We start from the raw sequence: 72,089 nt of genomic DNA on the forward strand, positions 1-72,089 counted from the left end.
GGCCTGCCTCCCCCTGTGCAGGGCTTACCATAGGTCTGGTGCTGGTGAGGCTGGTGGCTTGGTACTGGACTTTCCATCCCAGGCAGTATCCAGCTCTGCCTGGTCTCCATGGTCTGTGGTGGGCTGCTGCTGGCCAGGAACCCCCCTGGGGAAGAGCTGGTGCTGCTGGTGGCCAGCAGTGGTGTGGCTGGCTGCCCCTTGTGGGTGGCTGTGGGGCTGGGCTGAGGCCGAGGCAGCAACTGGGCAGGGCTCCCTGGGCTGCCAGTGGGCATAGCAGCTAGGGAGGAGGGCAGGCAAAGAGCTGAAGGCCTGAGGTCCCTTCCCCCAGTGATGAGTTACTGAAGGTGGGGTGCATGTGTGGGCTCCAGGCCATCTTCACCCAGCACACCTTGCCTTCCTCGGTTATCCAGAGAGGTTGTGGAATCTCCATCCTTGGAAGTTTTTAAGACCTGGCTAGACAAAACCTTGGGTGGGACAAGATATTTGGGGATGGTCCTGCTTTGAGCAGGGCATTGGACTAGATGACCTCTTGAGGTCCCTTCCAACCCTCATTTTCTATGATTCTGTGAACTCATTGAAGTGCTAACTTGACCTGAGAGAAAGGAATCCTGTGACTAACTTGGCTAATCCCAGTTGTGTAACAGCTCAAATATGGTCAAATTCCCTTTTTGCAATGAGCTCCAATAATATATTCCCTGTAAGTGGTGCATTAGTCTTCCCAGTAGTAAATAGCACATGCTAGGAGAGAACAATTGCAGTCTAACGAAAGCCTTAAAAATATTCATGAAAAATGTTGTTAAAAATGAATGAATGCATACAAGGAAAGAGATATGCTTGTGCTCCTTGACCATATTCTTGTCCAACTTCCACAGAGAGAAAAGAAGCCTAAGCTCATCAGATAAACTGTTAATTGTAAATTGCTTGCTTAGGTCTAGTGGAATCCATTAAATATGCAAAAATATATTTGCGAGTGGAAAATCAGGAAAATTCTTTAAATGGGTGAATCTCCTCCTCTAAACTTCTAACAACTGTCCATCCAGTGAATAATTTTCTTTTACTCCTGTTGCTGTTTTTGTACTGTTTGCACTGTCATTTGCCAAATGTATTATGACATGCTATTTATTTCAATCTATAGCTTTGAGACCTTTGTGTGGGTTCTCCCTTAGGAATTTCACAAATAAATCACAGTAAAGATGAGATTACATCAAAAGACATGAAAGGACATTATCTACATTTTCTCTGTGTGGTTGTGGCTAGACTACAAGAAACTAACAAAAAAAGGTGGATGTTTTAAAATTAGATGCATATACAATGTGCTAGTCCCTATTGCTTATCCTAGGCTCAATATTTCAGAAACATGGGCTTTACATTACAGAATAGGCCTCATTTTTATAAGAAATATAATATGTTGTACAGTTCAAAAGTGATTACTTATTTTATCTGCCTTGTTTTCTGAGTATTCAACCTGACAGTCCTAAACAGGACATGATTTAGGGCAGTGGGGGTCAGCCTTTTTGGCATAAGTGTCACAGATTAGCCCCTCACCCACTCCAAGTGCTATTTCCATTGTTTTCCTGTCTGATCCGCTTCTATGCCTTTTGCTCCCTGTTCTGTGCTTCCTGCTTTTTTGCTGCTCCACTTTTCTGCTGTCCCTATTCCCTCCCCAAGCTGCTCTGTGCCAAACACAGAGGTTGTCCATGCCTCTTGTGGCTGTCATGCTGCAGGGTGGCCATCCCTGATTTAGGACATACAAAAATCACTAGGCAGTTTTGAAAAAAAAAAAAGTTGGAAATACAGTCTTAAAAAATGCAGGGTTAGAAAAGACCTCAAGGGGCCATCTAGTTCATGCCTGAACACTGAGGCCAACCCTCACTGATAGATGTTTGTCTAATCTGTTTAAAAAACCACAAGCCCTTAGAGTTCTATGGCCTTCCAGGCAGCCTGTTCCAGGGCTTCATTTGCTACGTTTCCGCAGTGTCCAACTTGTATCTTTCTTGCTGCAAATGAAGCTGATTTTTCCCCCTCCTTCTAGCCCCCTAAACATAAAGAGGACTGTGATCAATTGTTTTCTATCTCAGACCTATCTCATATTTGAAACTTCCTCTCTGCCTTCTCTTTCATAATCCAAGCAGGTCTATTTCTTTCAACATGTCCTCCCAGGATGTGTGTTTTATACCTCTTTTCATTGTTGTTGTTCTTCTTTGGACCCTCTAAAATTGGTCTTCATCCTTCACGAAGTGATGTGTCTCAAGTGGGTAGAGTTTTCCCTTTATGGCTCCACCATACCAAGCAGAATGGAGTAATTATCTCCCATGCCTTGTGTATGATTTTCATATTAATAAACCCTAGAATTAAATGTTCATTTTTTGACTTGTATTCAATTTGTGATCCTCTGAAACATCCAGATTCTTTTCTGGCAAAACCCTACCTAGCCACTTTTTCCCTGTTTTGTAATCTAGGCATTGGATTTGTTCTTCCTGGGAGGAGAAGTATGAAGTATGTACTTGTCTTTGTTGAATTTTATCTGAATTTCAGATCATTTCTTCAATTAACCATCATTATTTTGAAGTCTTATTTGTCTTCTAAAGGGCTTTTTAATCCTTTTCCAGTTTGATGTCATTTGCATATTTTATAAGTGTATTTTTTATTGTATTGTCCATGTCATTAATAAAGTTCTGACTAGACCATGCTCAGGAAAGACCTGTGCAAGACCCTACTTAAGATATTCTCCCAATATTTATGAATACTTCCTCTAAGTACCATTGGTATGTCAAGTGTATCTGACAAAAACATATAGGAGCTTGTTCTCAGCAGTTGCTCCTCAGTTCTGTAACTAACTCCCTTCCTCCTGAGGCCTGCCAGAGCCTGGGCCTTGACATGTTTCAGAAGTGGTGCAAGACCTTTCTATTTGGGCGGGTGTTTAGTAACTAAAGCTAGGCAGAGATTGTTTAGTGCGTCTTTGCTTTATTTTGGTATATTTTGCTATTTTATTTATGCTAGTTGCTTTTCTAAATTGTTCTGTTTCTCCTGCTCTTTTAAAGAGGTAAGCCTCCCTGAGCCTATGTTGGGAAGGATGGCATAAATCACATACATAAATAATGTTCAGACACTTCTGCGTATGCATGCACATATGTATGCACATTCTTAATTTAGCTCAGGGGTGGGCAAAATGTGGCCTGGTGGGCTGGAATCGGCCTGCTAGGCCATTCTGTCTGGCCTGTGAGGTCCCTAAAAATTTAGAAAATTAATATTTATCTGCCCCTGGCTGTCTATCATGCTGCCCTCAATGGCTTGCCAAAACTCAGTAAGTGGCCCTCTGCCCATAATTGCCCGCCTCGATCTAGCAGTTAGACACCACTTATACAGGGTATAGCATCAGTGGCATGAATGGTGTTTCAGATTCATGTAAGAAGACCGGGTGATCTACTCAGAGGATTTTACAGTCTAAAAGAGTATATTTGGGGTGCTACAACTGTGACTAAATTAGAAGCCACTGCTATTCCCCTTCCCCACATGTGGCTGGAATGGTATTTTTCTGGTGAAACCAGCAGTCATACTTACCTATCAGTGCTCTAAATTAGCACAACAGGTGCAAACTGAAGGTTTGAGCAACAAATTCAGACCAAGTTTAAACTGTATTTGAATGGTTGGTACAAAGTGTATCAAACTTGTGAGCAGAACGAAGCAATTTATAACATGTGCCCCTTTGTTATTTTTTTTCTTATATTAACACATCTTCCTTCACCTTACCCATCTAAACCAAACCAGGAACTGTTGTCCTTGACAGAATCAAGCAAAAATTCTTTCCTTCTAGCTTTTCTGTATAAAATCATTTATTTTTTTTATCACCACAAAAGAATAATAGAAAAGAAAGGAAAAGGGATAAAGCAAATGGTTCGACTTGTAAGAGAAAATATACAACAGAGAGTAGGGCTGAAATTCAATATTTCATATTTCCTCTTGTGGCAAGTACCTCTGAGATTTTAATTCAATAAACCTGCATTTTATAATAGGCATTGTTTGCCAGCTGATGCCACATGGATAGCTTAATTACTTTCTATTTTAAAGTATAAGGGAGAAACTGGTCTCAAAACACAACTTTGTGGTAACCATTATCAAACTATAGCGTGTTGATGGTGGCCAGTCTATAGATGATACAGTTCCAGTGTTTTCTCTGGAACGGTGCATAACCCAAAAAATGTATAAGGGACTCAATCATGAATTCCTTTTGTGGTTAGGTTAAAGCCAGCAGTCTGCAAAAACTTACGGACAGGCTTAACTTAAAGCATATGGTCCCCATTGAAGTTTGTTTCCTAGATAAATGCTTAGTATTTTTCTTGGAGAGTAATACGTTTCCTTTTAAAAGTTAATAATAATTTAGGACATTTTGGATGCATGATGCTAGTTCCATCACTAGTCTTTAGTAGATCATTCTTTGACTCATATGTTCCCCTAGTCTGTTTTTTTTGTGGTCGCAGATGGAAAGTGGATTAGGTAGTCCTTTTATACACATTACTAACCTTTTGTTGAAGTTATTGGAATTCGCTTACTAAAACCAGAACTGAATTTAGCTTGGAAGGTTTACTGTGTGAATGTATGGATTCAGATAGGTGCTCTCTTTGCCTTGAGATGAGTGAGTGAAGGTAGTAGTTTTGGAAGTACTAAATCATGGTGCAGTATGGGTGGCTACTGTGTGACGCGCTGCTATGGCACTGTAGTTGGCAATCACGTGTAGACACATGTGATCGCTATGTTGCCGTAGGACAACATGTAGACGCGCCCCATAAGTTGTAATCACCCCACTGAAGGCTGTGAAAGAGTGCTGAATAAATGCATTCTGTTTGCACTTTAAATGCAATATAATAGTGATTCAGTTTTTCCCAAGATCATTTTCATTTCACCCTTCAGCCTGTCAGCTACTGCACACTGCTACAGAGATACGGTACAGTCATGATATTTTTAAATGTGTGCTTTATTTTTTAAACCTGTATAAATAAATACAAAATGACAAAGAGGTTTATGTTTACTAAACATTGCATTTGATTGTATGACATTACACAGTGTGTGTCACAATAGTTCAACTTGTAATTGTGTCCTTTTAGCTGTTGGTGCATAATTCTATAACTTGTAGGATACAATTAGTCCTGAAGCTGCATCCAGCTACCCTTTTAGTGGAACCCCTGAGTGCTTACAATTGCAAAAGTGTGTTAGGGGAGCTATTGAGCCAGAATGGCTCAAGTCTGGGAATTTTCTAGGAGACGACTGACAGCAAAAAAAAAGGGGGCTGGAAGAACTTAACTGTAATGAAAAAACAGTAGAAAACTAAATGTTAGGCTTTGAAAACTTGTTATTTCTATGTGTTTTTTGTCCCCTCAGTATCAGTTTAAAAAAAAAATCTCTAAAGAAATTTAAAGTTAAGAGATATCATGATTTTTTTTTTCACTTCTCAGCTACCTGTTCTGTTTTTTCATGCTCACTGGAAGCATGTTAATGGGCAAGCCTTGTGTGGCTGATATCTACTTTTGGCACTCTTAAAGAGTTGGAGCACATTTTTGTGGGTATAAAAATATGATCAGCCATATACTGGTTCTCCAAAATGCTCATTATTCTCAGCCAGGAAGGTCAACTGCCAAGGCTCTACAGACACACTTCAGTCATATGTTGCTGCTGTGTTTTACTTAGAATTTGTATTCAATGCATCTGGGCATAATCCTTTTTAGGGGGACCTGAATAGAGATACTTTATCGTTACGATTAAAGCTTGTGAAACAATTTGTTTTGAAAAGTCTATTCATTGCATTTTGCCTGTTTTGTTAAAAAAAACTTCTGCACAAATAGATTCTAACTTTTACAGACCTGTTCATCCTTCTTCATTATTCACTTAAGTTATTTGTTGAACAAATGGGGAACCTATGGGATGTTTAATAACTGTTTCGAGCAGGTGCTTCTTCAGCAATCAGTTTTTGCCATTTGTGATTTGGCACCAGTGATTGGTCACCTAGGTATGGTTCATGTGTTTGATGATTTGTATGGTCTCATAAAAAGAAGTGGTATCTAAAGTAGACAAGTTTGAAAGCAAGCGTATAAGAGTTTGTGAGAGAGAATGTGCATATTTTGGGTCAGTTTAGTGAAAGAGATGTAGCAGGAAGTAAATAGCTATAAGAGCATTTAAAATTCTTAACATTTTTCCCTGTCCTTTTTTGCACAAGAAGAGTTTCATAACATATGGTACAGTCCAGATTTAAAATAGCTAGATTCCTTCCTTACGGAGGGATAGAGGAAGCTATAAACCAGATTTATTGGGTATTTAGGAGATTACTTTCAAGTCTCTTGCCACATTCACACCAAGTAATTGCTTTTGCTGTGGGCCATTTCTTTCCTGACAGGTACTGCTGTTTTCCTTTTGCCTCTGCCCATTACCCCCCTCATGATAGATTTGGGGTTGATGGCTTTGCTTCCTTTCAGCAGCATTTTGAAACCAGCCTGATATCTATCCTTCTTACCACAGTACTAGATTCCACTTTAGAGCTTGTTACTTAGGACAATTATCTCCAGACACTGATCCCCAGGTGCCTTGATCTCTGTGCACAACACAATCAACGTGCTCCATGGACAGGGCTGAAACACTGACACACCTTTTATGTTATGGACTCATCACTCCTGGGTGTTTATAAGATGTTTTGGCCAAAGCAATTTCCACTGCTTCTATGCGTTTCAAGTTTGTGGCACTCGGTAGTATTGGCCACTTTTTTCCCTTCGCAGTTTTTTTTTTTTAATAGAAAATTGGATTTCCAACAAAATGATTCACTATGTGCTTCTTTTTATAGGAAGTGTCAGACTCCTCAGATCTTATGTTATTTCTTCATCAGAAAAAATGAAGACCCCCCCATCTGTTTTAATTTCTTTTATGAAAAAAATCATTTTTTCTGCTGAAAATTTGAAAGAAAGCCATTTTCTTTTCATTTATTTTTTCTATTGGGTGGAAAATGTTTTCACAGAAGTAGTTGTACTCAACTTTGTCATGGCATGATGATTTTTTGGAAGACCTATAAGACTGTTGTTAGTAGCATGACTGAGGTGGGGAGGGGAGTGACTGGGGCAGCACTGTCTTTAGAGGAAAACAAGGGGTCACAAAAATAGCTGCCACTGTAGCAGCGGCTGGTCATGCCACTGCCATTGGCACTGCTGCAGCCAGCGCTGCCCAGGGCTTGGCCCTGCCCTGGTACACCTCTGCCTGCAGTACTTAGTGGCTATAAATGGAGTTGTGAATGTTTGGCATCTTTGAAAATGGGGCCATAGGTATGTGAAGGGAGACACTAGATACAAGCATCTAAAATGAGAAGTAATTTTTCAAATCTGGACTTGTTTTTAATATTTGCTTTTTGAGGCTCCTATTCTCTGCCTGCTGCTGCCAACTTATTTCCAGATGAATGAACAAGTCCAGTGTGTGTGTGTGTGTGTATGTGTGTGTAAAGCTGATGGATATGTGCTTGTGGCACAAATACTCTAACTACATGCAGAAAAAAAACCTTTCTTATTCATGAATACAACTTATTTCATCAAATACCTGGGGAAAAACCTCTTGCATGGAACTAGGGTGGGCTGTTAGGCAAGAAGCTAAAGGGTCATCGAATGCTAGAGAAGTGAAGGCATCCAGTACAGCTGCACTACTTGTGTTCGTGTTTTATATAAAAGATTGTAAAACTTAAGAAAATTGTCAGTCAGTTTTCATATATATATATATATATATACACACACACACACATATATATATATATAGTTTCGTAACAATATATATATTGTTAGGTATATATATAGATACCTATATATATCTATATCTATATCTATATCTATATCTATATCTATATATATATATATATTAAGAGCACTTTTAAAAATAGTTTCCTTTTCAATAAAAGATTAACTACAGACTTGTGGCTGTGAGGACCTGGATATAGGTGGTTTCTCCTTGAATCATCTAATGGCATCAGCCAAGTCCTTGAAAGGACTGTTGTCTGGCCCAAACAGTCTGTTCTACCTCTTGCAGGGCAGGGGAATTAATACCCCTTAATTTGACCCTTGACAAAGAAATAGAGGAGGAAATGAGTTTTAGAATGTTATGGGCCAAATTTTCACCATGTGTAAATATTCCGAACTATGGTAATAGTGGAGATGCACTGAGTTAGATGTAGGACTTGCTTTTTTATTTTAAATATATTTACTTGTACATTTTCCCACTTTAGCTTTATTTGTTACAGACGAAGGACCAATTCTCTTCCATCAGTAGGTGCATAAGTGAGCTTCAGGCCTAACTCCAATTCTATTCCACCCTAACTCCAATTCTATTCCACCCTGTTCACATTCTGGAAAAACAGACGATGCAGAAGGTGGTTGGTCCTCCTCCTTCTCCTTGCTGCTTTTTTTGGGATTAACTCTTAAAGGGCAAATCATGATGTGTTCACAAAGAAGATGCCTTAATGGACTCTCAGGGACTTGAACAGGATAAAATAGGATCCATTTAGGTATCTGCGCCCACTTAGATACACAACCGAGGGAACAGATCTTGTCCAGAGTTATATATTTCAGTATTGTCCTGGTTATTTTTCACATTTCTCTGTCTCCTTGGCACAGGCTGCACAAATCAATAAAATATAAAATTCTTATCCTGTATTCAGCAAGCTAATGGAACAGACCACTTGAAGATTTCTTCAGGGGCTGTGAGTATATGCTCCTGTTTGTCTATACATGATTTTTAAATCAAACTCTTTTACAGTCTTTAAAATGAATCTAGGTATTTCTTTCCCAATTTCCCTTTTCATGTTTACTTCACTTTCCTTTCCTGCTAGATACCTATTTCAAATGTGAGTTTATTACATCTTTCCATGCAACACTTCTCCCTAATTTTCTTATTTCATCCATTGTGCTAAATTGAGCATCTTAGCTTGTGAGAGATTCACCAGGAAGACAGATATATTCTAGCAGCTTAACTAGTCCTTTTTGCAATTCTGAAATCTCTTACAAAAGCAATAATATCAATAGCACCATACTTTCTTTGTCCATTTTCCTGCATGAAGAAAAATAAACAGAAATTCTTAAGTATGTAGGATCAAAAGAAGTATCTCACAATTGCCTTTCTTGTTTATATAGGACTCAATGGCTCTTCATCCATAAGAGTGTGTCTCTCTTCCCAATCACCTCTGTTTATCCAACAGTGAAATCCTCCATACACTTGTGATATAAAAACAGTATCCCTTTTTCATCTGATTTTAAAAAGAACTTTAGATGGTTTTGCGCTAGGACAAAATTTCAAAACCAGCTATCAGTTCTATAATCCAAAGCGTCACCAGAGGTGTTGAAGTAGCAGTGACTTTGATTTTTCTGTGATAGCTGCAGTAAGTACTTTCCTAATAAGACCATGTTAAACTATCAGAAGATATAGTGCTGAGCAACGGGGTTAATAAACAGAAACCGTATTGAGATTAGGAGGCAGCCAGAGTGAAAAATTCAGCAGCGCCCTACCTCTCAAAGCTAAAGGTATGATATGTTGAATTATGTAGCCCTGCAACTAGGCTATGCTGGGGCGATTTACAGCCTGATCAAATAAATAACACATTGAGAGAAGAAAAAGAGATATTCAATTGCAGATGATCTTGACTTATGAGTCATATTAAGACAACTGGAATGAGTTTTCACTTCCTGAAATGGGTAATGTATCTAAGGGGCTCACTTTGGTCAGGAAAAATGATTTATCATATCTTTAAAAAACAGAGAAACCACCCTCATCCAAGCACACAAGCATTTGACAGGAAAGATGTAGCTTTTTTCAAAAAAGAAAAAGGATCTGTTGTTCAAATGTATGAATCCCAGCAAGCGGGGACTTTTAAAAGACAGGTAATAATTTTTTTTTACTAGATCAGTTTGCTGATATTTTGAAGGGGAATATTTGGTCAGTGATTAATGATCAAAATGATGCTTTAAGTACTAACAAAGGTGTTTTGCATTGTGTTCTCCAGAATTAATACTTGATCTAGGTTTAGATCCTGAATGATGGTTCCCTTTTGTTGTAATACTAAGAGATGGAATTATAACCCATCTATCAAAATCTGGGTACTTTTTATTTGACCTTGCATAAGTTTTGCTAGGTATTCTTAACAGATGTTCAGCTGCAAATCTTACACATACACATACATATACACATGCACATGTGTGCGCACACACACATACACACACTTGAGTTCTCTTCCCTATATTCACCAAGGCCTCCGTTCTCTTTCCTACTCAACAAATTTTACACTGTTTTTGTCTCATTCCTATGACACAGTAACCACTACATATTTTTTCTTCCTTAACAATTCTGGATGTGCAGCCAGGTTCTCTTTCCCTAAATGCCTTAATAGCTTCCCTGTTGCTTCCCCTTTGCAAATTCATCACTATTTTTAATGCCACAAAAGCAGATTTCCCTACTAACACTCAGTGCTGTGTTGTCAGACTGGCTTTTTTTTGCCTCTTATTATTATGGGTATGAATTAAGTTGGGAATATGGGATGAAATATATTTAACATTTAATACTGTACTCTGTGTGCAGATGCACATGGATATGTGCATACTAAGTGTTTGTGTTTATTAGTTAATTGGTTATATATTTATCAATACATAATTTATCCAGCGATATAAACTCTTTTTATTGTAATAACAAATTGCTTTCATATAGTAACTATATTTGAGGATACTGCATTTGGTCTGTAGATTGGTTTTTCACCAGTTCTCTGTAAATATGTGATATTTGCCATTTAAGTTATATTGTTCTTTTGTGATAGGCCAGATAAATCATCATAGCACATTGTTTCTGTTGACTGGCTGGGCAGTAGTCAAATGCTTCTGGCACAGAGGTGGTGTGTGTGTGTGTGTGTGTGTGTGTGTGTGTGTGTGCGTGTGTGTGTGCGCGCGCAAATTTAAAATTTTGTCTTATGAAAACTCACTCAAACTTTCTGGAAGCATTTGTGGCTGTTTGGCTTAAATACATGAAAGTTCACAAAAAGTGAAACCGTAAAAGGGAATGAACATAGCCAAAGACAGTACTGATGGAATGTTTTTGCATTTAATTTATAGTAGTGGGCACTGACCTTTTTGGCATGTGTGCTATAAATTAAGCCCTGTACCCTCCCAGAGTGCCTCTCTGCTCCTCTTTCCCTGACTGATCTGCCTTTCTGCTTGCTGCTCTGTTCTGTGCTCCCTTTTGATCTGCTGCTTTCCTTTCGTCCCCTTGCCCTATCTGCCACTGTGTTGCCTGCCCCGTCCCCAATCTGCCATGTGCCACATGCAGAGGCTGGCCATATGACTTGTGGCATATGTGTTGCAGGTTGGCCACCCCTAACTTACAGTATGGTATGTTGTATATACATGGGGTATGACCAGTGTCAAGCTCTTAGCTATGTAACTGTTAATGTTCTTTTAACCTATACCTTGGCACAACTTCTACCTTTCTGCGTGCAGTATCTTATCTCCCAGATTTTCTACAAACAGACATTTGTGGTTCTCTAACATCAGCAAATTTTAATATTTGTATGACCAGCCCCCCATGTCTTTGCAGTCAGTACTGTGCAAAAAAAATTCTTAAGTAGTAAGTGCAAGTGTTAGCACGTGCACATGTTTGCACTTGCATAAGCTGTTGATGCTGAATTTATGAGTGCAAATCAGGTAAATATACTAGCAACCAACTGTGGAAATTTGTAGCCAAAAGGATTTCATTTGCATACCCTAGCACAAGAATTGCATATGGAATGCCAGAATGCCATTTCTGTGTACCTTTGTGGTGTACAACTCTATGCTCCACTAATTAACAAATCACATCCTATCTGCCTGTGCCATAAGGTATGCCTGTGGGCAGGGATTTCTTTTTTTCAGAAGCAAAGGCATAAAGGAGATATTTTAAGTTGCTTACATGTATGGAGAATTAGTCTCACAAGCTTGGTCAAGTTGGCTGGGAGTGCACCTTAGTACTGTACAGACATTTTGTTCCTTGGATTCTTGAAAGACATTTAGACATGCCATCACTTGCAATAATTTAGTTATCAGAAAATCAATATTTTTGATTTCTGTTTCTGCTATTGATGCATGAAAATCTTGGTCTTTGGACAATTTGATAAAGAATGACTGAAAGGGACTGGAGTAGAAACAATAAGTGCAATTGATCAATCTACCTTAGTCATTTGACTTCCAGACTCACAAACACCATTAAATTAAGGTGACTGAGAGCTTCAGAGAGTAACACTTGGGCAAAAGCAATACTTTGCAGCTCCCAGGCTTGCTACAGCTCATAGTGACTTGGGCTTGTGTCTGGCTCACTTGCTCTTTTGAGCAGACTGATTTTTATCTGATTGCTGCAGCCAGGTGTGACAGAGCAACTGCTGCTAGCACACTTATCACTCAGTGTAATGGTTTACTTCTGCACTGAAGCAGACAGCCCAAATGGGCCTGAAGAAGTGTCAGTCAGCACAGCAAAAGCACTGAGAAAGGTTGACTTCTGGCTTAAAAATAATGAATGGGTGGAACTCAACAAATAGAAAAGGAGGACGGTGACTAGGGCCATTTTGGACAGAATTTAAAAAGAGCTTGACAAGCAGCAGCTCCAATAACACCTTCATTTAGGTGCCTAAAAAGGAACTGACCTTCCTTAAATTCTGGCCAGAAGTATATTTAAAATGACACTGTTAATCAGTGCCCAGCCTATGGAGGCTGAGCGGGTGGGATGGAACACTTCTGCTGGAAGAAAGTTAGGCACAGAAAGGCTGCAGATATGCCTGGACAGGGACCTGCCCCAATGTCCTTAGTTTTGCCCAGTAGCAAGAAGGATACATCTTTTGGGGCTGCAGAGAATGCCATCATGTTGATGGATACTAAGCTGTTGTTAAAGAAGGTTTTAGGAGCCATAGTTCCAACAATAATGGTGGTCCCATTGCTTGGGTAGCTAAAACAACCCTGGATTTTGAGCCACTAAGCCTCTCAAACCAGTTGCAACTATCTACGGATTTTTATTTTTAAATAACTGGTTAAGCGCTGCTGAAATGCTGTTGCTGGAAATAGCTAGGGAGCAGGAATAACATGCTTGTTTACATTCAGAGGGCAAATTATATGAAGATGGAGGGACTGGCTTGCTGCAGAATGAGTTTGTTCTATTGTCCAGGTATGCATGAGATCATTTATGAGGAGAAAATCTGTTCCCAATGCTATTGCTGAGCTATGTGCTTGGAGGGCTCATTATGAGGCACATTAAACCAGTCGTGATGCAGTTTGTATGCATTGCCCATTTGTTAAGGCCACCATAGCCTTGAAGTTGGGGCAGTAGCCCCTCCATATGTCCCTCTCTTCAGCCTGATGTGGGGACTCGTCACAGAATACCCTCCTGCATTCTTGTTATTCATATTGCATGCTGACATTAAGGTTTTGCCAAAGCAACTGGTTTCTTAACTACAGTATGAAATGGGATTCTGTTGCAGCCTGGGAGCAGAGAAAGAAGACAGAGAGAGAGAGAGCGAGAGAGAGCGAGAGAGAGAGAGAGGTGTTTTATTTTAGACATCCCCTACACATTGAGATTTGTAAAATAATATGTCATTTTTCCTAAATTAGTGCAAAAATGTATTTAAAAATCATCTGAAATCTTGCAAGCCATTTAATTTGCACTTGGTTTAGGGCCTTTGAATATCTTGGAACAGGAAAATTCAAAACAGGGTCTAGAATCATGATCGATTTTCCCCCCTCCCCAAACAAAGAGGTGAGCATTTTAGCATGCAAATGATAAGAAACTAACTCTAGTCTAAGAAGTGCATTTGTTGAAATGGCCACATATGATGCCTGTGAAGCAATGTTATTGCGCTCTTATTTTCTGGGTAGCTGCTGTACAGGGGCCACTGCTGAATAAGGGGTATACCCATAAAAATACATATGTGGGCCAAAACTTTCACCTAAGTTCTTGCAAATTGGTAGAACTTCTCTGCATCCCCTGTTAGGCCGGTCTTTTCAGAGCAGCCAGGGCAGGACAGGAGTTTATCCTTGCACTTCTGCTGTCATAATTTGAACTGAAGGCTCATATCTAAGAATCTATAAATGCAACCCCCATTCCAGTCAAAGTCTCAGGGAGAAAAGGGTTCATCTGTGTGAGTGGTGTGACTTTGGGCCCATATGTAATCTATGGCAGATGGATTAGCTGTTAATTTCCAGTTGATGCCGTTAGTCAAACATTCATCAAAGACCTACTGGGTAGACAGTCTGCAGAACTGGAACTGCAATGAATAGGTGCTGTTTCTAATTTACAAATACAGTGACTGATAAGTTTAGAAGCATACCCAATTTAAGTACAGTATTTATAAAAACAAAAGGGAAAAAAACCACACAGGAGCAGTGCCATTTGATACTGACTGAGTAAAGTATTGAATTAGTTTATAGAAATTATTTGAATAGGAAAGCACTCTCTATTTAAAGATTTAAAAAAAATAAATGGGAGAGTTTGTCTATGGGGGCTGTTGGTACTGGTGGGCTCTGACTCAGCAAAAAGCATATAGGCATTTGTGTAACTTAAATGTACAAATAGTTTTAAGTGAATGGGATTACTAATGTGTTTAAAGTGATGTGCAACCAAGTGCTCTGTTGGGCTGGGGCTGAGCTGGACCTGTTTCAGTATGCTATAGCAATATGCTCTGTGATAAAGTGGATTCCCAAAGTCACTAATCCATTGAACACATTCCACACTTTCCCTGGAGTTGTCCAGCACTACCTCCAAACTGTTGTCCACATTAAAATGGCTTCCATGGGGCATAGGAAGCCTGAACTCTTGATATGTACCCTCCTCTACCGGTTCCCAGTTCCCCGTGAAGTAGAATCAGTTTACAAGAATTTTTCTATCAGGCAATTTGGCCCACAAGTATTAGGATAAATAATAAAGTGTGTGTATTTATATGTTAGTTTGGTATACAGTTATCCAAAAAACAATTTATTTAGCAGTCAGGAAAACTGGTGATTTGGTAATATTAGGAAACTAGGAAAACCTACAATTTTTCCTCTGAAGGAGTTTGCCATTGTTGCACTATCCTGCTTAGTACTCTGGACTTTGACAAGCTGTAACATCCCTTTTTTATCTGTTTTTCTTCTCTTCTTTTTTAATGAAAGAAACCAAAATGGTTGTGGGGGGAGGAGGGATTTTGCAGCTGCCCAATCCGGAGTAAGTCCAGAAGCTTGCTTGAAAATACTCTCTGCTGTTTGCAACTTGCCACTGCTACATCGATTTTGAATTCAGCTCTGGCTTAGGAAGGGTGAAGTGAATTCTGGGACATTTCGAAATAACACCGCACCATGTTAGTGCTGCTTTCCTTTTAGGCTTGAAAAGCTTGACCATGCTGAGCTTGTTTGCATTTGGAAATGGAGCCCCTTCTCCTTGCCAGACAGGTTTTCACAGCTCTAATTTTAATCTAACTAGAACATTCTCAGTTAAAGTTTTGGACAGAAAATTCTGGCGTGGCTAGCCTATGCTTACTGTGAAATTATTCTAGATATTCCAGTTTTCTCCCTTTTATTTTTTCCCCCAGAATGGAATACTTGCAAAGTGAAACAGTACTCTACCTATGGGAATGATGTTGAAAAATAAAAGACTCAGATGAACTTGATGGTTGTATACATTTAGGGTCTTTCTTTTATTTTATATGCTTATCCATTAGTAAAAAATGCTCTGAACAATATTGTATGAAAATATTATTGTTTGTAAGTGATTTATGGTTTAATGCAGTGGCTCCCAACCTTTTTTTGCTGCGACCCTAAATCTGGGTCACGACCCCTGCCCCTGCTGCCAAGTCACTTATGCCTGGCGGTGTCAGCAGACCCTGGGCCAGGCTGGGATCAGGGGAGGCAGTGGCAGTGAAAGCCGCATGGACCGTGCGCTGGGAGAGTCCTGCAGGTGGGAGGGGTGGAGCAAGGGGAGGACCGCACTGTGACCCTGATTTGGGTCACGACCCGAAGTTGGGAGCCACTGGTCTAATGGAACAGTAATCATATTTGGCCTTGTTTAAAATAAAAAGCCTGTGTAATATATTCTTATCCTCAGATAAAATTCTCTCAGTTAACTTTTAGTCAGTTCCTGACAGTGTCTAATCCTGTGTTACTGACTGAACTTATACATACAAATAAAGCAATCTTCTGTATTGCAGAAGAAACCACAGTGTGGTAAGTGCTCATTGTGTGATTTTTCCCTAAAGTAGGCTGTTAATAGGGATAATATCTTGTGTATGGTTAACTTTGGCCCATGGGCAACAGGTGCTGCTTTAGTTAGGGGGGGCATATACCCCACCACCCCCTGGGACCAGTCAGTGGCTGAGGAGGGTCCCCTCTCAGCTGATCTTACTGACCGGGGTGGGGGGGGTCCCTCCACAGCCAGTCATGTGATAGCCAATCACTGTGGCCGATCGCTGCGGCCACTTCCAGAAGTGGCTGTGGCCGGTTCTGGGAGTGCCATGGCGCTCTACTCTCTTGCCAGCGCTTGCAGGGGCAGGACACTTGTGCTCCCGCCTGCCCCCCGCCTGTTGCGTAAGCTGCAAACACGGCCAGTCAGGGAGTGCCCCAGTGCTCTCACCCCCGTGCACCCCCTACACATTGCCACTGCTTTGGCCTAACAGAAGAACCTGTATTATTTGCACATTTTAATTGGTATTTGTTGTGGATATGCCTAACTTTGGCCTACTGCATGCAGAAGGAAGATTCTACAGAGGGAAGATCCAAGAGAAAGGGAGGCTGAAGTTATGCATAATAATCTAAGACCTTGAGGCTGTGCACCTCATGTTGGGGGAAGGTGGTCTAGGGTAGGAGAAGGTGTTCTAGGGTAGGTATGGCCCTCCTAACTAAAACGCAATATGGGGACCTGGTGGATCTTGAAACATGCTTGGAAGCCCAAGGTGTTCCTTAGGCATTTTGAAGGCAATATATCTAGCTAAGTAATCATGTTACTTCCCTGAATGTACATAATAAAAACCTATTCCTGAAGATTGAGAATGGGAGGTTGAGGATTATGGTGTGTGGGAAAATTCTTGTGTATTTTTCTGAGGGAAGAATGCTGCAGAAAGTAGCCCTGCCCTACTGCTTCCAGTCTTTGCCACACCATGGCTAAGCCAACAACCTGCATACTCCCAAAACCCAGTTACACAGACCTTGTATAGAAAGAAAGGCTTCCATGGGATTGAGGGAAAGATACCACTTTGCCTCAAGACTTTCTCTCCAACAAATATTAAGACAATAGGGGAGGTTTCCTTTCATTTTGCCTTCTATATTGGAGATTGTTAGAAGGCCTCACTCTGTTTTGATTTAATAAGAGATTTATAAAGTTACAAGCTTTGATACCCATCTTGTCCCTGGCCAGTACTTAGAGACACTCTGAGCTGTGTATTTAAATTAAATGTAAAGAGGTTTATAATGTAGTGTTCAACTATCAATTGATTTATTAACTATGGAATTTGATGAAGTTTAGGAGCTATTCTGTTTGCCTGTTGAAAAGGTAGAACATTGGTTTTTTGGACTACATAATGGCTGCCACATAAAATCTAATATAAAGAGGTATTTGGGAACTAATTAAAGGAGTTACCTGAGTCCAGCTCAAAACTAGATATGAAACAACAGACCTTTCAAATGCCTCCCTAAGTTCAGCTTGCAAAAAACAACATTGTGGCTGTGTCTACATGAGATGCTTACTGCACAGTAGCTTGTGCATGCTACTGCACAGTCAGCGTTACCAGGAAGCCATGTGGAGACATTACTGTGCAGTTACTGTGCAATCATTTAGTACTTGGGTATGCAAGTACAAAATGACTGTTCAGTAACAACTCATGGAGGTGCGGCCTGTGTTTAACATTCTTGAGAAAAAGTGGAACTTGGAGGGATATAATTGCATGGAAAGTCTAGACATTTCACCAAAACAAAGCTGTTTGCCTATGTCAGTGGTTCTCAACCTCATTGGACTGGAGGTACCCCTCAGTGGACTTGAAGCATCCCTCCATATCTTTTGTGAATTGAGGCACACAATTTTAAAAACTAATTTATAGATTACAGTGCTTGAGTCCTTGCAGAGGGGTCTGGCAATGGGGATGGGTGATTGCCCAGGCAGGTACAACACTTATCTGCTTAGTTTATCTGCCTGTCACCTCACTTATCTCCTCACGCATCACAGCACCCTTCAAAAGATCTGGCAGCACCCCAGGGTGCCCTGGCAGCCTGGCTGAGAATCACTGGTGTATGTTCATGAAAGTCCCTTGTGCCCAATATGGGTAGAAAATATAGCCCAAAATCTGAGCCCAAAGAAAATCAACAGAAAGGCAAATAAAATCTATGTCCTTGAAGAGGATATTCTCCAAAGTACCTTTTCATTCATCCTTAGATTCATTTGTCTTGAAGCCTGAGGCTGTCCCTGAGACTGCCTGTCTATCTGGCAAGAATGATAATGCCATATTTTAGTTGCTACTATATACAAATCCACTTTGCTCAAGCAAATGGCCTATTAGAAATGGACTTCATTTGGCTTCTGAGTACAAAAAAGGGTGCTCAAGGGTATAAAATGTTGTCAGCTGTGCTCCAAACATCTGTTTTGCTAGTATGAAGGGGAAAATGGGGAAAAATGTATGATATATGGAAAAGGGAAAATGTATGATACATGGTGCTAAGGAAAAATACCTTTTGTTTGAAAATTAAAATCCACAAAGTAGAATTTGAGGATTTCACATAGTTCTTGCAGGCATCACTCTGAATGAGTGCTAAAGATCAGCAAGCAAACCACTGATTTGTTACAACACCAACAGTCATCATAGAGCAACACATGCAGTCTCCTGATGCTAAAAGACTCAAAACAATCCAAGCTACATGGCACCTATAACATCAATTAGAATTCCACAGACCACAATTTAGATGACTATTGTGCCAGGTAAAAAAGCTCTGTAATAGTTTATCCCTTGGGGTAAATTTTAAAGGGCATCAAGATGCAATCTCTGTATTTTCACTAGAACACCTGACACAGAATTTACCTCCATGTAACTGATTTTTCATTTACCAGTTTTAGTTCGAATGCTTTCAGTAAAACCTACTCAATTGGTTAATGTTCCCAGTAGGGGTTCTCATTTGATATAATACCTCCCACTGTGCCCTGTGTTTCTTAAGGGCCCAGAGGAGAGCTACTTCTTTATCTGCATTACTCCACATCACATATGCTAACTTGATTTAGAACATAATACTCCAAAAAGATTCAAAGTATGTGTGTGCGTGCATGCATATGTGTGCATACATATTTTAAATGTGATGTTTTCAATAGTCCCCTTTTGATACAGGCTGTTTTAGAAGATAGAGAAACCTGAAGCTTCTCATATGGACATACTCTAAGGTCTCTTGCAAGAGCCCATAAAAGCAAGGTGTATTGCTTTACAGGTATTCTACACATCTTGAGGGATTAAATCATGGATTACATAAAACTATTACTTAATTTCTAGTGAATGGCCTGAAATAGGTTCTTACTAAAGAAGCCCTAACATTCACTTTTCCATGATGACATCAGGTAATTGAGGTTTGTTTAATGGATTTTGGTGCTGAAATATTCAGTTACACCATCTTTTATCTGCTATTTGATCTACTGGCATATATTAGTTCAATGCTAACAAAAACTACAATTGGTAAAGCAGATTCCTTGTTAAATTAGTAGCAAGACATTAATAAAATAGAATTTTGAATTTTTTAGAGTATTGGAGTCACTGAGTTTTTTTATTATTTTGTTTTTTCTAGAAAAAGGAATAGCTACAAAACCATGAATTGGTTTAAAATTGTTCTAGGAAATTAATTACTTTTTAAAATAAATATTTTTAGAGGAAAAAGTGATTTGTAATGCAAATTTGTTTTTGAAAGTATTTGGTTATGTACAGTCTTCTTTCCTTGTCCCCTTTGCTATGTGTAATGCAAACCTGCATAAATGTATACGGCGGGGGGAGGGAGGTGGGGGGAGGAATAAAAGAACAGAAATGTGATGGTTAAGACCTACAGGAGCTGACTCACTAACTTGAGTTATTGCTGTGCAGAAAGTTTATAAAGCCTTTACATCTGGATGAACACTTAACGCTACTTCAGCCTTGACAGTTGACCTTTCAATTTGATTGAACTCAGCAACAATAATAGCAGTATCTCCAGTATAGACAAGGCAACATACTGTGTTTAGCAACCTATCTTCCTTATTGAATCTTATCTCAAGTGACTAAAATTCACACTCTTTGCATGGTTTGCAAAGAAATTTTCTCGTTTACAATGCTGCTGTTGCAGAGACCAATCCAGGGACAATTTCCTTTTTTTTCTTTCTCCCACCATTTTGGATATTCTTGGTTTCAGTTTAGGGGCAATAAAAACTAATAAAAACCTAATATTTAATCAATATGAATTATTTTTCTGACAATAAGACCTAGTGTGAAAAAGCAATAAACAAGTTAGACTGTTGTAATTTGGTCAACCACTCGGGTACTATCCATATCCACCATTTCAACACACTCTATTTCCTCACGATTTTCAGGATTCTTCTTCTCTTTCCTTTTTTTCTTGGATGGTGGCACAAAAGTCAGTATCACAGGTAAAATGGCAAAGCAGTGAAAGAAGGTAACTAATGCTATTAAAAACAAGCACCTGAACAGTGTACGGGTCAGATTTGAAGGCACAGCTGCAAGAGGAATCAGACCAACAATATAACAGAGGTAGCTCTGTAAAATAGCTACCCCGTGAACTTCAAGGGCATTTTTTACCCATTTAGTTCTTGTGAAATCTTTGCCCAGGACAAAAGTTGATAACAGTGGAGCACAGTTGTCAATTGTATAATTAATTCCATAAATTAAGCACAACACAGAAATACAATCCAGTTCCACTTTCCACAAGGTCATAAAACCTATAACTCCAAATTCGACTGAGGCAACAGCTAGAGTGAGCCAGACATTGATCAGAGAGTCTGCCACCAGGAATGCGGAGAAGAAGAGCAGAAATAAAGCACTGATGCAGGAGTTTTGTAAGGGGGCTCCCACTGAGGAGGCATAACGATCCATGTACACAAATGATGGATTGAAAACGATGAATTTCACCTTGGAGGTGAGAGAGAGCTTCCTCAAGGTTTCCAGGAGATCATAAAGTTCTTCTCTCTTGGTTTCCATCGTCTTGGCCACCAAGAACATTCTGGAAGCCACTACATCCACTTCATTATTATATTTCTTGGAAAAGATGATATCCTCTGAAAAATGGGCAAACTGGGGGGCTTTCAGGAAAGAGTTCCTCAACATATCAGTAAAATTCTTTTTGGGCAATCCAGTAGATATGTTGAGTTTCCTAAGATAATTTAAGTAGCTCTCAAACCAGGATATTCTCACAAACCCCTTGGTATACTCCAGCACGTCCTCTTGAACACTTGTGTTCCAGTATTCTATTGACTCATAGATATAAAACCCAATGACTGGGCTGTAGTTACTGAAATACTTTTGCTGGGCAGTAGTATACTCAATGGTTCGAGTTGCAGTTGCTACAATGTTACTAAGGTCTGACCCTTCATTGACCTGCAGGTAGCCCATTAAGGCAAAGGAAATATAAACAAGGTAAAAGAGAACTACAAAAGGCTTGACATAAGTGTTTGTTATCCAGTCACAGTAATAGCGTTTTAGGAAACATACCAATAGATGACTTTCGTAAGTGTTTGTTTCCTCTGAATCTGTTGTGTCCTCACTGAATTTGGCAGTCAGAAGAAACCTATACCACGCAGGCTTCTCTTGCAATACCTCTGGCTTTGGTACCTTTCTGCAGAAGATACTATGCTGGTAGTTGTTTTCTATGTAGCCAGTAAACACCAGGCTGGAACCATAAAAGGAGAGTACATAGAGGTAGTTGAAGAAAATTGCAATACAGGAATTGCAGCAGAAAATCCTGGCTGCTTCAATGTTAGTGAAGGGACTGGCACCTATTCCAAAAGTGACCAGGTACATGGCAGTGGTGAGAGAAAAGGAGAGCATGGAGTCTGCAAACACAGCTGCAGTTCTCTCTTTAACATGTTGGTCTTCTCTGGTTTTCCTCCAGGAGGATAACATTTCAAAAGTCCCATATAACCCATGACCTAGAATAGAGAACAAAGCAAGTGTTTAAGGTATTTATCTCTCAGTCAAGGAGGACAAGCCAACATGGAATAAAATTTCAACATGGACATGCTAACAGGCTCACAGGAAATAAAAGTAGATTCATTAATGTGGCAAAGGTCCTGAAAAAAAGAATGATATTAAGGTTTTGTAAGTAACAGAACTATATTCATTATGAAAAAGATAGTTTGGAAATCTAAGTGTCTTTATCAGCAGCCCTGGTTTGCTGGTAAATAAATAGAATATTTGTGGGTTTTTTTAAACCACTGATTTCAGTATCCCAGAGTGCATATGCTGGAAGACACGCCAAATGTTTTTTATTGTTGTTAAAGATGCTGGGATCTGTCTAGTGATCAGGAGCTAGAAGAGCCTGTGCTGGCAACTGATGGCCTCCCTTGCATTATTTTTCTGTATGCAAAGTATCTATTCTTGCTGCAGTTTGTAAAAGTAAATGCAGCTCCATTTAACTTAGCAACACCTAAAATACTGTATTCTATTTATTCATCTCTTAAAACAGATGCAGTGCTCATGAAAGATGCTGAACTGAAAGACCTGGAAACTGAAATTCTCTGTTCAGTCACAGAACAAATAGAGGCCTGGGCAAACTGCATGGGTTTTCCTGTGTCTCTGAGTAGTTTATATTACATGGCCGTTTAACTCTTTGTCTCATTTCTGTGACTTATGGTTATACAATTGTGGTGATGACTGAAGTAATGTGGACCATATACAATAGAACTAAACAGAATACACACTCGCTCACCGATTAGCCATCAGATTGCAATGAATGAACCACAACCAGCTGAGGTTTCCACAGAGAGCAAGAGAAAAACACATCTTTATGAAGTAACTAACAGTTGAATTATTTTTACAGTTACTGTCACAATCATCATTCACTGATTTTCTCCTTTTAGGTCTGCTCTTCATTTCTCTTCTTTTTAAATCTTTGTTTCTATTTCTCTCCCACTGCTCTACCTCTGTCAACCTACTCTGCATTTCATTCTCTTCAGAAACTCCCAAATCCCAGTCTAGTGTACTTTATTCTGACCATGCCATCCTCCCAGCCACGAACATTTTAGATCACTGATGAAGTAGCAAATGATGATGATTAAGCATAATCATTGGATTATCAACTCCAAATTCTAATCAACCAAGGTCCGGGAACTCAAGGCAGTCGGTACTTCCGAGTTATTGTATTAGGCTGTGTGCAAACTCAAGCAGACATTACTGCATTTGCTTTACTGTGTTCTGATTTAGCAGGCTCTCTGCTGCCAGAACGGCTAGAAACCTTATGTTTTAAAACAAGAGAGTTTGAAAAGAAGCATTTAGATTACGAAAATCAGAACATATTATGAAGGTTCCATAATAGATCATGTGGGCTTTACATTTGTCGTCCTCACTCCTTATAGTCAGTGTCTTTACAGAGTTAGAGTAGTCACAGCTGATTTGCTTCAGTCTATCATAAAATATCTAAGTGTTGAGCAGATGAGATGGCTCTTCACCCTAGTAAGAATGGAAAACCATGAGCATCCTCAAACAAGAGACACTTATAATATGGAACTAAAATGAGGTGATGTAACAAGTACTACCGTATCTCTTCATCATCATCCTGTATTTCATTACCATGCCCCAGTGCATAAACAATATAATATTTCCATCATTATTGAAGACATGAGATAAAATGTGAATATCTATTTCCCTGTAATGTTACAATTTGGTTTCCAATGGGAAAGTTAGCATTTATTATAATTTTTCCAAACATTGTTTTACAGCTGTTTCTAGAGGGCAGGTTAAAATTGTCAGTTTGATAACTAGTATAGTGCCTCTTCTTAAAACTACTTGGGGGTGCTGAAACTCCCCAGACATAAAATAAGCAAAAAGCACAATGAGTGACTGACATTGTTAACTATGTTTTAAATAGTCATGTTCTGGGCTCAGTAGGGAAAGCTATTAAACTTGCTTTCAGTGTGTTCTTTGTAAAGACAGATTGACCTTTATTTTTAAAAGTAACTGATCACTTGCTGAAGCAGGGAGTGAGAGGTTTAATCCCTTTATGGTTCCCGTAAGTCCTACAGACAGGCTTGTCTGAGAATTTCACACAGCATCATGCACATTAGCTTCTACTGAGAAAAATGCTATAAAATGAGGTCACTGAATGTTACAAATTACTTTCATCTGGACCTTTAGTTATACCAGGTTTTAAAAAAGTGTTTTGGCAATAATAGGGTCTTACATTAAAAAAAAAAATCAAATAGCTGCATTAATTTGGCAGTCCTTAGCCATTTCAGCAAAACAAAATTTAGATCTAGTTAAAACCAATATAAAGTTTGTTTTCTTTTATTAGTTTACTATTTTGGATAAAAGCAGTGTTTGATGACATTGACTTCTGATTGCCACTAACTGCAAAGAGAAAAAAAAATAGAAAGCTTGGGGAGAAGTTTTCTTACTTTGTTTTTACATAAGCTAACCTAACCTAAAAAGCGAAGTGATTAAGAGAGCTATCTATTAAGTGAGGTTGAAATGGACATAACCAAGGAAGTTAACTGAAAGAGCAGTAGCCCTGTGTGTAATCCCATTTTATGTCTCTCTTCCATTGTTAGTTACACAATCCGTGCATTATTGTTTTTTTCTTTTTCAATTTTGTCTGTTTTTTATTTGTTCTGTATATTATGTATTGCAGTTGTGAAGGGTATTAGGTGCCTGAGTGCCTATTTTTAGAAATATTTCAGAGGTATAAGGGAGAATAGAGAATTAGTGCTTGAAGTTCTACTGATGACTCACTGACACCCAAAGAAAGGCAGATCATTTGATTTTTGTTGCTTCGTATATAAAGGTATTTGTTTTTTTCCTACTCATTGTTTCAGGTTTTCAGTTTTCAGGGCCATCTGCCTTCCACATTTGATCCTTTTTTCCCTCTTTCCCAGTGCTATGTCTGGCTTATGAACTACCAAGGAGAGGCCAAGTTATTCCTCACAAATAAATAATACCATTATTTTAATCTTTTTTTCCCTATTACTGAGTTATACACAACTGTGTAATGACTTTATATAGATTTGTTTATTATTTGCAGATACTCAGTAAATAACGTGTCATAACATGTAGCCAATGGGTTACTGGCAAACTGCTTGCTATCAACATTTGCTATTATGATTTGCTATTCAGGACCTGTGATTGGTTGTCTAAGTTTCTGATGATCCCTTGTTGAGGGACCCAAAGTTTATACTAGGAGGAGCTCCTTTCTCCATTTGTATCAGTTTGTTCATTATTCACAGCTCTTCAACAAATCTTTCACATAAGTAATTTATAAAACAGTGCATACTCTTGCAAATTGTATATAACTTGGATAAGGAGAGGAAATGAGACATGGTGGCACTGGTTATGGTGCGCTGGCTGAGCAAGGCAATCAGAAAACATAAGGAGAAATAAAACCTAAAGGGTACTGTGGGGACTGGGGAAATGTATGCTAAAAGGGTAAACACAGTTCTTGAGGGAATGGGAAAGAGGTAATTGTGAAAGCCTGGGAAAATACCCCTGTCATCCCTCAGAACAAGTCCTTTGTGAGACAGATAGCTTGCTCTCATTATATTTCTTGTGGCTTTAGAGCAATTCTGACTAACACAGAGAAATCAAAACTAAATGGGGGATGGAAATTTGAGAGGGTGGTCATGGTCTACACTTTCTGCAGCACCCTAGCCTTTGTAATGATGAAGAGTGATCCCTTCTAAAATAAAAAAATAAGTCTACTTCATATGTAGTTTGTCATTAGTAGTCTAAAAACGCTTTACAAAGGGTATCACTATTCTTATTTCATATATGGGGAAACTGAGACACCAAGAAGTGTAATGCCTGAAATCACTCAGAAGTAGGCTGACCATATGGACCATATTGCCCTCTGTTTTACCTTTGTTTTCCTAAGCACGTTTCATAGTTGGTCGGGTCAGAAGGGACCTGAGCAGATCGTTGAGTCCGACCCCCTGCCATGGCAGGAAAGAGTACTGGGGTCAAACGACCCCAGCAAGGTGTTCATCCAGCCTCTTTTTAAAGACCCCCAGGGTAGAAGCCAGCACCACTTCACTTGGAAGTTGGTTCCAGGTCCTAGCCGCCCTGACCGTGAAGTAGCGCCTCCTGATATCTAGCCTAAATCTACCCTCTGTGACCGTTATTTCTAGTCACTCCTGGCAGTGCTCGGGGGAACAGGGACTCCCCCAATGCCTGCTGGTCCCCCCTGACTAGTTTGTAACAGGCCACTAGATCCCCCCTCAGTCTTCTCTTGTGGAGGCTGAACAGGTTCACGTCCTGTAGCCTCTCTTCATAGGGCCTGACCTGCTGTCCCTTGATCATGCGAGTGGCCCTCCTCTGGACCCTCTCCATGTTGTCCACGTCCCTCTTGAAGTGCAGCACCCAGAACTGTTTATCTTCTTGTAAAGCAGAACATCCCTAAAAATGCAAAAGGAAGGTTGGCTCTTTCATAGCTTCCTTTTTTGAAAGGTAGCATTTTATGGTTAATTAGTTTTACTTGCCCCATCTTCTAGCAGTTGTACACAAAGTACTAATAATGATTGACCTCAACATTAATGAGGCTAAATGCTGTAACAGTACACATGATTTCCACTAACTGATGGAATTAAGAACAATAATGTACTAATGTAGGCAACTATCTTCCTGAGAGAGTCACAGGGGTCTGGATTCTGATGCACAGTTTTTGCATATATGGGAAATCACTGTACCAAAGCTATGTGATAAATTCATTTGGCGTAATTCTGATCTCACAAGCACTGGTGTTAGCACAGCCATAAATTTACAGGAGGCTAGCTACTACGCACTAATTCCCTCCATGAACATAAGTATGAGATTTGCTGAGAAAGGGACCCTTATGTGGGGTTAATGTGGAGTAGCTAGGGCACTGTATAGTCCCTCCGCAACTTGCTACATACTGGGTGTGTCTACACATTCATTAATTCACCTGTGCTACTGCACGTTAAGTTTAGTACCTCTAATATGAGATACTAGATAAAGGTGCAGTAGCAGCACTAATGTGCAGTAGCAAAGGCAAATTTTTTTTGTGATGCTTAATGCACAGTAGAATAATTCTAGCGCATTAGCTTGGTTTTTGTTGTCCACTGAACATTAAGGTGTCTTGTGTAGATGTGCCCACTAATCATCTTGTCTTGACAGATCTTAAATAACTACCCTTGTGTACAACCAGAATGGGGATGAGAACCAGTTCAGGGTATTTTCCTTTACAACTCATGTCTGTAATAATACATGACTTAATCAAGATTCCACTTGCTGATGTAATTGAAAATCAAAATGCACATTTCTCACCTATGTACTCGCCTTTCAGAGTGAGATAAACCAATATGCTTCAATTTCACCTTCTTTGATTGTTCCAGCTGAATTAAAGAACTAAATCCCATCTCCACCCCCTGTGAAGTTAAGTGAAATTGCTTTTGCTGACCTTCTTCATCGCATGAGTTAGAATTGGCCAATCAATGGCAAAATAAAAATATTGTGGGACTCGCCCCATATGTCCTTTCTTATTGCACACACTCTGAACTTGAAATGCACAGAAGTTTTGAAGTGTTAATGAATGTGCACATAGAAGAAAGACGTTTGCATCCTGTTTAGACAAAAATAAGTCCCCCAATAAACTAAAAAAAATCCAAGCAAGAAAACCGCAGTTCATTAAGCTGCATTACAGACAAACCCAACATACACTATTGACCTTTATCAAGCTTGTAATTTTCCAAAAGGTTAGTAAACATAGCAACAAAACAAGGACTACTCTAGTCTCTGTCTGAGTCTTTATTTTCTGGGAATGAGCTTGTAGCCTTAAAATTTTGCTGTATGCCTCCCCACTTGCAACCTGACCCTGTATAAGCAGCTTGTCTGTTTTAGTTCACATTTCTTCTACTGTTTGTGCTGTATGACATCCTGGTGCATGGTACTTCACATGCTATCCTGTGTGCATGCCTTCCTTTTTCTGTGCACTCTATCCCCTGGTGAGGCAGTACATGCATATTTATATTACATGATTAGCATCCAGGTAGTCAGCTTGACTTGCAGGTTAGCTTCAGGTTGGCTGAAGTATGAACAATTCTATTGCAAAACTTTTGTGTTATTTTTCCCTTGCTGCTTTGTCTTTGCTGTGTGTGTCTGGGGATATATTTCCCAGGTTCTCTGCGGTGAGTTGCTCTAGATTTTTCCCAGTCAAATGCCTCTCTCTCAGGAACACTGTAGGAAGGGCATGGGATAATTATCAGTGCCTGAGTAATTTATATCCCCTTACCATAGAGTGGGTGAGGTTCTTGCTCATATTAAACAACACATGCAGCTGTGCAGGCAAGCACAGGTTCATAGTGCAAATAAGTATTTGTCTGAAGGACTTTTGTGTGTATGATAGTGGGGGTAGAGGAAAACTGTATGGAGGAATACAGGTTAACACTACAGTGTAGCCATACCTTTGAGACAGCTGTTTGGATTTTCCCCAAATGCACTGATATAAACACAGATGATTGTACAATATGGTTGGCATGCAGCTTTGTGTTGAAAAACTACTTCTGTGTGGACTCACCCTAAGTGTGTTTATTGTAACTGGCCAGATGACTGATGTAGCATTGCCAGGTTGGAGTATACTGTCAACCATACTGGACCATCATCAGTGTTTATGTCAGTACATTTAGGGAAAATCCAGACAGCTGTTTCAAAGGTACAGCTGCACTGTTGTGTTAACCCATATTCCTACACATGATTTTCCTCAACCCCATCTACCACGCACACAGACGTTCCTCAAATAAGTGCTTATTTGCACTTTGCACCAGTGCTGACAGAATGCTGACTCTTAAAAGTATGCCAACAAGACGTGCTATACTGAAGCGTTCCATTTGTGATTGCCCTAAATCAGTGGCTGGCATACTACAAATTAGCCCTGCACCCTCTTGAGGTGTCACTCCAGTTCCCTTCCCTTCCCTCATCTGCTGCTCTGTTTAATGGTCCTTGCTCTGTGCTCCCTGAATGATCTGCTGCTCTGCTCCCTGCTTTTTGCCCTGTGCTTCCTGCCTGAACTGCTGCTTGGCTTTCTGTCCCCTGCCTTATCTGCTGCTGTGCTGCCTGTCCCTGCTGTGATGCCACATGCCACACACACAGGCTGCCTGCCTATACCACTTGTGGCACCCAAGCCACAGGTTGGCTACTCCCACCCTTAACGATTGATTTTTAAACCTGAAACATTCTCACTGAAATTAGACATTTCAGTGTGTTGTGCATTAAACAGGGTAGCTACAGATGGGTCAGAAGGATTTTAACTTTTAGTTCAAACTATCTCTCAAGTAACATTTATATTCCATCCTTTGTAGTCAGGGCTGATTTTTTAGTGCATGTTTTACATGGGAAGATTTTCTGAATCTGTGTAAAATGCCCATTACTATAGTCCCAAAGCCAAGCATAACCACCTAAAGGCTAGCTTGATGACTCATTCTGTGGGTCAAATATCTGGTACCGGGGCAGGTCCAGGATTGCCCAAAGTGGGGTGTGGAAACAACCCCAGTGCAAGACTGACTGCACCCCCTGCTCCCAGCCTTCTCCATCCCTACTAGTAGGGGCAGACTGCACCGTGGAAGCTTCTGGGAACTTTTTAAAGTTCCTAAAGCAGTTGAAAATCCTCCCTCCCTTCCCCTTCCTGTTCAGAGCCATGTTCCTTCCTCTTCCCCCTAGCCTCTAATTCCCTTGCCTCCTGCTGCTGCTTTCTCCGTTTTTTGGGAGTGAAGAAGTTCCAGAGCCAGCTGGCAAGCTCAGCTAGGGAGGGGACAGCAGCAACAATGTGGCAGGAGAGTAGTTCCCTCCACCCTGCTCTGTTCTGGAGTAGGTGTGGGGAAGGGGAACCCTCTGTCCACCTCTGTTGCCATCGTCCATGTCCCCCAGCCAAGCCCAGTCCCAGTGCAGTGGGCAGAAACAGCTCTAGTGCTTTCTTGTCTCTGGGAGACAGCAAGAGAAGGCAAGCAGGCAGTGGGAGAGGAGGTGTGCCTTTGAGCAGAAAAGGGAAGGGAGAGATTCTCACTTATTTTAGGGATTTTAAAAGGTCCCCAGAGGCTCCTGTGGTGTGCTCCAATCCAAAAGGGGGATGAAGCCATGCCACTGCGCCCTCTCTGGATCCGCCCTTGTCTGGTACTACCCAGATCCCTCCTTAAATTTGTTAAGTGTCTGTTTCCAGGGAGGTTTCTTTATCTGTTGATTTCTCTACTTTATGTATTTGGAAGAAAAAAATAGATGCTGAAATGCTTAAAATTATTTAGTGGTTGCTATATTTGACCATGGCAAATAGACTATGGCTGATTACTTACTGGGGCAGAAGAACACTCATGTGAAAGAAAAGTTATAACCAAACGTGCATTCTGACACACATGATTATGTAGGAAGGGGCCGGCATGCTAATACAAATACTGCTCAGCAGGGGACAACATTCTTTTTGGCTGGTAGATCCTCTAGACTACCTAGATCTTTAGAAAGGAGCCGGGTGTGCATTTATTTAACGCTGATTGAGACATTGCTTTTATGTGTACATTCATGGTGAAATTGAACATTGCGGAAAGGATCAGGTCCTCCAAACACAGCTTAATGGGGTATTAGTCACGTAGAAAAGGAGTCAAACATGGCTTGTAGCCTGGATCTGGCCTGCTGAGCCTTTTCATCTGACTCCTGTAGGGGTCAGGAATTTGGGGTCAGGGTGAGCCGGGGCAGGGTCCATTGCTGAATTCCCTGGTATGGAACCCCCTTGGGGAAGCATCTTGGCAGCAGGGGAGAAAGCCAGTGATGGCTGGGTTAACCCCTGTGCCACCACGTGCCTCACCACTGCCACCACTTGCCCCACTGCTGAATCTGGACTCAGCTTACATGGGGGAGTCCCATGTTCCACATCCAGCCCAGAGGCCATGTCGAGTTTGACAGCCCCGATGCAGAAGACTTGTGCAGGCCCCTACATAGGGGTGAATTTCATCCTGAGTTATATGGCTGTTCTACATTAGACACAATTTTTCATATTTTATTTTATTTTTAAAGTCTGCAACTTTTGTGAAAGCAGCGTAGGATCAACTCTCCATTCTGGGGTGAATGCTTGGGTTTGCTCAGTCTTTGTCCTTTCAGAATGATGCTTTCTTACCCTTGGCAAAGAATGCACTGGTAACTGCAAATCTTCCCCACTTTCCCTAATTTCTGAATTAATAACCAGAGCAGATATTGTTGGGAACAAAAACATTCTTTAAAAAAAGCTAAACATCAAGTTATTAATTTTTTATCATGACAAACCAATGGACACAAAATTTAAATGTGCTATAGAAAGAACAAGCTAGTTTTAAAAATTTTATCATTCAAACCAAAATTATTCTAGACCTCAGCCCTTAGCATGTACAAAAAGAGACAGGCTATACATACATCTTTGCCATCACCTCTTTCTCTAGCTATATAAAATACAGAGAAATAAAGAAAAGGAGAATGCAAAGTACTGGAACTATGTAATCAGTGATCTATTCATAATCTTAGCCTTATCATGATCATTTTCAGTAACAGCAGAAACATATTAGCTAACATTTTATTTTCCATATTATTAATAAAAATTGATTATGGAATGCATATTTTATAACACCTAGCATTACTTATCAGAATACTAGATAATATAAAAATTGCACACCAGATTATACCATATACAGACACTGTTATACCTAAACTGTAATATAGATAGTATACTATTATTTTATAATATCTAATATAATATTCTATATTAGATATAAACTTATACATACCACCTTAATTCATGCCATACATTTTATACTATATATTTCATAATATGTATCCTGTATTATATAGTTATATAACATATTTAGTATTATATAAAGAACTTCTATGATATATATAGTATTAGATATTATAAAAGCCTCTCATATAATAGAAATATAAAAACCTCTAATATAATACTACATTTTCAAATGAATGCATGGTTACAATCAATACCAATTGTCAAAAGCTCTAAATATAGTGATTACAATGGAACTATAATCCGCATTCAGCAAACATATGGTTAACCTGAATTAATTTTATTATCTTCAGTGGGGTGAAGAGAATTGATATGGGCCACTGGGAAACTAAGTGCTCACGTATGTTATGATGGAGCACTTCCTTGCGGAGTTCTCTCTTTCAGATGTAAACGTTTGGGTTTATGTTGTTATAATGAGAAGCGTATCTGATCAGCACATTATAAATGTATCAAATATATTTCTAATTTGAGTGACTTCCTTTTTTATTTTTAGAAGTGGAGATAAGCAAGGCAAGATATGGTTAAAAAATCTATTTTTATTTATAATGCTTGTGTAATGTGGTAAAAAAAATAACCTACTCAGAATGATTTATTTCCATAGCACAGACACGTGTCTTTGGAAAATGAGATGTAGTTAGCCATGTTAGTCTGAAGCATGGTAGATTTGCACCATTATAGATAAGGACCTACCTAAATCACAATTTTGTGGAAACCAGAAAAAACACCATTGTCTGTGACTGCCATGATCACCAGGAAATCTGGCATTGGCTGCAATTTCCTGCATTTCAACCAAAAGAAAAAAGGTGGTAGTGATGTAGACTGAGTGAAGTCACCCTCTGCCAATTAGCAGCAATGAGCAGGACTGCCAGGATCCCTCCGCCAGTCATTGGTGGTGGGTCTGCTGTGAAATGCCAGTGAAATTGACTCTGCACACCATGAGCAAGCCAAGAAAAACCCTTTGTCTTGCCATGACTTAGGTTCCTACTTATAGACTAATCTAAGTACATACATAGATATTTAGCACAAGCTGAAGTGAGCTACAAATTACAAAAGCTTATGCTATATATATATCTACTTTAGAAAATAATCCATACCCTGTCATGCCAAAGGTTTGTTTTGGTGCTTAAATGTCAGGAAGTCAATTCCATTTAAATGTGCAACTTACCTCACTCAGTCTTTGTGAGGGAGCTAGCTGAAGCTGAAATGTCAGATCATGTGTTTCTGCAGCACACGAAAAAGATCTGAATATGTGGCCTGTGCTGGTCTTCAGCTCTGTGATTTTAGGTGGCTGATTATTTATTTATGTATGATGCTTTTGTTTGCTGACTATCTCAACTTTTTATATATTTATCTGAACTGAAACTCTGCTTCATGTTTCCAGGATTCTTTGATCAGTAATACATTCAGTCTGAATTTCAAAACAAGCCATTGGATATTCAAAACCAGGGATCTTTAGGAGCAACTAGGTGTCTAACTTTCATTGCTTCTCCATGCAAGACAACTGTATAGTTGCTATTTATGCCTATGAAAATCTTCCCCTTGGTTGTCATTCACAGTCAAATGTGTGAAACCCTCCTCCAAAATACAGCTCTGCTCACTGGAACACCCACGGTTCCACACAACTTGATGTCATCTGCAAACGTGCTGAGTGTGCACTCTATCCCATCTTCTAAATCATTAATGAAGATGTTGAACAATACCAGACCCAGAAGAGACCCCTGAGGAACCTAACTTGATACCTCCTCCCAACTAGACATGGAGTCATCAACAACTTCTTGCTGCGTATGCTGATGATTCAACCAGTTACCTATCCAACTTACATGTAACAGAACACTTAAATACCATCATAAGTACACAGAAAGAGCAAAGGATGGATTGAGGCAAGGTAAATTTAGTTTGGGCAGAATCTTAGCTATCATGTTTTGCATCTAAACTCACAAAGCTAAATATCACTTGCTTCTGGGTTGCTTTGTGGGTGTATAGCTTTGCCTGCACAAAAGGAACCAAACTAATTCAATAATACTGTACTTTCCTTTTTATATAATCCTGGGCCCATTTCTGAATGAATGAATGAAGTACATAAAGTTAACATATGAAAGCTCACAGTAAACTTCCCTTAATATTGCAAAACTTTGTAATAAAGCATAATACAGGACCACCCAGTCAATAAAAATGAAAAAATGTCACGTGATTCCCCCAACTAATTTCTGGGGGAAGTTCCCAGTGACCAACCAAATTTGGAATTTAAAATTCACCACAAACTTGTCTTAAAATATTCACAGATGTTGAAAAATTAAAAACAAAACAACCACTATCAGCACCCCTGTGCCTTTTGGCTTTGCTGAAATGTTTTGTTTTGCTGGGAACAGGGAATGAGTCAAAAACTGGTCAATTGTGAGTGTTTTTAATTTTATCTGAGAGATTGTTGGTATTACACACTATATATTTCTATTGGGTTTATCTCACAGATTGTTGTGTTAAACAGGAATAAGAACTAATACTATACAGGAGTAAGTCTGGATATGTTATGAGTAATATAAATATTGTTTCTACTATTCTGCATGTACCAATGCTGATTAAACTTGCTGAGTCACCAATATTATATTTCACTTGGGATGGGGATATGTACCCAATACACAATATATACTTTCATCCTGACCTTTTGAAGGGTAAAGCCCAGGGCTTATTACATGGCTGTATTATATTTGTTTCCATGTTAAAATATTATCTGACCTGACCCCCTACAGCCATGGATTTGCTGCTTCAAGAAGCACTGTATTTGCTGAGTCAGTAATACCCTCCATGACTTATGCAGCACTTGTGCAGCCAAATGAGTGATATGAAGGCCCATTCTATTTGGGCAGGCCTATGTATTCCTATTTGTTGTGAATCTTACCTCTGCTTGTCAGCTCTCCATTTTCTTTGCATTTCTACCACCATGTTGAAGAGAGCTGGGAAAACAAGATCTAAAATAGCCAGAAGTTATTTGGATTTTAAACAGATTGTCTTCAAATGTGTAATTTCCTCTTTTATGTTTGTTTTCTTCAGTGGACTGTGAGCAAAGGCTCAGTTTGTAGGAGGATAGCATGGAGATTGAGCAGTAGCTGTTTTGGAAAGTGGACGATGAACTGTTTTAGAGGGAAGGGGGAGGAATTTAGCCAGAGTACTACTTGAGGATGAAGCACTGACTGAATAGGGGTGACTGTAGGCAAAGTCAAAGAGTGGAAATTTTGCATGGCAACAACTGATACAGGAAGCATGGATTGCAGAAGATGCTGGATGTAAAAGTTTACTGCAAAGTCCTGTGGGAAGGATGAATTAGGGAAAAATGTGATTGGAAATCTGGCTAGGGAAGATGAAGTAAGCAGAAAATCAGTTAGTTAGGGACAGACTGATCAGATTGCTTGACAGGAGGGATTCAGGGAGTGGACTGATGATGAACAGGATGGACTTCTGGGGCAGAAGATGGATTGGACCACAGTAACAAAACGTATGAGGAGGATGGCTTGGTTGCTGATAAGCAAGTCTGATGAAGTAGAGATTTTATTCAGTGATGTGGCATGTCTGAAGATGCATGGGAGGGGGAGGAGAGCAGTTTATGGATTATGGAGATGCTGACAACTGGAGAAGTTTTGGGGGCAGAGGATAGATTGTATAGCTTTGTTGCTAAACTGGGGACAAAGGATTGGGCTGATGGAGAACATCAATGAAGAAAGACAAAGGAGCCCTTGCATGGGTAAAATGACAAAAAGAAAAAAAATAATTGAAAAAATGATGAGGGGAGCTTAGGGAAGGAAAAGAGTTACAGTGCTTTTGTAGGTGAGAACAGGGGAGAGCAAAGACAGAATGGAAGGGAAGCTATGAAAACCATACCAATGAACTAATGAGATCTGGGAGTGAAGAGAGTATGGGAAAGTAGGGGAAAGATGAACAAGATGGTAACAGAAAAGGCAGAGGGACAGAATGGAGGTAAAAAGACGGTTAGAGAAGGAATGGGGGATGGGATAGGATTTTCCTTAAAAGGAAAAGATGTGGAAGAGACAAGCTGACAGAGGAGAGAAAGCTCAGTAAAAAGAATAAAAACAAGGGAGACGTTGTAAGCTTCAAATGTTTATTCAATGATAAAAGGAAGACTAGCGACCAAATACTATGTAACGCCCAACATTTGTTTATACCTACTTTTATGTATGGAATGAAGGGGATTTGGGAGACAGCTGTTCAGGACTCAGGGTGTGGTAGATTAATATTTCTATATATTTATATTAAATATATATGAACTATTGTTTACCCTGCTTTTTTAAAGAACACACTCATGTTTTGATGTCTGATAGGGAATATGATGAATATTGTTCAGGCTTAGACTTTCTCGTGTATGTTTGTTGGTGTTTTTAATAGAATGCTATTCCCCCCTAGCAAGCTTCTTTAGAATGCCAAAGAAAGAGCAGATAGACTTTCTGTTTATTTTAAATCTTCGTCTAAAATCTTCTAAAATGCAGGAAATTTCACTGGCTATTCAAATGGTGCGAGGAAAGAATTCCTGCACACCCATGTCCTTTCACATTTTTTCTTTTTACCATTCTGTAAATCCCCTGTGAATTTCTGTCTAGCTACATACAGGCTTGAGCATTCCTAAACCCTTTGAGGTCTTTTTGCTTCCATTTTTCTCCCTTTCACATGCTGTCCATCTCACTTTGTATCACAACAAAGTCCTTGCCACACTTTTAACCCTGCCTTTCCATTCTGATGGCAATGCCTGAGTCTCTCTGACTACTGCCCTCATCAAAGTTTTCCTTTTGGTTTCAGGAAGGACGCTCTTTCATCTCTAAATGCTTCTACCAGAGGCCAGCAAGCTCCAAGACTAGATTATTTTGTCTTAGGGATTTTGTCTGACCTCTCTACTTAAACTATACACATTCTAGGCCAGTGGCTCTCAACTGTTTTCGACTTGATGCACCCCTGGAAAGACTTGAGGCACCACTTGGAACATGCCAGCCTTTAGCTTCCACTTTTTTTGTCAGCAGAAAAATAACAGAGCAGTTTTTCTGTTGAAAAGAACTCAGAAAGATTTTCTTTTTGAAATCTCTGGATTTATCTTGTGAATCATGTTTGTAAACCTAACAGTGCTAATACTGTGTGGTACCTAGCGGCATTGTCGAAAGGATCTTCAAGCACCCCAGGGTGTTGTGGTACCCTGGTTGAAACTCACTGTTCCCTGATCAGATCTGTCCCATGATCTCTCCTCTCCTTTCCTCTCCACTCCTCTCCTCTCTTTTCCTGTTACACACTCTGAAGACAGCTGTTAGCCTGCTGAGACTGCCAAATATGTTTTGACAAAAAAAATCCTTGTTGAAGGATGGGGAGGGTTGTTACTACACTTATTTGTACTTTATCAAACTTAGCAAAAATGTTTCACTTGGTTTCAGTTTATGGATGGATGGAAGTTCAGGGCACTCTTATTTCTGATTAACTGGTTTTTCCATGCCTAGTTTAATGTGCAGTGCACTTTTAGATCAGAAGCTAAATATAAGCCTGTGGAGCACTTACTGCATCTTTCCCCATATTTGGCAATGTCTGACATCCCACAATTATTTTACATGGATGCTTCTTCCAACGGACTTGGCAGTTTAAAAGTGCTGAATCTTTTTGAACAAACTGTAGGTTTTTCTAAAGGATTAACAGATGCTCACACTTATCTTTTTTAATAGAAAGACCAATAGACATTTTCTTTAAAGTAACTCAGATCAATGTTGCAGTATGGCTATATGATATAATAAAGGGGACATGCTGAATGTTTGTCCTATGCTTGTTTTAAATGGTTGTTTGTCATGCACAATGCTTCTAAGGGAACAGGTATTTTTAAGGATCAAAATTTAACAACACTCAGTAGGTGAGATGATTTTATGCCAAGCAGTTGTTACCTTGGCCCAGACTAAATATGATCTATAGTGAGGCAGGCTACAGGGGAAAGTCCATGTTAAGCTCAAAGAAAAATAGCCCCTCTCCAAAGTCTGTCACATTTCCCCTTTTTCTCTCCTTCTCCTCAAATCTTCTTCTATTTTGTGGTGTGGAGACCCTTGCCTTTTGGGATCAGGTGAAGAGATTCTTGTGGTATTTCTCACTAGAACTGGAGCTTACTCAATGGCATATCTCTGCAGTCTTTTTTCCCTTTACTGGATTTTTATTTTGCAGTACCTGATTGATAAATTCTAGAAGTTGGAGGGGCTGGGAGAGGGAGGGGAAGGGGGCAAAATGCTGCCTGCACCATAAAAACCAATGACAGCAAGGCCAAGGATTCATTAGACACAGAAACTGTGGTACCTTTTCTGCACTAGAGGTCATTCATCTTTGGAGACAGCTGTGGCTGAAGCTACATGAATAATTAAAAAAGGGATTCATCAAATCGTAAAAAATAGCCTGCCATTAATTTTTGCAAATGTCTTACCCAAATTATCAATCTGGCTCCAGAACTGGGAAAGTCACTAAAAATATTCAGTGACATATCTGACAAGTATTAAGACATTTGACCAAAAAATTTTTTGAGAAATATTCCTGATGCATTGTAGGCTGTGTGTGCTGGTTGGGCAGCAATGGGATGGAGATGATGAAAGGCCAGCCCTTTAACTACTATAAACTGATGTAGCTCTGTTCCTGATTGATATAGGCTGAAGATTTGGTGCAAAAAAGGTCCATTTTAAGTGGTTTTTATGTCAATTGTTTGCATTGAGCTAGGAGATTATGAGCAAGTAATAGCTGTAGTGCTATACCATTAGCTAGGAAATCCATCAGCCCTCTCAAGGTTGGTTAATCTAGGGTCTGACCCAGAACTCACTGGATTTAAAAGAGAACATCTCCATTTTTTCCAAATGACATTGGCTTGTACATCCATGCCCTCAATTACCATAAAGATGAACTTAAAAAACCCCCCAGCAATGGATATATGTGAAGTATCTTTTGATAATATGTGCAAAATCTTTCAGTCCTGCTTTATTTTGATATTGGAAGAAAAAGGAATACTTTCTAACTCTCCACCAAATCAAACCAGTTCTCCTTAAGCAGACCTTCTATATTTTTTTTTGCATGGGACGAGTGTATTTTCTCACTCTTCTTCTCTCATTCAAAAATAACAGAACCATCTTTGCTCAGAGGAACAGCCTAAACAGTAAGCTTCAGAAGGCTACAAAGCAACTGAGAAAAGAATTGTGATAGAAACTGTTACACAACTGTAACCACAGCAGCCCACAACCTGCAATGCCCTAATTAAATCCGTTCTCATGGATGAACTTCAAGTGCCAGTCTCCTCTACTACTACTTTTCTTTGACAGAACTGTGGGTGGACTAAACTCACTCTAAAAACTAACATATTTTAGTCCCCTACAAAAGAGCTGGCCTATGCTATTTTGCAGTAAGATCTATAACAGAACCCTGATATTTATCTTAGTTAACTTTAACCCTGGAAGAACTGCAGATCCCAGCATGTTCATTGCCAATGAATTAAAGATGTGAAAGGTTGTCCTCAGGCAGTGGGTGTCCTGATCCACTAATCCAGTTAACATTTCAGATTTCAAAGTGACCCTGTACAAGATAGGTTCATTTCTATGCATGAACTTCTATGTTTACTTTCTGCTGAGAATAGTCTCTTTATAAGCCACATGGGGAAAAAAAAGCAAGTGTTTTGCATAATCTGCTTAGTTAAATGGAGACTTTGTACATTACATGCAGGAAAATCTAACAAAAAATGGAGATAAGTGGCCTCCTTGTGATACAAAATTCTTGAAATGTGCTCTATTTTACTTGTTATTTTTAATTTTTTTAGATACCATCTGAAAACAGGAATTACACACTGTTTCTGATAGAACATTAAAGGCTTGATTTCTGCTTACTTGTCACTAAGTACATACTGTACATTAATTGGTACAGTGAAATATTAAAAGGTGCCCTTTGAATTAAAAATGTCAGGGGTTACAAGTATATTATGTGCATACCACTGTGGGCCTACTATTCAGCATAAAACAACCTTACTGAAATGTGGAACATTACTATATGATATGACTAAGTAACTGGAGTTCCACTTACGCTGAAAATTTGAAGTAGTACTGCACACTGATTTTTAGCTGGGAAAGCTTTTATCAAATCAGTGCATGTAGTATTCTTCACAAATGAATAATGTTGCAAACAAGGACATATCAGATGTCTGCAGTGGACAAAGCTTTTACTACTGTTCATGACTGGAAGGTAAATGAAAAGAATGTACTTTCCAGAGATCATTTTTTGTGTCTTCGTGAAGCCCTCTGCCTGTTTTGATGCAATGCTGCATTTTCCCACAAATGGCCTGATCCAATGACCACTGAAGTTGGTCTGAAATTAGCAGAAAGATTTTCTTAACAGGGACAAACTGACCCCCACCGGGATTTCCCCCTTCTCATAAAATCCTGGTGGAGAGACAGACAGAAATTTCTGTGTGAATACCACTGGCTGCCAGGCTAGGAAGACAAAATAGGACTGTCTTGGTAGTGTACCTGTGCTTTAGTCCAGTGATTCTGAATCTTTTTAGACTCAAGGCACCTTTTGTTAGACTTAAGGCACCCCTCGGAAAATCCCAGCTCTTGGCTTTCACTAATTTCTTGACTGTGGAAAACAATAGAGCAATTCTGTTGCAAAGAACTTAGAAAGACCACAACAGAGCAGAAAAATTTTGGATTCCTGTTTGAAATTTCTGGGTTTATCTTGTGAGTCGTGTAGGTGTTTGCACCTAACACTGTTAGTATTACATAACACCCTTAAAAGGATCTTGCAGTACCCCAGGTTGCTTGGTCACTGGTTGAGAATCACTGCTTTAGTCATTCGTGGGGCTTGATGTGCACTGGTGCTGTACTCTGACCTGGAGAATGTGAGGCATGGCTCTTCATCTTAGCACTACATAACATACTTACACTGACTCAGCAAACTCTGACTTTTCTAGTGAAATATAAAAAAGAACTGTCTACTACTGCACTTATTCCCTACACAGACTCTTATGAAAGATAATGGTAAAACACCCTGTACTCAAAAAGAGTATAGTGATTGCTCTGTAAATGAAAAATGCACATACCCGCCTTTTTGCCAAGGCAGCCACTACTTTCATTTCAGCTGTGCATAGATTGTCTTATTAAACTGGGTATCAAAAATCTAAACAAATTTCCACAGAAAAACTGCAGTTGGTTTCCTCTCTTGTATAACATACTGCACTAGCATATTTTTGTCCCTAGCTATGAGCCAAGAAAAAAATCATACAAAAATGTGCTATGAAACAAGAGAGCCCCTCCAGAAATAGTTTTAATGTCCAAGTACAGTGTGAAAGATTTATAAACATTATAAATACTATGTGAATTCATGAGGTGGATGGTAGACTGCAGTGTTACCAAGGCTACATGCACTGATTCTTGGCTGCTTTTTTGCTTGCTGGGAAACATGTCAATAAAAAATCATAAGCACACAAAAATATCAAAATAGGAGATAGTTACCTAACATGATGAAGGGAATTCCCAGGAACGTGGAATTGTATTTCCCACCAGTTAGATTAATGATTCCAGCTGCAGTCAGAGTGGCTAGGCTTATTGTTAACAAGCCTAGGAGACCAAGCCAAGGTTTGCTACGGACACAATCCTGCATGGAGCAGCAGAGTATAGCCAAGCTGACCACAAGTACTAGACTTGTGATCAGGTAACGTTCTGACACCCTGCTAGTCTTCTGGAAATCCTCTTTCAGTGAAGAAGAAGTGAAGGGATACATTTTGACTTTCCTGTTAGATTTCTGGAAAAGTTCAACAGTGTCGCAAAAAATGGTTTCCCACTTTTCCGCTACCATGTCATTCAGGGAGTTGATTGCCTGCAAGTAGTAGGTGAGCTGAATGGCTTCTGCAGACTTCACCCGATCTTTGCTGTGCACAGTAACTCCACCAAGCTGGTGCCCATTATACACTTCCCTGCCATCCTTTAAGTGAGTGATTGGATATGTGATAGCAAAATTTGTTCGATTAGAAGAACGAGCGGTCTTCAATTCCTCCAATACATGCACTATGTCATCCACTATGCAAGTCTTGTCGTTATTCAGGATACATATATGGGCAAATGTGTAATTGAAACCAGGTCTTTGTACTTGGATCCTGGTCACAGCAGAGTGCAACTGTAAGGGAAGGAAAAATCGTACACATTATTCATCAGGTAATCATTCTAGCAGGCAAAAAACAGCAGTAGTTTTGTCAACTTGGGTCATGGACAGAGGAACATATATTGCTGTGTAATGTACACTGGTTTTGTATACTGATGTAAATTATACTGGGACCAGAAATAGATGTGCAGCTCTCCGGAGCTTAGCTCATGCAGTGGGCTGTACCTTGCCACCAAGGGGAAATAACCATAGGGTTATAACCTGTTTGCTACCAGAAATGAATGGATAAATGACAAAACTTAAACTGGTAACTTACATCAAAGGAGTTTTACTTCTGGGTCTAATCAGTCTGGGTGATGTTATCTTTGTGTAGGGGGTGGCATAATTTGTTTTCTACTTTTAAATACCAATATAATACTAATTACATCACTGTAAATATTTAATCTGCCCAAGGTGACACTGTTTCCCATTGACTCTAAAAATGTATCTTTTTGGTTTTTGCTATAATAGTAGTAAGGACTTTACAAATATGTATTACAGTGTTGATGTTTTTCTCCAGAATCCTTTACTCTTAATCATTTTAGACCTATACAAGTGCATTGTGCATCTGCCATTCAACTTCTCTAAGAAAACAAAGCAAGAAAAATAATTCTGTGATACAGAGCTCCATTTTCAAGTGACCTACTTGTTGTGTTAGATGTGAGGAAGCAGCACAGCATCTGCACCTCCCTTTCAAAAGGGATAGCTACCCCACCAACCATTTTATGGACCTCAGAGTTACCATTATTATAATATTACTTCCTTGTCAGCTATCAGGTATGCTGTATAAAAAAGAGACATAGCAGTTAATTTCAGTGAGCCACCTGGGTGGTGGCATGTCATGGATACTATTGATTGGCAGTAAAAGCAGTAGCACTCCCTTAGAAGAAAAAGAAGACTACAGCTGCTTTGTCCTAAATGCAGGGTTTGCCATGGTAGCAGGACTAAATCAGCTGGCATTAATTGCTTTTAGTTCACCCCAGCAAACCCACAGCAACTCTGTCAAAGAAAGAGAAGTGGTAGAGGAGACTGGCACTTGAAGTTTATCCATCCATGAGAATGAAAAGGACTTAATTAGGGAGCTTCAGGATGCAACCTGCTGTGGTTACAGTTGTGTAACCGTTCTATCACAATCCCTTTTCTCAGTTGCTTTGTAGCCTTCTGAAGCTTACTGTTTAAGCTGTTCTGGAAAGTCTGAGCAAAGATGCTTCTGTTATTTCTGGGTGTGAGGAGAAAAGAGTGAAAAAATACACTCTTCCATGCAAAAAATATAGACAATCTTATGATCTCTGTATAATTTTCAGCCAGGAGAAAGCAGCAAGACAGTTGAAACAGAGCAGGGGAAGAATCATAACTATGGCGGAGGGTTTGTCAGGATTCTGCTGCCAAATAATTTTAATCTGGCAGTTAGCTGTCTTTGCAAACTGTACATTGTTTATGTTTCTTGTGTCTTCTGGCTAACCTTATGGGGCTAGAGTCTGTGCTGCTGTAGTTGTGAAAAGGAATATCCATATCTCCTTTCTGGAAGCGGCTGAGGACTGTTTACTATAAGGCAAAACCTACCTTACACTTTTGACCCATGGAGAGGAAGTGGGTTGGTCTGGAGTGTGATGTACTCTAACAGTTCTGGCTGATGAACAGCCACTGAAGCTGAGTAATCTGTTGATGCAAGTTAGAGCAGGATCAGTACTTCTTTAACTAGGGCTTCAGTGACTGGGAGCTGATTTGGAAACCTGAAACAGCAAAGCTGAAAGACCTGCCTGTGCAGTGCAGACATTTTGCAATTAAACAAAAGACCCTGGCTTCCCCCTTGAGTTTTACAACTGTTTGGCCCTGGGAAAGTATAATTCCCTCATCTGTAAAGTGGGGATGAGACCTTTTCTGCTTGGAAGCTGGTAGAGTGAATAAGCAAGGACTATAATTTTTTTTTAAATATGATGAATAACTAATATCTGCCCATTGATTCTTGGCAGGAAAAGAGGAGGAAAAATCTCTCCTTTTGTATACTACATATATTGCTCTCTATGGACCCCAGTGAGATGGAGAGATTCTAGATTATATAGGTAACGAAGGGATTGAGATCAGACAATATTTAGAAAAAATACAGACGCAAAATTGGTGGAGTAAATGATAAGAGAAACCAGAATAGCAAAGATGGCTCTGCTGGTGGAAATGAATTAGTTGTCTGCACACAATGGCCGCGTCCAGATGAGCATAGACATTTGGTTCCCCGGGGACAAGTAGCAGTGGCACACTTGTACCTGTGCCACGCGTACTCTGGCATTGGCAGGTTACCCTGGGTGGGGTAGAGGAGGTTGGAGCCAGCAACTGTGCTGGCTCCAGCAGCTGGGGAAGCTGTGGTGCTCCTGTAGTTGAGAGTGTGGCTGGCAGCTGGAGTGTAGCTCCGGCTGCCCAGGATCCAGTTCTGGGCTTCATTAGCTGCCCTGTTTTTCCATGTGGGTGTTTTCCCTGCCCTGGGGAGCACCTGAATGTGCAGTGTGTGGCACTGCAGATGGGTCTGCGCCACATACTGCACAGCCGTGCTCTAGATACAGCCAGGGGTGTTAGTATTGGGTCTGTTTTGCAGACCGATTACCCATAGCTCTATTTCAGTGTGACCAGTATTTTACCCTGTATTCATAAAAAATGTGCACACACTGTACTATTTATTTTACCAAAGATTTGATTATCTTTAATTATTCACTGTGGGGATAAATCTAATTTAAACTGCTTCCATTTCTTAAGATGATATACATAATACATGATCTGTAAAAAGATACAAAATTCCTGTTCTTTCAACGTGTTTATCTCACAATTATGGAGGCTTCTATCCCTTGTACTTGAGTAGCTTTTTAAGTGGCACAGAATGGCAGAGTAATAACAACTGTGGAAAACTAGGTTGGGAAAAAGAAGTGAAGAACCATATATCCCCAGACAATTAAAAGGATATCATGCTTAACCATGATGAGAAAAGTCCCTCCTGATTAAGAGAATACAGGTCAAACCTTGTGATTAGAGATTTTCTGAATAACAATTTTGCTAAATAAATAACAAAGCAAAAGAAAAATAAGCAGAGAAAAATGCTGGAGGGTTGACATTTGTTTCTTCATTCTGTGTCCATCATATCAATGTAATGTTGGTGTTCATAGTGTGAGAGGTTTACAAACAACTTAGTGGAACCCACAAGCATCTGGTCTGTACTTGTTCCACAGAGTACATATGTTCAAATGATTTGGGAGAATTCTCCTGGGTTTGTTATTTTGGTAGAAAAAATTACCTAGAGACCCCTGAAGAGATGTATGAATGCTGAGTTACTCTGCAGCCAGAGAGGCCCTATGCACACATTTCACCTTGCTCTATAGGCCCCCCAGTCTGCCTGGAGATGAATGACAGCAGTACATAGGGCAGCCATAACTGGGTGACTCAGACTGCTTTGAGAGGTGTCTCCCTGCAGCACAATGAGAAGGGATTATGAAGGGGCTCTCTGTTTGGCTGGAGCAATATAGCCCAGCCCAAGTGACACACTGTCTCCCTAGATCATGGGTGGGCAAAATGTGGCCTGTGGGCCAGATGAGGCCTGCCAGGCCATTCTATCTGGCCCGTGGGGCCCCTAAAAAATTTAGAAAATTAATAGTTACCTGCCCCTGGCTGCCTGTCATGCGGCCCTCAATGGCTTGCCAAAACTCAGTAAGCGGCCCTCCGCCCAAATTAATTGCCCGCCCCTGCCCTAGACTCACTGGGGAGGGGGAGGACAGGACTGGGAGCAAAGCATGCTGGGATGCTAGAGGACTGTTACAGCTTCTCTCCAAAGGTACAGACATTCGCTCTCCCAGAAGCCATTTAGCCCTGGTTGTTCCTGGATTATTTCTCCCCTGGAGCAGCCATTTTGCACAGGCAGACACATCTTGAATGTCTCTACACTCATCTTTTGGCCTGGGAGAGCAACAACTCTCCCAAGAGAAACTGAGTGTTTATTCATGGCCTATGTGACTTGCTCAAGGATATTTGGGGGCAGGGGAAAAAACTGGACCTCAGTTTCCCAAATTCTATGTTTGAACCCTTACCAGCAGGCCTTCCCTCCTCCTCAGTAAGATGACTCCCCTGTACCATCACAATTCTCTTTCAATCTCCTGCTCTGTGTTTCAAGTTAAAGGTTTCTATCTGCAAAAGCTATTTCAGGGATATTTGTATATTCCTCAACTTTCTACTGTGATAGAATTAGTCAAATGTTCTAGTTTACTGATATCAAACAAAGACACCCATTGAAAGCTGCCAATAAATGTATTTCTCCAGCTCTGGTTTTAAAAAATTGCCATCTATAGAAATGAAGTTGACAAGAATGAAGATAAATGAAATGATTTATTGTCTGATAGGATAATATAAATGGGGAAAACAAAGAATTAGGGATCTAACTTTTATAATAATATGTTTTACTCATTTTCTGTATGTGCTTAGGTATTCTGCCTCACTTCTGCTGTTTTATATTGTCTTATATATCTGAAACCCTCTCTTAGAGAAAGTAAGAAAGTAATGTCTCTGTCAATCTTCTCTTTATTAAAAGGTGAATAACTAAACACCATGTTTAACAGCTCAGAAAAGCTATCGGTTCACAAACAGGAATGTAGGTTTTGCCATGTAGGTACAGCCCTCCCCTTGCCAGTTTGGCAGACCAAATGGAGTGTAATATTGGCTCAGACAGCTAGAAGCGTGTAGCTCAGGATGCTGGGAAAAGCTGACATGGGGTGGTAACAAACTGTGTGTCAGGCTTCTTCAGCACAGGGGGCTTGCCAAGAAAGCACCAGGAAAGAAAGGAGAGCAGCCAGAGAGCACTGTGCTCTAGCAAGCTGTGGACAGTACAATACCCACTGAGTCTGTTATGAACTGGTGCGGTTTAGAGGAGCTCCAAGGGTACTCTGGGTTGTGCCAGGAGCCAAAATGGCTACCATCTAACATAGGATTGGCAAGAGCCATAGAAGAACTATAAAAACACTTTTCCCTCCACATCACTTCACCCTTCCTGAGTGTGCTGAGCGTGACTCCTGCATGCCTGAGGATTCAACCATAGGGAAGGCTGACTCACACGATGCTCATCCTTGTGGTAGGGACATCTAGTTCCCTGAATTTTCTGTGGGCTACTTTCAGATCAGAGGTTAGACCCTGAAGCTCTGTTGCTTCAGTGCACAATGCATTTGGTAAGAGCAGGGGTTTGTAGCAGCATCATCGTACAGATGTCGCTCCCCACACTGCTCTGCATCAGCCTGCTTGGTAGTGGGCTGCTGCCTCTACCCCAGCAATAGTCATAGTTCCATGGTTTGTTGTGCACAGTGATGTTAAGTGTCTAGATACATGTGTTGTACTAAGTTTTTCACCTAAAGCAGGAATGCACCCTCCTTGTCTTGTCTGACACTAAAGATGTACAGGCTTTCTGATGGAAAACACTAACATTTAAAGGAATATACTTTATTTGGACACATTATATTGGGAGGTCCCTTAGGAAGCTGTTCATTGGATGGCAAAGACTGCTGTTTAAATGGAACAGCATTAGCATATGTTTTGTTAGTGCAAAACTGTTTAACGGTTAGCAACTAGGTTTTAAATAGATGAGACATTTGAAGCTTGACAATTGTTTGGTCAGGAATGTTCTTATTTATTCCTACTCTGTTTTCCCATCCCTACCTGTCTTATTAGCAGGAAGTGAGAATTCAAGCACTAAAAATACAACCCAGACAAATAATTCTTTCTTGAAGGGGGAGTCATGTTGTAGTCACGGCTTAAAGCTTTCTCAGTTAACTAGCAGTATAAATAATCTTCGAACCCCATTTATGGCTGGTGAAGGGAGTGCTGCAGCATGAGAATTATATCGCATTCTCTTAGCCTTGTTGCATGATGGTACCCTATTTTTGGTCTTGTCCCTGAAAGTGCACTAGTCACGAAATAATAATTTACACCCTCTTTAAGTCATCTAGCTTTAAAGGAACTCCATCAACCTGAGATCCAGATTTCCCTCAGAAATTTTTTGTTCAGACTTTTGACTCAACCCCCCCCAGAGGTTTCTGTGACAGCAAGAGATGGGAGGTTTAAATGCGTCTGTTTCTTCACTTTGCCTGTTTTATATATTTGCCAGTGCTTTGGGCCTAATTTTTATTTACATTAAGGACTTTTTTGTGCTCCTGCGGCAGGATAAAGATGGCTTCAATTAAGCAGATGCCACACTGAGAATATTCCTTCCTGGGCAAGGTGGAGATATTATGAGGATTCAACTACAATGCAGCACATGTATGATGGGTGACAGGTCACAGGTTTGGCCAGAGCTCTCAGTGCTACCTGTTATCTCTGGTCACCAGGCCTGCTAGGCCCACACAAAGCAGATTTAAAAACTGGTTTAATTTACAACAGAGGACAGGTCAGTTGCTCCAGAGTAGAGGGATATGGTTTAAAGCTATAGTTGGCTCCAATGTCTCTCTCAAGGGTAGGAACAGAGAAAGTGCAAATGAGACATCCTGTACTTTTTCATTCTTCTGGTAGTGGCAATGGCCTTTGTCAGGCTCTGTAAAAAGGCCTTAACCAGCAGCAGCAGCAGCAGTAAAACTGAAAGCTATGAGACTGCACTCAGAGGTGTACCTAGGAGAGGACAGGATTTGTTTTTGCTCTCTCATACTGCAAATATCCTGGGGAAGATACCTTTTTTAAAAGAACTTGCTTAATTAAACATTATGAATTATGTAAGTGAGGCTTTAAAAGACTTCCTTCCCCCAAAATAATGATTAAAAAAAATCAGCAACATCCCTTTAAAGCAAATAAATTGCATTCCGGCATGGAGGAGTTAGAAACTGCTGATTCATTTGCAAAGTGATGCAGTCCTGGAAATCCTCTTAAACCATATAATACCACATGGTACTATGATCAAATCCATGGCTAAACAGGATGAAGAATGAGGCTGAAGAAGCAAAGATAGTAAATGACGTCTGATGTATGCTTTAGTGCTCTGCTTCAAATAGCAAAAGTTTGTTTCCAAATAAATTCCATAGCAAACATGATACCAAAATTCACCTGGATCCTTCAGGACCAATCCCACACCCATTAAAGTTAACAGAAAGAGAATCTAATTTTAGTGGAAGCTGACTCAGAGCTTCAATGAGTTGCATCAGTTTCTTATAAACCTAGCCCAAAAATTTGGAGACCGGTAAAAAGTGAACTCAGATTTCTCCAATTCACACACAAATGCTTGTGGCTGTGGTCTTCATGCAGATTTGGTTTTGTTGTTGACTTTCGATACAAAGTGTTTTATGGGTGACATTACTTGACATCACATTGGAATATGCTGTATCACTTGACATATGGTAGATAAATAGACAGCGAGATAAAACTAACTAGATGGATATCCTTTGCTCCTGTAGTGTAATATGACAAAAATGAGACAACTTTACTATGAGAGTCTGACCTTCACCATACCATATCACAAACATAACTGTTGCCATCATATTTGCTGCTGTTGTGTTTGTATTTAGCCTTTATGGTCAGAGTCAAAAGATACCTGATAAGGAGATAACCTTCCAATTTAGGCAGGGTTAACAACTTATATAAGTTTATTGCGTCTGATGAATCTCCTAAAGCCCCACATCCTGGAATCATAGTCTTTCTGTCCATCTTCAATCTCAACTTTCATTTTTTAAAAAAGATTTATAGTTTAAGTGTTAGGGAAGGGAGCAGGGAAATGTAATCCCAACATGATTAAAAACACAGAAGTCAAGGAAAGAACCTTCCCTTTATTATTGTTTTAAAATCTTGTGATTCTGAATGGTTCATTCTCAGAACGTTTTTTATCTTGATGTTGGCAATATCGCTCCCCACTGTGGCTTCATTTTAAGTTAAAGATGCCTTTGTCTGACTTACCCTTTAAGTATTTTTGTACATAACTTGTGCCAATGGATCGAAGAGAAAAGGGCTTTTATTTGAATATTATCAATTTTTTCCTTTTTCCTATGATTTCCAGTAGTTTTTGGCAAATCCTATCTTTACAAAGTCCTTTTTGATCCCCTTACTTTAGAAGGCTGTTCTAGCAAAGAGGAATGTAGTTAAGTAGGGGAATAGACTTACGTAACTTTAGTATTTAACCTGCAGGGGAAAACTTCCTGTATGTTGCACACATCTGCATAGACCTGAATCTTTAGCAACACTGCAAAAAGGGGTTTTAAGTATAAAAGGATGCTGGTATGGAAGAGTGTGTGTGCATGTGGGATATAATTTTACCAAAAACATGTAAAAACAGGCAAAATTCTAATTTTAGTCACACTCTTGTGCACCCAAAGCAACAGTACAAAGCAATATCTTCCAGGAAAACAATCTATTATAAGGGTGTATCTGCATCCTTGTATCATGACAGACATAAGGATGAAGCCAATAGAGCATAACAATTAGCAGAAAACATTAAAACCAAGAGGTCGTTAACTTGTAGTATGACAATACACACTTTATGGGATATTGGCATTTTTTAATAAAAGGCCTACAGTAGTGTCATATTTATTTAGTAGACTCTATCTTCTGAAAAAGAATTACAATTAATGAGATTATATATCTGCACAATTAGTATCTGTGAACTGTGCAAAGCATTGGGTGGGGGAAGGAATAGAACTGTGCTTGTCATAAATTGGCACTCACTTTTTAACGTAAATAAAACTCTCCTATGACTGTCCTCTCTCTCGCTAATTTCCTTATGGCTTATTTGACCTGAACCTATTGCATCATATCCTAGGCATGAGAGATTGCTGAACCTGTTTTTCTTTTCAAACTTAAAGGAAAAAAGCTTTTTGTAACTTATATAGTCTTCATTTCAACCAGTGCCCTAACAATTCAATTTGAATTTGTGATGCATTCAGCTAAAAACACTCTAGTTTGGCCACGTTTTCCCGATCTTATGTCTCTGATAGGGACCAGATGCATGTTTGGGCCTTGAAACATCTGTTCCAAGACTAGCATTTCTATGTTGGAATCCAAGCTGGAACCAAAGCAACCTTTGCTGCAGATCTATTCTGCTGTTCTGATGCAGCAGTTCTTCCAGCTCCTGAATCAGTATTAAGGTAGATTGAACATTCGATACAACTCCTCAAATAGAGCTCTAACACTGCAGAAATAAAGTCTCGAGCTGCAAATCCACAAATTATTATTTTAATTAAAATGGAGTTTTTACTCCTCCCTTCCCGTTTAAGAAGTGAATTGCTCAGAAAATCAGAAAATGTTGTGGCTTTGAAGCTACAAAATCCTGAGGCATCATGCTGCCGGGGTGGTGCCATAACATCTGTTATCCCAGAGACGGGAGGGGGATGTAGATGACAACAACAATCCCAAAAAAGAATTTTCAGAAGAACAGTAGGGAGTAGAGGACCTCTTTTAGCTTTAGAGTAGCAAGAACAGTTATTGTTAGACAGCAGGGGAATGGGATATAGTAAGTTAGATACGCTTGTGAATCACAGGGGGTAAGGAACTTTATGGTGTTGGATTCAGCCAGACCTTCTCCTGACGACCTAGAATCTCTCTCTCCCAGAAATCATTGCATGTCAGTGCTGACATTGGCAGCCTTCATTTAGTGGAGTTCTGCACGTTCATTCTCATGTTGTTTTTTTGCATAGCATTGCTATGTCATCATCTTTCTTTCCTGTGTGCGCCCAGGTCTTCCTTGCATATCTTAGTTCTAGTCTGCTTTTGCATAAGATGTATTTCAGCCCCATACCATTATGCTGCTATGACAACCGTCTTGTATTTATGATGCTTTCACATATTTTCCCTCTTACATTAAGACATTTTCCCTCATTCTACAGCTGTTTCCTAGAGACATGACTTGGCCGTTTATTTATCTTTATCCTATATCTTTGTTCATACTTAGAAGTGCTTTTCAAACTTTGGGATAAACAGCGAAATATTTGCTACGTTCAACTCTAAACATTCAAATCTCATAGTTGTAGAGTGGGTATGTACTTGCCAATAGCTAAAAAGTAGCCAAGATTTTAAAAAATGGGTGCCAAATATTACACTTCCAAATCTTAAAAAAGACTAATTTTTCAGACGTGTTTAGCGGCCAAAACCTCGCATTGACTTATGAAAATGATGGCTTATGTAGTGAGGATATCTATATGATAACAATTATAGATAAGAGAAACTCTGAACTATATCAGAATTTTCTCCATGAAAAATTTCATCATCTATAGATATAATCAGAATGAAGAAATTGTAGAAAATAGTACATACAATATGCTAATAAGATAGGTACAGATACATATGTAACAACTAATGAAAAATCCTATTGCAACCAATTCGAAACCCAGGGTATAATGGCTACAAAATCCTGCTATTAACCTGAGTTTGTAGTAATTAGGAGGCGTATAGTTCATATTTAAATATTGTATTCTAATGTTTAAACATCTATCTGCATGTCAAAATAATTACCTTATATAAGCAGGGCTAGCCTATGTGAAAGAGATGGTATATAAGCACCATTGCAGAAAATGTGAAGTTAGTGTAGTTTTCCATAAAAACCTATTACCTCTATATCTTTACATATACGAATTGTAAATGGATACTGTTTTATGCTATAAGGCACGCTACTGTTTATTAGCTCTTGATGACCTTAAATTGAACTTCTCGTTTGTTATATTTAAAATATTATAGGTGAAGCAGAAAACTCTTGTTTTAAAAAAGGATGCTAATTTAACATAAATGTGCAGCAGCGTAATAAAGCTGGCTCACGGCAAGTGTGACTGAACGCAAAAAATAAGACCCACACCTTAAGAAAAATAAGACCCAGCCTCAAACTTCAGCCACTCCTGGATCAAACATTTTTGAAGTCTGAAAATATCCTGGCAAAGGGGAAAAATGTGTCTAGATTTTCTGTGCATTTAAACTTCCTGATTTCCTCTTGCCAATAGAAATACCACAATAAAAATGGGAGATGCTCTTTCAGTATTTTCAGGTTCATTTAAAAACCAAAGAAAGATTTAAATAAGTTTTCCATAATTATCCAAAAGCTCAGATGCATATCCAGACTAAATGTCCAAGTGCCTTTTTGCTTCTCCAAACAGAGTTAAAACAGATGTTAAAACATAATTTTCTTTTCCTTCTTTCCCCAAATAGTAGCTTTTGAGAAAGAGAGGTTCTGGATTGGCAGTGCCAGATGACACTGCTCTGCATTCAGCTCCAGAACAGCAACAGCCCAGAACTGAAGTATAAAATTCCATTGCTTTCTTAGTAGGATGTTTCAAACTGAGAGACATTTTGCATCTCTCCGAGGCCTACAAATTTGTTTGGTCAGGCCTGGGCCACCTTTTACAAGGTCTAAGATTTAACTGATTTTTCCCCTTTACCATATCCTGCAGAAACTGGTATGGTAGTTCAGGAACCAAAAGTGAGTATATGCAGAATTGGTTTACATATTTGTGGAAAGAGTTAGGGGAGCAGCAGCTGGAAGTTTCTTCTTAAATACAAAAAGGGTAATCAGCTTTGTGTTCCAGCCAAGACTGGGATAAATGGCAAGATATCCTGACTCTCTAGAGGGTACTAGTTAACATGACTGAACTCCCAGTCAATGTGTAGCAGCTAGTACACTCAGCAGTATTTGGCACTGGAATGTGCGCAGCTAACATCACACTAACACTCAGCTTGGTCCACTGTGGGGGACTCCTACAGCTCTGGTCCTGATAGCATTGCCTGAACTGGGCTGGTAGCAGGCTCCATTCTGTTCTGTTCTGTTCCATCTCTGTCTTCCCAGACTGCTATAAAGTTATCTTTTTTGTAGTTAGCATGAAGATGTGGACATCTCATCAGGAACTGAACTAGACAACCAAACTATTTTGGTCATGATTATCCAATGACTGTTTTAGGTAGGTCACCAAAAAGTCATTGGGTGATTGTAACTTTTGGTATTCAACTTTGTTCTAATCTGAGCTGAATGCATAGTCTCCCTGATCATGAGATACAATGTAGAAGTGTATCTTCCTTCCTCCACTGCAAAAGCAGAATGTGAAATCTTCCCTTGTTCCTTTTCTGAATAGAGGCTGCTCTAATTCCTCAGTATTCTCCTTTTTCTTCTTGGGTGGTGAAGCAAGGATTGAGTTGGTAGAGGACTTAGGAATATACTCAGCCTGAGAAACTGTTACCTGGCTGGGGAGTTTCTGGGGCTCCTCCATCCTCCAGCCAGGAGACAAGGCAGCACTAGCAGTCACTGATGTGAAGAACCCAACCTGAACGTCTGCCCCTTTGAAGGGATTGCAGGACATTTCTACATATGATCAGCAACCTAGTCACGTCTAAATGGCAATGGTGATATCGCCCCGCTGTTCTGCACACTGTACACACACAAAAACAATCCTTTGGCTAAGCTGGCTTTCATTTGGCTTGTGAGCATGAACTCCTCTTCTCAGATACCTCTTTTCTTTGGTCTCTCTTACATGTTCAGACACAGCCGGATGGGAGTAGCACAAACACTTAGGCTGCCCCATTTTCTTGCTGGGTCCTGTCACCCCAAAATGATGCAACACCACATCACCACATGCATAGGATGGACAGCAACAAGCCTCCCTCTCCTATTTTGGTCTATTTAGACCCAATACTTGTCACCAATCTCTTAAGCGGTCCACGGGTTTGCTTAGGCAGCTATCCGTGTCCTGATACCCTACCTATAAACAGAAACTTACTTGGAACAAAGGCATAAGCATCTGCAGAAGGCATACTGCAATTAATTAGATAAATAAGAATTGGAGGGAATGTATATGATATTCTTGTTAGTGTCTGATTAATAAAAAGAGTAAACAGAATTAAATGCCATCGGTGTTCATTACCTCAATAAATAAATAAATAAGTATTGTGGGTTGGTTCAACTATAAAAAAGGAGGCTGTATCAAATACTGACAGAACTTTCCAAGTCCTAATAGGATAGACTTTATGCAGAAGTTGGCTTGTGGAAAGATTCAGAGTAACATTTATTTGTGTGCCACTATTCTATTGATAAAACTACAGATCTCTAGAGATAGCTCTACAGAGGGAAAAAAATCCATTATCATTATTATCCGATGACTGTTTGAGTGAATGTGCACATACTGGATGTGACTGCAGTTCAGAGAGACTGGAAAATGAAGGAATTAAAATTGTCCTCCCTGGAGTTTTCTTATTTGTCAGTAACATTTCAGTGGTTCTTACTGAGACTAGCCTCATTAAATCTATTTGCTGATTACTGTAATATGTCAATAACAAAAAAATGGAAAAAACCAGTAAATATTAGGTGGATCACGGTGCTAGTACTCTATGGGGCTCTTGTGAAAATGAGATAAAAATAAACCCAGTGAAACATTTATATCCTTAGGTAGTAAAAAGAGGGCAGTCTCTTAAAAATATATTCCAACACAATTCTAATTATTTTCTCATTTTAGGAGAGGCACTGACTAGAGCTTGAAACACTGACATTACCTTTTGATGGTCTGACATTCAGAAACAGAAAAATATTGACGGTCTTTAGTTTTTCCCTGAGGGAGCAATGTAAACATGCTATTCTACAGCTGAATGTCTAATAAGTGTAGATTGCAAGAGCCACACCTCTGAAATTTTTGTAAATGTTCCAGAGTCCTTTTTTTTTCTTGTAGAGAACTTGATCCTTTTTCTGCTCAATTTTTGCATCTATCCTTCCTGCTTTGTTTTGTTTTTTTGGGGGGTGTTATACAATGCATGCTCAGAAGGTATTGCAGTGGACACTGTAAGACTGACTTCAAGAAATTCAGGCTCTTGACATGTTATGACATAGTGTATTGTGAAATGTCACGTTACATCCCGACTTGTCTATTTCATGCCACGCAAGTGGCATGCCTCAATGCAGCCCAGCATAACTTCACATAGCACATCATATAATCTTCACTATGCCTCCAGATGTATAACTGGAGTAGTCAGGCTGTTGCTGCGCCGCCTTAACGCACAAAGCCAGGGTTTAAATTTTTTTTTTTTGTGGGGAGGTTTGGTTTGGCATGGAGGGGGAAACACTACACATTCAAAAAATCAATTTAGCATATAATTTGCTGCTCACCACCATGAAATGGAGGTTTCCAGCTAATCTTCTCTCTAAGTCACACGCCATGGGTCTACACATGGGTGTCCCTACCTGTCGCTCCCCAAAACGCATTCCAAGCAGTTGGGCAGATTTGTACCTAACTGCTTGTAAAGTTGGGAGCTGATGCATTTCAGAGCTGGCTTTGCTGAGGCACATGACAACAAGAAGGGACAGGAGCCCCAGGTTGGGGGACAGAATTCTTTCCTAACACCCCCTGACTCTCATTCACAAAAATAAAACAAACACATGCCTGTTTCTGGGCCATGGCCTCCAAAACAAGAGAGGTGGCAGATCTCCCTTAAAATGAGCAGTCATCCCAACTGTTGCAGGGAGGCGACTTGGGAGCTGCGGTGTCTGGGGCAGGCGGACACATGCCTGTCTCAAGGGTAAGGCTGCCTCTAGATACCTGAAGGGTCTTTGCAGCAGAACGGAGGCATGAGGGGGTGGAGGCTGGAAAGGGGAGCAGGGGTGGAAGGCAGGGGGGCAAAGGATGCAAATAGTTTTTGACTCAGAAGTTGGGGTGAGGGAAGGCTGGACAGGTGAAGAGGGGTGGAAGACGGGGGCAAAGGACTTGAATAGCCTTTGACTCAGAAATGGGGGAAGAGTGTTTGGCTCAGAATAGGGGGATGGGGAAGGCAGGAGAAGGGAGCAGGGGCGGAAAGCAGGGAGGCAAAGGACTTGAATAGCCTTTAACTCAGAAATGGGGAAGGGGGAGGCTGGAGAGGGGGGCAGGGGCAGAAGGCAGGGGGTGAAGGACTTGAAGCAGGGATGGGGGAAGGCAGGGGGAAGGACTTGAATAACCTTTAACTAAGAAGCAGGGATGGGGGATGGCTGGGGAGGGGGCGAGAGGGGTGGGGGGGAGGGCTTACCTTCAAGATGAGCTCGGTGTGATGCTGGTCCAGCATGTTGGCCTTGCGGAAGGAGGTGATGATGACCCTGCCGTACCGGCCGGGGGTCTGCAGGTCGGAGTAGAGCCGGTGCTTGGAGCGGTTCACGGGGAAGAGGCTGTTCACCAGGTTCCTCTCGATCTTGGCCAGGCTGTGCTTGGGGGCCAGCAGCGACTCCACGCTCTCCTCGATGTGGTAGCGGCTGAAGCTGGCGCCCAGCAGGATGGAGATGAGCACGGGGGCGGAGGCGAAGAACACCGGGTGACTGGCGACGAAGTGGCCGAGCCGGGAAAAAGACGTCCTCAGCCCCCTGTGCAAAACCTGCCGCAGCATCCTAGAGCAGAGGCAGCTCGGGGGGGCCGGCAGCGGCGCGCCGGCGGGGAGGGGGGGCGCGTCTGCAGCTCGCCCACAGCCGGGGCAAAACCATGGGGGGGGGCGGCACACGCACACACACACACACACACACACGCACGCACGCACACCCCAGCTCGTGTGTGTGTGTGCGTGTGTGTGTGTGCGCGTGTGTCTATGGGGGTGTGTGCATGAGGCTTGAGGGGGGGCTACGCCTCTTCTCCTCCTCCTCTAATGCCGCCGCCGTGCCCTGGAGGAGTTTCCCGGCGCCTCATCGCAGCCCCGGCCCCGGCCGCCCCGGGCACCAGGGAGGCGCTGGGAGGGGGGTGGTCCCCGGCTCACAGCATGGCCCGATGGCAGATGCCCGCTGGGGGAGGGTGGGCAGGGAGCGGGGGCTCCTCCTCCTCCTCTTCCTCCCGCCGCCGCCGCCGCCGCTGCTGCTGAGCCCGGCTGCAGCTGAAAGTTTGCAGCCGCCCCCTCTGCAGCGCGCCCGGGGAGGGGCTGGGCAGGACAGGTGCCAAGCCCCGGCCGCCTGGCCCCGCCTCTGGTGGGGGGGTGTGTGTCCCTGCCGCCCCCTCCCCTGCCCGCTGGCGCTGGGGTGGCGGCCGGAGCGGAGCGGAGCGGAGCAGCCCAGCCTGCCCCGCCTCGCGCGGCCCTAATGGGCATGTGCGGGAAGGGTCTGCACATGCCCATTCCCAGCCCGGCCCGGCCGCCCTGGCCCCCCGCGCAGGGGCGGCGGCGGGGCCGGGCCTGACCTGGGGGCAGGAGGCAGCCTGTGCCCGCTGGGGGCCCGCTCTGAGGAGGAGCTGGGCTGGGCGGGGGGGTCATATCTGGGCTACGGAGCTGGCGCCTGGCTGGGTGAGGCTGGCCCAGAGCCAGGCTGGATGCCAGCCTTGACAGCGTGCCACCTGCTGCCGTGGGCTGGCGCAGAGCCCCTCTTGCCCCGGTCTCCTCCGTGGCACAGTCAGCCCTCTGTCCGCGGGGCTGTTGGAGGGCCCACGGGTGCTGTCTGGCATCGGTCATTTTAAACCTGGTTTCAAGGATTTCCTGGGATTTTCCTGGGTTTGAAACCTGTTTTGTCACTCCCCTCCCTGGTGTGTTTCCCTTGGTCCCAGGGAAGCGGGTGTTGCCAGCCGAGTGGGAGGCTTATACATTTCATAGTGGGCATTGGCAACAAATAGGCCCGTGCTACCAAGTGGGGCTGTTTTCCTGTCCCTTGGCCCTTCCCGTCTCCGGGCAGGGTTTCGCTGGGCAATGTCTGCTAGCTCCCTGGATGTGTTTGAGGGGCAATGGGTGCTGTTTGGTGGGCCCCCCTCTTAGTGCATTTGTTTTACATCTGTGACCCTTGCTCCCTTCCCTGTTTTGTTTTTTGTTCTTTTTTCGTTTTTTCCTTTGTTCCAAGAAATAAATTCCCTTTTTAAGGGAAGCTTATAGTTTTTCTTGGTGGGCATTGGCTCATCATTCCTTAAAGAAGCAAATAGGTGTATATTGCACAGTGAAGCCTTTTCCCCATCCCTCGTCCATTCACATCTCCAGGCAGGGTTTCACTGGGCAGTGTCTGCTGGCTCCTTGGACTCATCTGAGGGCCAGTGGGTACTGTCCTGAGTGCTTTGCACGGTGTCCCCTCTTGGTGTACTCATTTTGAACCTAAGACCCTCACTCCCATGTCTGTTCTATTTTTCTGTTGTCCCAAGTAATCACTGATATGCCTTTAGTGGGTCCTATCACCATTGGCATGAAAGCAGCTGCACCACTTCTGGAAGTCCCACGGCCACTTCCACCCCCATACGTCGCCACTGTTGGTGGCTTTGGCCCACATCATAGAATGGCGGATCAAAAGGCCTGTGTCACACAGTGGGGCCATTTTTAGTCCATTCATGTTTCTGGGCAGAGTTTCACTGGACAGTGTCCACTGGCTTCTTGGACTTATATGCTCTGCTTAGTGTCCCATCCCCCCTCAGTATGCTCATTTTGAAGCTATGACTTTCACTCCTGTTCCTGTTTTGTCTTTTTGTTGTCCCAAGTGAACAGTGATATGCTCCAAGTGGCCCCCATCATCAAGGGGGTCTTATAGCTCTAGTTGGTGGGCTTTGGCCCACATTCTGGAAAGGCACCTCCAAAGGCCTGCGTCACACAGTGGCAGAGATAGGATGTTGAAAGGAAGAGTTAACTGGGTATGACCAGGGTTTTTTTTTGCTCTTCCTCTCTCACTTACAGTCTCCAGCAGTTAAGGTTTAGGTTCTGATTTGGAGGCTGTAGCCCTGCCTGGGCTTTTTGTGGAGAGGAGTGTTTCTTGCTCTTCCCCTTCTATCATTATCATCTTGCCCTCTTGCCCCATGTGAATGATTCCCCTGAAGAACCTTGCCAAGTCCATGGGGTTTTGGGTGGGTTTTTTTTTGCAAAAATCAATATACGTTTTTCTAGTCACATGCAATATTATCCCCTGGGGGTTTTTTAATTTTAAATTTCAGGCCTATCTGCAACCACACTCTGATTTGACTCCATGGCCTAGGTTTGTTTCAGAATATGCTGGTGTAAGGCAGTTAAACACAGACATGTTTTAGTAGCTGCTCTGTTTGGATATCAATGGATCTATGCACGTTGGTTTCTAGTAAGGCAAGAAAGTTGGTTAGCTAGGTTAGTGGGAAGTCAGGAAAGGCAGGACAGAATGGCACCTTAAAGCACTGGTTCTCAAGCATCTTAGACTTAAGGCACTCTTTGTTAGACTCAAGCCACCCCTCAGAAAATTCCAGCTCTTTTGTTTTCACTTTTTTTTTTGACTATGGAAACCTAATAGATCAATTCTATTGCAACTATCTCAAAAAGACCACAACAGGTCAGAAAGATTCTGACACTATGAATTTCTATTTGGCAACTCTGGGTTTATCTTGTGAATCGTGTTTGCACACCTGACAGCACTAATGTTGCTTGGCACCCCAAGAGTGTTCCAGGATCCTGGCTGAGAATCACTACTTTAAAAACTAGTTTATTCAGAAATGCATAAGCTTTTGTAAGTGACAGCCTGTGGCCTAGGAAAGTTAATACATTTCTGAACAAGTTTGTCTTGAAGGTGCCAACCTGTTCTGCTTCTTGCAGTCAAGCAATGGATTTCACCATCATCACTTAGCTTTATCTTACCTTCATCACCCTCCCAAACCAGAGATTATGTTAAAATTCCAATTGCTACTTATTCAGTTAATACTAAAATCAATGAAAATGAAATGAAAGAGCAAAATTTTTTTGTCGACAACTCACTTCTAGACACATAGATGAATTTAATAAAGAGATGTGTTGGTCACTGTTCAGCAGCTTGGTATTCACAACAGTGTCTGGTTTTGATAGCGTGTGACTTGCAATCATGATATTTGTTGTTTTGGTGGTGGCCTGTTCACATACAAAAAGGTTTCACATCATTTCTATACAGCTGCTCAAAGCCAGAACAGAAAACTTGCCAGAAAAAGCTGTTTCTGTATTTCACATGGATCAGAGAGAGGTAGTTAGCCATGTTAGTCCGGTTAGGTAGAAGACAGGGTACATTTGCACTTTATTGACCAGTGCGTGACAACCTTTTTGTCAGGCATGTCACAGATTAGCCCTACATCTTCCCCAAGTGCCACCGATCCTCTTCCTCTGCCTAATCTACTGCTCTGCTTTCTGTTCCCTACCTGATCTCCTGCTCTACTTTTGCTTCTTGCCTTATCTGCTGCTGTGCTGCCTGTCCCTGTCCTGATCTGCCACCTGCCACACACAGAAGCTGTCCATGCCACTTGTGGCTCCTGTGGCACAGGTTGCCTGCCCCTGTTATAGACTAACCAGATCAGAGATGTATAACATAAGCTTTTGTAAGCAAAGGGCTTACTTCATCAGATGCTGTGAAGGGACTCTAGGAAGCAGAGCTTCTGAATAGAAAGCAGTGATTAGAATACAAAGGGTAGGAAAGTGAGGAAGAAAAAGGAAGGGATGCTGCTGAGAGAAACAAGGTGAGAGAAAGAAAACAGGGAAAGGAAAGGTAGGAGAGAGAAAAAAATAGTTAACCCATTGAGTGGTTATAGAAGCTAAATGGGATAAGAATCCATAGTCTTGGCTTAGACCGTAGGTAACATAATTCAGTCTGTGGGCGCATCTACACATTCATTAATGCACTATAATTACAGCACATTAAGTTTAGTACCTGTTGTTAATAACAGGTACTAACTTAATGCGCCATAATCAGCGCTAATTCACATTAGGGCAAACGTACACTTTTTTTGTGATGCTCAATGCTCATTGGACTAAGCCACTGTGCGTTAGCAAATTAGCATGATTTTTGCTAGCTGTGCTAATGCACAGTAGAATGAGCCCAAATGGACATTAAGCATCTTGGGTAGGTGAGCCCTGTGAATGATTTTTCGTTCTGCAGTTCTACATGGATTAGACATTTTTCTTCCTTGTTTCTGATGATAAAACCAAGAAGATGACTTGATTGAGCAGTGTGGCAATACTAAGTTATTACAGGCAGTGTTTTCATTAGTTGAAGTACTTCGGCGTAATTCTTATTTTTTGTCCATAGATGTTTTTCAAAAAAAGTAAATGCAAAATCCAATTCTTTGCCTGCAAGATTAACACAGTTTCATCCATACTATTAAATCTAGTAATATTATTATTTGTATTATGAGAGTGCCTAGAAGATCCAACTGAAACTGGGCCCTGTTGTACTGTGTGTAGATACAGAGATGGGCACTGTACAAGTGAGTTAAATCTAAACAGATGGAGCAAACAAAGGGTGATTTGTTCAAAGTCATGTGGTAGAGCAGTTATAGAGCTGGAAACAGAACCCAGGTCTCTTGATTTACACTACAGTGTCTTAGCAACTAAACTATGCTGCTTCTTTATAGGTGTGGATGGGTTACAGTGTAGGATTGATTTGTATTAGAAGCATTGACATTTTTTGCCATTAGCAGTGAATAGTGAGATATAGATAGACAGATCTCTGTATATATCTATATATAGTAGATCTATATCTATATGTATCTATATATAGATATCTCTCTATATAGAGAGATATCTATATATTTATGTCCCAACCTGTAAAAGGCACCCTACTTCTTATATACTTATATACTAGGGCAGAAAGATAATTTAAAATGATTAAATTAGTCAGTCAGCAACACAGAAGTCCTTGACTTCAGAAAAGCCGACTTTGACAAGCTCAAGAGGCTTGTCGGTCAGGCCCTCAGGGACCATGACCCCAGGGAGATGGGAGTTCAAGAAGAGTGGTTGCTTCTCAAGGAAGCGATCCTCAGTGCACAAGCTAAATCTATTGCAACACGGAGGAAAGGCAGCAAGAAGGCACAGCAGCCCCCCTGGCTCTCCAGAGACCTAGCGGACCTACTGTGGCTAAAAAGGAAAGCCTACAAAGGATGGAGGACGGGATTCACCTCCAAGGAGGATTACTCCGCGCTGGTCCGGTCCTGCAGGGACCAAACCAGGAAAGCCAAGGCTGCAACTGAACTCCAACTAGCTTCAGGCATCAAGGACAATAAAAAGTCCTTTTTCAGATATGTGGGGAGCCGGAGGAAAAGCAAGGGCAACGTTGGACCCCTGCTAAACCAGATGGGGCAACTGACAACTGACGCCCAGGAAAAAGCCAACCTATTAAATAGGTACTTTGCGTCAGTCTTTCATCAGTCACATGGGATGCCCATGCCTGCTATGGGACAGGGAAATCTGGGTGAGGGGAGTCCCCTACCCTCCATCAATGCTGACCTCGTGAAGGAACACCTTGAGAAGCTGGATACCTTCAAGTCAGCTGGCCCTGACAACCTGTACCCCAGGGTACTCAAGGAGCTGGCGAGCGTCATAGCCCAGCCCCTGGCACGGATCTTTGAAAACTCCTGGCACTCTGGTGTAGTGCCCAAAGACTGGAAGAAGGCCAATGTGGTGCCGATCTTCAAGAAAGGGAGGAGAGTGGATCCGGCTAACTACAGGCCCATTAGCCTGACTTCTATCCTGGGGAAGATCTTAGAAAAGTTTTTTAAGGAGGCCATCCTTAGGGGACTGGCCCAGGCTAACATCCTAAGGGACAGCCAGCACGGGTTTGTTGCGGGTAGGTCTTGTTTGACCAATCTCATTTCCTTCTATGACCAGGTGACCTATCACCTGGACAAGGGAGAAGAGATTGATGTCATATATCTTGACTTCAAAAAAGCTTTTGATCCGGTATCCCATGATCACCTCTTGGCCAAACTGGCCAGTTGTGGCCTTGTGTCCACCACGATCCGCTGGCTGGGAAATTGGCTTCGTGGTCGGACCCAAAGGGTTGTGATTGATGGCAGTCACTCATCATGGTGCCCTGTGACCAGTGGGGTCCCTCAAGGCTCTGTCCTTGGACCCATACTGTTCAAAATCTTCATTAACGATGTGGACATTGGAGTCAGGAGTGGACTGGCCAAGTTCGCCGATGACACCAAACTTTGGGGCAAAGCATCCACGCCAGAAGATAGGCGGGTGATCCAGGCTGACCTGGACAAGCTCAGCAAATGGGCAGACGAGAACCTGACGGTGTTTAACACCGAAAAATGCAAGGTTCTCCACCTTGGGAGGAAAAACCTGCAGCACCCTTATAGGCTCGGCAGTGCTACGTTGGTTAGCACTACAGAAGAAAGAGACTTGGGGGTCATCATTGACCACAAGATGAACATGAGCCTCCAATGCGATGCTGCGGCTAGTAAAGCGACCAAAATGCTGGCGTGCAGCCATAGATGCTTCTCGAGCAAATCCCGGGACGTCATTCTCTCCTTGTACTCAGCCTTGGTGAGGCCGCAGCTGGAGTACTGCGTCCAGTTTTGGGCTCCACAATTCAAAAAGGATGTGGAGAAGCTTGAGAGAGTCCAGAGGAGAGCCATGCGCATGATCAGAGATCAGGAAGACAGATCTTATGATGCTAGGCTGAGAGACATGGGACTCTTTAGCCTGGAAAAGCGCAGGCTCAGGGGTGATCTGATGGCCACCTATAAGTTTATCAGGGGTGACCACCAGGATCTGGGGGAACGTCTGTTCACCAGAGCGCCCCAAGGGATGACGAGGTCGAACGGTCACAAACTCCTGCAAGACCGTTTCAGGCTGGACATAAGGAAGAATTTCTTTACTGTCCGAGCCCCCAAGGTCTGGAACAGTCTGCCAGCGGAGGTGGTTCAAGCACCTACATTGAACACGTTCAAGAGTAAATTGGATGCTTATCTTGCTGGGATCCTATGAGCCCAGCTGACTTCCTGCCCTTTGGGCAGGGGGCTGGACTCGATGATCTCCCGAGGTCCCTTCCAGCCCTAATGTGTATGAAATCTATGAAATCTATGAAATTAATGTACCAGAAGTTCTTGTGAACTTTTCTCTCTTTTTCTATTCCCATGTCTTTCCTTGTACCTTTCATCTTTGGCACTGGTAAGCCATTATAGAGGTATGATCTTCATAATGCTAGTGACATGTCTTTGTCCTATCAAATTGTTCCTGTGTAGGTGAAAGATGGGGGCATCCTGTGTAGGTGAAAGATGTAGGTGACACAAGTACTGCAGTTTGAAATATGCTGCTGAGTTGAGGCTGTTCAGTCATATTTATTGTAACTGCCTTGGATGAGAGTGTTGCGAAAGCAAAACCGTGGTTGTACAGTAGGCATGGTTTTTATGCTGGCAGCTGTGTCCTACCTGCTCTGGACTGCACAAGAAATAACACCACCCCCTTTGACCTTGGCTACTCCCACCTGCCACTGTTAGAGCCATCCACAACATCTCCCCTCCTATTGAGCTGTTGTGGTTGAAAAGAGGGGAGCTTTGCCTAACCAGTTGCAGGTTTTCTATTTCCCTTTGCAGACAGTGAAGTTTTTCTGCACCCTAGAACTCACCTCTGAGAAAAGCTCCAGACTGGTTGGCGGATGCCCTTGTCTCTGGCACTACCAGGGGCATGTGCTGAATGATGGCATTTGCTTGCCACAATTAGCAACGAGTTTTAACATTGCACATGTCTTCTAGATAAAATGATTATTAGATTTTCTCTTGTTAATTTACCTCTATTCCACTACAGACGTGTTTAGATAATGATGTCTCATTGCCTCAGAACAGATAATGTTCAGAACAGATAATGATGTCTTGTTGCCCCAGAATTTACAACATAAATTAAGAAAAGAACAACATGAAAGGATGACTGTGGTGCAATGGAAGGCCTGGGAGAGGGACTGGTAATGATGGTGAAGACAATATGATTATACACACCTTTCTGAGCTTCAAGGCTAGGTACAAACAGTCAAAAAGCCTAAGGCTGAATTGATTTAGTCTTTGCAAGTTAGTTTAAGCTGCACAGATTAAACTGAGAAACAAGTAGACACACATTTACTTTTGATTCAGGAAATGCAGCCACATTCCTGCAGTGGCTCAGGGGGTGGTAGAGCACAGCTCTCTGGCTGTGTGTTCACTTCCTCTTCCTGCTACCCCCAAGACCTCTGAGATGTGTAGTCCAGACCCACAGTAGCAGGACTCTGCAGGGCTGCTCATCATTACCTCTTACTTCTCCCAGGTGGCTCTGGGATTTGTAGTCCACAGTTGCAACCAGCAGTAAGTTTGAGGAGGGGAAGAGGTGTTTAACCCCCCTCCCTGGCCCCAGAACCCAGCCGGGGTTTCCTGGGGGGGAGGGGGCAGGCATTCCATCTCCCACATAACTTGGGTTGCATCCCCAGTCAGGCTTGCTTCTCCCCGCTCTTGCCAGCCAGCCCTCACTGCTCTGGCTAGGGAACAGAGGGGCAGGGCTAGCCCTGCTCTCTGGAGCGGACAGCCCAAGCCAGCCCAACGGAGAGCTGGAAAGCATGCTGGGATGCTGGGGACTGTGATTTAACTTGAACCAGGTTGGGACAGAAGTTTCATAAACTGGTTTGACCCAAATCAGTTAAGTTTGACTGTTAAGTTTCAACCAGCTTTATCTTACATCATTTTCAACCGTTCTGAAACTGATTTATGTGCACTGAGCTTCTGTTCTGTTACAGGTTTAAACCAGTTTCTGATCAATTAAACCAGTTTATATGTAATCCCTAGTCCAAGTGCTTACCTTTAGGGCAGAGGAGCTACCCTGGGAGAAAGAGTTTGGCAAGGGATGTAAGCCAAGACAGAGGGAAACATTATGCATATAGCTGAAATGAAAAGGGGGACACAGAAGGATTTCCTTATGAGCAAAGTTGAGTAAAGACAGCCTGAAAGGAAAAAAAAGGTAATGAGAGCAGAGTATCAGGAATGTTGTGGTAAACATACAGGGCCTTATGTAGCAGGCATATTTTGGTATCAAGCATAGGAAGAATCTAAACGGAGTTTGAGTTGCAGGGAAAGTCTGTGATTTTTGCAGTGGAATACTGAGCCAATTGTTTGATATGGGTTTCAGCAGGTAGAGAATGACATGACAGTGATCCAGGGTGAGGATTAGAATAACAAAGATTTTTTTGTGATGAGAAGTAAGAGGAAATGGAAGGTTTCAGAGATACTGGGAAGATTAAACCAGGAGGATTTAGTGGTTCAGGGCTACATTCTTAGATGATGTCAATCCTTTCCATTGAAGTTGCTGGAGCTATGTTGATTTTCTTCTGCTGAAAATCTAGTTCAAATTCTGTATGGAGACATGGAGCAGATTGACACATGACAAGAAGATCTGAATAAGCTGCTCTAAGCTATGCTGTGGGACAGAGCTGCTGTATAGCCAGCCTCATGTTTGGTGAGGACAACCCTGGCCACTTTTCCATCTCTTCCAGTGAGTGATACTGAATATTCCTTGCTGCTAGCTGAGGATATGGGCCAGCTTAGATGCTGGCTGAACAGGCTTTAATGTTAACAATCAATTGATGAGGAAGGAAGGAAGGAAGTTCACACTGAGTTTTCATCAGTTTGCAATTATCAAATAAAGCAGAGAATGGAGGATCTCAAACTTCTACATAGTCACATCTCCTCCCTCCCCTCATTTGCATACATATCATACCCCTCTGGCAATTCCAGCCATTGCTGTTCCAGAAAGTGATATCACTCTATTTAAGCTGTTTCTCTCTCTTTTTAAAAAAATGAAATAAATAGTATTTTTTGAGTAAAGCTATCTGCTTTCCCATTCACTTTTGCTTTCCCTTTTGTCTCTCCTTCTCATCCATTCTTTTTCTCTTAGCTGGCAGCAAGGAGTAGAACCAGCATCATTAGCTCTTCTTGCTGCAAATGCTTTGTGAACCAGCCAAAGGAAAAGCCAGGGTAACATTGGACCCTTGCTAAACCAACTGACAACAAGCACCCATGAAAAAGCCAGCCTGCTTAATGGGTATTTTGCATCAGTTTTTCACCAGCCCTAAGGAACGGCCTTGCTCGATACGGTACAGGACATCCAGGGTGAGGGAGAATTTTTACCCTTCCTCAATGTTGACCATGTGAAGGAACACCTCAAGAGGCTGGACACCTTCAAGTCAGCTGGCCCAGACAGCTTACACCCCAGGGTACTTAAGGAACTGGCAGGCATCATAGCTCTGCCACTGGCACAGATCTTCAAGAACTCCTGGTGCTCAGGTGAAGTGCCCGAAGTTTGGAAGAAGGCCAACGTGGTGCCTATCATCAAGAAAGGGAGGAAAATAGAACTGGGGAACTACAGGCCCATCAGCCTGATCTCTATCCTGGGGAAGATCTTGGAAAAAATGATCTTGACAAACTGGGTGAAGGCAACATCCTGTGGGATAGCCAGTATGGGTTTGTTGTGGGTAGGTTTTGCCTGACCAATCTCATTTCCTTCTACGACCAGGTGACATATACCCTGGACAAGGGAGAAGAGATAGACAACATATATCTTGATTTTAAAAAAGTTTTCAGTCTGGTATCCCATGATCATCTCATAGAAAAACTGGCCAACTGCGGCCTTGGCTACATCACAGTCTGCTAGCTGGGATATTGGCTCCAAGGTTGGATCCAGAGAGTGGTAGTTGACAGAAGTCAATCATCGTGATGCACCATGATCAATGGGGTCCCCCAAGGTTCCATCCTTACTTTTATTCTTTTCAACATCTTCATTAATAATGTGGACATTTGTATCAGAAGCGGACTGGCCAAGTTCACCGATGACACCAAACTTTGGGGTAAAGCGTCCACATCCGAGGAGAGGATGGTGATCCAGGCTGACCTGGACAGGCTTGGAAAATGGGCGGATGAAAACCTGATGGACTTCAGCACTGAAAAATGCACGGTACTCCATCTTGGGAAGAAAAGCCCGCAACATGCTGATAGGCTCAGCAGTGCTACACTTGCTAGCACCACAGCTGAAAGGGACTTGGGGGGTCATGATTGACCACAAGATGAATATGAGCCACCAATGTGATGTTGCAGTTGGCAAAGTGAGCAAAACTCTGGCTTGCATCCATAGATGCTTCTCTAGCAAATCCCAGGAGGTCATCCTTCTGCTGAACTTGGCCTTGGTGAGACTGCAGCTGAAGTACTGCATCCGATTCTGGGCTCCACAATTTAGAAAGTATGTGGAGAAGCTTGAGAGAGTCCAGAGGAGAGCCACGCGCATGATCAGAGGGCAGGAAAACAGGCCTTATGATGAGAGGCTGAGAGCTATGGGACTCTTCAGCCTGGAACAGCGAAGGCTCAGGGGGCACCTGGTGACTGCCTATAAGTATATAAGGGGTGTACTTCAGGATCTAGGGGAACACCTGTTCACCAGAGTGCCCCATGGGCTGAAAAGGTCAAATGGTCACAAAATCGTCCAAGGCTGTTTCAGCCTGGACATAAGGAAGAACTTTGCTGTCTGAGCCCCCAAGGCCTGGAACAGATTGTCACCAGAGGTGGTGCAAGCACCTACTCTGGACTTCTTTAAGAGTCAATTGGATGTTTATCTTGTTGGGATCCTGTGACCTGGGGCAGGGGGCTGGACTTGATGATCTTCCGAGGTCCCTTCTAGCCCTAATGTCTATGAAATCTATGATAGAGTTTGGGTACTCCTGAAATACTGGGCTTTCTTTCATCGTAAGGGTGAAACAAGAACTAGTAAAAATCAAATGAAGGATTGGATTAAGAGAGAAAACTCCGAAGTGTCCATGATACTCTTCACTGCAGTGGCGATGTGTAGGAGGTGCATGGGGTGCACATGCACCCCCTGAGAGCGCTGGTGCACCCCCTGACAGCCAGTGTTCCCTGCTTAGGTGATGGGTAGGGGGGGGCAGGAGGGAGCACTGGTGCCCCGCCTTAGAGCGCTGGCAGGGGAGTGTGGGCACCAGGAGAAGTGCCACTGGCGCTTCCAGATGTGCCACTGGCACTTCTGGGTCAGAGTGATTGGCCATGGGGGGACCCCCCACTCCTGGTCCCTGACTAACCACTGGTGGGGCAAGTGCCCCCCCCAACTCAGTAGGTACTAGTCACCCATGCTCTTCAGAACATGCCCTTTATGGATTTGATGTAAATCAATGTTTTAGTAAGGGGTGTCTTCTGGAATCATCATCTAAACAGGACATTGTACTCATTGAGGAACTGCATATCCCTCAGAATTTGCAGTCATAGCTTTCCTTGCCGGAAGTTAAGATGGCTGGTCTTCGCTCATCTCCTGCCATGGATTTCTGACATAAATTAATCTCATTCTGATTCTCCATTTATGATCTCCTTATGTTCATTATGCTGTTATGGGCTCTACATAGCTGTTACCACATGGGAAAGAGATGTGGGAGTCATGCTTTCAGTGAGCTCATGTGGACAGTTCACTAAAAGCATCAGCTCAGCAGCCATCAAAAAGACAAACTGTTAGGGATTATTAAGAAGTGAATTGTAAACAGAACTGAAGAATCAAGATGTCCCTCTATCAATTCATGCTGTTCAAGGTGTTCACACCTTGGATACTGTGCCCGGTTTTTGTCTCTGTACCTCAAAAAAGGTATAGAAGAATTAGAGAAGGCCCAGAGAAGAGCAACAAACATAATTAGTGGTATGGAGGGCCTTCCATATGATAAGAGACTAAAAGAGGCAAGGCTTATTCAGTTTCAAAAAGAGATGCTTGAGGGGAGACATGAAAAGTGTTTACAAAACACTAAATGGGAGAGAAATAGAAAGTAAATAGGGATTTATTATTTGGTCTCTCTCACAATACAAGAACTATGGGGAAGTAATGAGATGAAAGTAGGAGGTAGCAAGTTAAAAACTAACAGAAGGAAGCTCTTTTTTCACACAGTGTGTAGTCAAAGTGTGGAACTCATTCCACCAGATGTTGTGGATGTTGACAGTTTAGCCAGATTCAAAAAAGGACTGGACAGATTCTTGGAGGAAAGGGGCATCAGTATCTATTAAGCATGGGAGTTAGGGATACAGCCTCTGAATTACAACTTCCTAGACCTTAAATGCTAGAGGCTGCACATGAAAGAGGAACAGTGGAAAAAGCCGGGGTCATACGAAGTTCACTCTCCCTTTGAGCGTCCACTCTCTGCCACAGTGGCACAGGATACTGGGTAAGATGCTTTAACCCAGTAAATGGCAATTCTTATTGTCTTATCAAATCTAAAGGAAGGGATAGAGTAAAAACAAACAAACAATAACAACAATTAATTCTACACTTCTAGATGGATTTCAAAGCTGTGCTCCCTAGTGGACTTGGACTGATGCCCTACCATCCTCAACAATGCATGCATATTCTAATTGAACCGACAATAGTAAGAAATAACGTAAACTGGGCTTCCCTTTTGCATCAGTCAAAATAAAAGAAATCTCCACTCATAATGCTTCCTGACAATATCTTCTTTTTGCAGCTTGTTCTCTAAAATGCAAATGCCCAGCTGCTCCTCTCTGTCCCTCCTAGATAAAACAGATATAGAGAATGAATATAAATCACCAAGAAAAACTTTGACAGCGGGCACCTGATTCTTTATTAGGTGCCCGAATGGTCACTCTTCAGCAGCTCTTTGCTGATTCATGAAGACTGCCAAGAGGAAGCTTGTGTGGCTTATGTTTTATGGAGTGTAACAAAAGAAGGGAAGTGCCCTAGGTGTCTAGAAATGCAGTTTTGTGGTCTGTCTCTGAGATGCTCCATTAGCCTGCCTCTGGCAGGGATGATACTAAAATTGGATTGGAGATCCCTGATTGCACCATTAGCACAAACAGATTGAAAAAGCAAACCAGAATAAAAAGGGGAGTTTTGTGCTTTTCTGTGCTTGTATGAAACCTCAGTACTGTGGGAAAATGATCACTCATTGGCACAGCTTCCTAAAAGCACAGTAAGACTCCAGCCAGGGCTCTGGCTACACTATGTTTACATATAGATTTACTTCCTAAACTGAAACCTTTGGACTGAAGAATCCCTTTCTGACTGTATTTCTTGACTCTACCATATACATCGTGCATTTGTCACAGTACAGTTTCACTATGCCCATTCATCTATTTATTTTAAAATAGTGGCTATTGCCATCCCTGTCATACTGACTCAGACCTCTTAAAAGGGTCCTTTCCTTACCATAAACAATAATAGACTGGCAAAAGGTTCTTTCTTGCAGAAGGATGGATTAAGCTCTTATTCTAAAAAGATGCCCTAAATGGTCCTGATGTACTGAAATGTAACAGCTAATATAAAAAGACGAGTCAATTTACAGCTTTCATACCACATTTTAAGACCCAG

The 72,089-nt window shown here is 41.5% G+C and overlaps 1 protein-coding gene across 1 annotated transcript; it reads right to left on the reverse strand.

Moving 5' to 3' along the window:
* Window positions 1-4,915: 4,915 nt before the first annotated feature.
* Window positions 4,916-57,531, reverse strand: PTCHD1 (patched domain containing 1). Its single transcript, XM_090062285.1, has 3 exons — window positions 57,096-57,531; window positions 41,459-42,119; window positions 4,916-22,137 (listed from the first exon to the last, which is right to left on the reverse strand). The coding sequence occupies exons 1-3, from the start codon at window positions 57,444-57,446 to the stop codon at window positions 20,483-20,485; spliced, it is 2,667 nt and encodes an 888-aa protein (XP_089918411.1). The 5' UTR covers window positions 57,447-57,531; the 3' UTR covers window positions 4,916-20,482.
* Between the last annotated feature and the right edge of the window lie 14,558 nt (window positions 57,532-72,089).

The sequence above is a fragment of the Crocodylus siamensis genome, chromosome 1, assembly GCF_052110815.1.
Source record: "Crocodylus siamensis isolate JL-2025a chromosome 1, ASM5211081v1, whole genome shotgun sequence".
Taxonomy (NCBI): domain Eukaryota; kingdom Metazoa; phylum Chordata; order Crocodylia; family Crocodylidae; genus Crocodylus; species Crocodylus siamensis.

Excerpts from the sequence above, each read along its gene's own strand:
- PTCHD1 (XM_090062285.1), bottom strand. The coding sequence starts at position 57,446 with ATGCTGCGGCAGGTTTTGCACAGGGGGCTGAGGACGTCTTTTTCCCGG. Across the intron at positions 42,120-57,095 it reads ACACCGAGCTCATCTTGAAG|TTGCACTCTGCTGTGACCAG; the intron begins GTAAGCCCTCCC and ends CTTCCCTTACAG. Across the intron at positions 22,138-41,458 it reads AATTCCCTTCATCATGTTAG|GTCATGGGTTATATGGGACT; the intron begins GTAACTATCTCC and ends TCTCTATTCTAG.